The 72,089-nt window shown below is 33.2% G+C and overlaps 1 protein-coding gene and 1 long non-coding RNA gene across 3 annotated transcripts in view; one reads left to right on the top strand and one right to left on the bottom strand.

Moving 5' to 3' along the window:
* The window catches only part of LOC127720600 (uncharacterized), a 3,149-nt gene extending 2,942 nt beyond the window's left edge, over positions 1-207 (bottom strand). Inside the window, exon 1 of the long non-coding RNA XR_007990891.1 lies at positions 1-207. This exon is cut by the window's left edge and continues 1,961 nt beyond it. This is a non-coding gene — a long non-coding RNA (uncharacterized LOC127720600).
* Positions 208-30,208: 30,001 nt separating this feature from the next.
* On the top strand, positions 30,209-71,429 carry LOC127720597 (uncharacterized). 2 transcript variants are annotated; one of them, XM_052227265.1, is made up of 6 exons: positions 30,209-30,370; positions 33,051-33,745; positions 54,987-55,098; positions 66,484-66,585; positions 67,002-67,304; positions 70,245-71,429. In XM_052227265.1, the coding sequence occupies exons 5-6, from the start codon at positions 67,067-67,069 to the stop codon at positions 71,042-71,044; spliced, it is 1,038 nt and encodes a 345-aa protein (XP_052083225.1). In that variant the 5' UTR covers positions 30,209-30,370; positions 33,051-33,745; positions 54,987-55,098; positions 66,484-66,585; positions 67,002-67,066; the 3' UTR covers positions 71,045-71,429. The 2 variants fall into 2 exon arrangements, with proteins under 2 accessions (XP_052083225.1, XP_052083226.1); XM_052227266.1 differs by having other exon boundaries at positions 33,048-33,745.
* The last annotated feature ends 660 nt before the right edge of the window (positions 71,430-72,089 follow it).

The raw sequence follows: 72,089 nt of genomic DNA, 5'->3' as shown, positions 1-72,089 counted from the left end.
AGGGGCCCCGACCCCCTTATGGAGCTACTTATAAGATAAATGTATAGACTATTTACAAGTATCACTCCAAACGTTTGCTTGCCTTGGTCAGGGGCCTCCTTTTTTCAAAACCTTGATCCGCACCTCCAGAAACAGATGCAATTTGGTTCCGATTATGATTGAACACACACAATGAATGCACAAGTTTCATCTTAACAGATTAATCATTCTTACCAAGTGAGTATATATCGCGTAACAAACAAACAAACAAGTTTCTTGTCTCTCTTTGCTGATATCCTGTCTTCGTTTCGAAATTCAAATTTCAAAATCATTTCCGGTGATAAAACAAAAGTCGATTCCAGAAAAGGTCGGTTTTCCGTAAGGCATATAAATCATACGAAAATTGAACTTAGTACAGTTACAGTTTTCATTTCTTAATTTCTAAAATATACACGAACGAAATGAATAAACATCAAAGAGAGGTGGTTGTTTATTAATACATTATTGCTTAATTTAATGTTGACTCTTTTGAATTTTAATATAAGAAGGAATAAAATCTGACTTCAAGGATCTTCAAGATATCAAGTAAGGATTTCAACTTTAGTATCTTGCTTGTCGTGATATTGATGAAATGTAGTAAAATATCTTATCCTGAAAAAAACGAGCTAATTCCACAAAACGTTGTTTGTGGGGTTTTGAATAAAGTTTAAATAAAATGTTATTTTTATATCCGTAAAATGTTGAATAAAATATCAGTAAGACTATTAAGTAATGTGTATGTCAGAATATTTTATAGAAAACATTTAGCTGATATTTTTCAGATGTTTTATGTAAAACATTTTAATTTTACGTTATAAAACATTTTATGCAAATAGCAAAACTATATTTTCTGTAAAACATTTTTTTTGCAGAATGTTTTTTGGATATTTGGAAAATATTTACTTTAAATGTTGTTAAAATATAAAATACCAATTGAAGAAAATATTATTTTTTTATATTATAAAATATCTACGGGATATTTTAGAACAATGTTTGAGAACATGAATAAAAGATATTAGCAAATAATATTTTGTTAATGTTGTAAAAACATTTTACTTAAATGTTAGAAATAAAACATTTCAAAAACAATAAAATAAACATTTTTTTAATGTTTAAATGATATCTTATTGAAATATTTTGTGAGAGACGTCCATATGACATTTAAAAAATGTTTTTAAAATGTTGTGTGTTTGCTGGGTTAGTTATCAGACTGTGAGAGGACACATTATATTATTTTAAGTGTACTATTATATGGTAAAAGATACCCGATATTATTCTTGTGTTTAAGTTCTAATTTTATTGTATGACCGTCCGGTCGGACTGGGGACGTTAAATCCGATGCCCCGTGTTCAGGAAGTGTCACGTCCTGTGCACGTTAAAGATCCCTTTGTAGAGTTCGTTAAGAGTAGGCTCCTTGGGGCCGCTACATAGGCTAAATTTTTGCAACCAGGATTATTTCGGAAAGTTAAGTTTCCAGTGACAGTCTAAAGTTTCCCTTTGACACCGGATTTACGATCCAAATTGTTAGTTATTAATTTCAGTTCTGATGCCCACAGCCCATAGTGTTTTTGTTAATATCTTTGTTTAGCTAAGTATAAGGGACAAAGTGATATATGCCTTCGGTGTTTAAATTTAATATAGTAAGGGTAGGGTATTAAGTTAAATAGTTTTGTTTGGAATCCATTACCCATAGTAGTAGACTAAGTATTGATAGGAGCTGGTTGAAATCTGAGCATATGGTAGATGTATTGTCTACGAGTTGATATGGTGGACATTTATTTTGTTCGGTTAATTTTGTATAGTACCATGGAGAGTACTTTGCATTTTGAGAACATGCTCAGTGGTTACTGTAGAATTTATAGTTGATAGAGTTTGGGTCTGAAAAAGGGCCAGAGGTCGATGATTAAGCTCATGTATTGTAAATGCATTTCTTTTGAGGCGTGGGTAATGTGACGAAAATTATAAAGTTACCTTAAGTATGCTACGAAGTTCTAAGTTTGTCTGTTAGGAAGTCGGCAAATGATTAAATCCATTAAATGTTCACATAACAAATTCTACTTTCACTTTCGTTTGTTAAAGAAGTACGCTAATTACGGTTGTAATACGGAAAACGATTTCCGATGTTTTGGTACTGGTTCCGATCCTTTCTAGTTAAAAATTAAGTGCTTGATATTAAAGTACTATAGGCGTTACATTAAAACATAATAGTAATGCGGAATATGTTTATTTCTGTTTAGAGATTATATGCATTTTGGTTAGAGATTATCCTAGTATATAAGTAGAGTTTCTCACAGCGTTAGGAAGTTCGGTCGTCAAAGCTCGCAAAGTAAAGACTAAAGAAAAGGTAATTATAACTATTTCTGAATAAGAAGTAGCTTACCAAGGACCTTTGGTTAAGCTTTCATAAGCAAGAGCCAATTGTACTATCTGAATAAGGTGGTGACATATTGTCCTGTGGTATATAGTTAAGGTACGGATCTACGGGTACATGAAGTACCATCTGGCGTGTAGGACCCCCTGCACGTTACAATGTACATATTGACCGGTCTCTCGCTCCTGTAGGAGTTCATTTCTTCATGTTTTTTTACCTTGATTTGTATCTTTATAGTATACTGTAAACCAACTAATTTTCGCGACTTTCGCGAGAAGAAAAGTAACGCGAATACAAATCGTCGTGAATACGTAAAACTTGGATCTTTCCTAATTTAACTACATCAAATAATTCCGAAAATCGCAAAATTGATTCGCCGCAGTGGTGGAATAGAAAGGACTAAACGCGAAACAAAGTATCTGCGAAAATAAGTTGGTTCACAGTAAGCAAGATAATGATAAGCCCTTTCTTCTTGATTAAGTACGAGCAACTAAATTTGGTTATACAGCCAATATTGATCCTATCTCTTTACATCAAATACTAGTTCATTGTGTGAAGTAATTAACTTCAAATTTAAGAGGATATACCTAGGGTATTTGAGACAACTCTTACAAATGTATTGGGAGTTATTTGTGCGTTTTAACCTAGAAGTAATTGAAACACTGTGATCCAGCGTTTATATTGTTTATATTTGGTTATGAGAATGATGCAGGAGAATCTCAGAAAATTGGACAAGTTTGACTTCTCCAAGCAATAAATTAAGGAATTATATTTTTTCAAGACATGAAATGCTTTTGAAAAAAAAACTATGTACTGAGGAGATTTTGGAATGAATCTTGACATCATTTAGATAAAATCTTTAAAGGTTTGGGAAAAATTGAATTGATAAAAATTGGATTGAATGATGAGTCATAAGGTTTTAGTACTAAGCTATTGGTCGATAGGCTATTCTTAACTGATTGTCTTTGGTTTTCAAATACAAACGGCAATATTCTAGAAGATATGATCTGAACAGTCATCCTAGTACAATCTAATGCTAAGAAGTAACCTACATTAGCACAAAGATAATACTTAGATAGTGACAGGCTGCCAAAACATTCAATTTAGCGTCTGCTGGTCCGATGACAAGGGCATTTTGAAGTCTTGGGGAGGAAAACCAATATTACTTTTTTTTTTTAATGTAGATATATCAATTCGTCCTTATGGTAATCGTCGTACTATGTTTCTACTACACATTTTAACAGTCATGGGTATTCCTAATGAGAGCATGTGCAAAAGCACACAATAATATACGTCTACAAGTGTTTTCGATCGCTATTTAGGGTACCCCAAAATCGGTCATATTCAATATACCATAAACATAAAATTCAACTATGGCTTTGGCAGATAATGCATGGACCCTACTCTTTCAATGGTGTAAATATGATAAAAATAAAACGAGAGGAAAATTTTGGGGTTACCAAGGACTACCCTCTTAAATGTTCAAATAAAATGAATTTTATACCATATTCAAAAGTTCATTTAACCTCCTATTATAATTGTATCGGAATATTAGAAATTTCCATTTCTTACCAACCGAGGATCCAGTCATCTGAGTTTTGGTAAGAGTATTAGCGTATCATGTTATTATGTAGGCTATATTTTAAAATTCTAAAACTTCTTTCTTATTTACATTGCTCTAGTGATGTTTTTGAGTAATTTGAGTTATTAATATTTACATAATAACATTAATGGTACCAAATTTACTGCACTTGTAAACTTCAACTTATTTTGAGTTTTTGTTTGTTTGTTCCAAAATTCAATTTTAGTCAGTTTCAATCATAAATCCTTTCAAGCTGATAAATGTGCTTCTGGGCGGAAACGACTCATTTATAGAGTAAACGAATAAAATATGTTTCATCTAAAACTAAAACTAAAACGTGTTAGTGACCTTTGATATAATTTTAAAAAAGTAGTCCAAAACCAAACTAAATCACAACTGATTTTATATTGCTATTCATTCCTCAAATTTGGAACTTTTGGACTTAGACCTACTCCTACAATGTTATTTATACAAACATCACGCTTTCATCTGTGAAAGTGTGAGAAGAGGCCTTGGACAATCATATTTGTTTTTAATTCTTTCCAAGCACCTATTTACTAGTACTTAAAAAAAATGGGGGAAGCAATTTTATAAAACCTTGGATACAGACGACTCTTTATTGTTAATAAGACCCGAAATGCATATTTTATCTGAGATACCAGTGAGTTCTAGAATCAAAACTACTGTTTTCGATCTAATAGAGATAATGAACTTATTGTTCAAACATTAATTGCAACACCATCTGTTCAATTTCCACATAATTATAATTGAAACTACATAAAAGTATCACTTCCGATACGACGTACGCAATGGGAAGACATCTGTCATATGATCTGGTGGTTAGGTGCTAAATACAATTATCTTCATATTCTTGAAATAAAAACTCACCGAAGATACATGGATTATTAAATGCCACGCTAATTAAGCATTTTGTTTTAATAAGACTAATCAGTGGCGCCCGAATCAAAACAACTGGAAAGCCAAGTCGAGGTTCATTAAAAAAAATAATAATAATTCTAATTTATTAACATATTTATTTATCTTTGAGTAATAAGAATGCAATTCGGTTTTAGACCTTAATAAAAATCTTGTGGTGCCCTTTTCGAGTTATCGAAAAAAAAAAACCCGATAAGATGAGTTCTACAGATTGCTGAAAAAGCCAGAAAAGGCCCTAAAAGACCATAACAAGGTACTAAGGATCGCTGACAAGTATGATTTGGTGATTGGGGACATTGTGGAGGAATATATGGACGACCCCCTGACAGACATCTCGGAAGAGACAAGGTGCGTGATGAGCAGAGGAACAGCCCTTTCAACAGCAACAGCGATTTTAACGCTGATAAAGGTAACACTGATCTTTGCTTGGGACTGTTACATTATATTCAGAAGAAACATCTAAAGGTAGATCTTCCTACCCTCCCCAGAATACCGATTCTCGTACAGAAAACTACGTTGGAAAAAGAGCCACGACAGATGCTTTTATTGCAACACAGGTCATCAGGTTTTGTATTCACATGAGCAACACGACGGGTGCCACATGTGAAGCAGGAGCTGCTTACCCTTCCGGAGCACATGATATCACCCCAATTTTTGGTGGGGTTCGTATTGCCCATTCTTCAGTTGTTTTTGTACTGTCTTTTTCTTCTTATTGCCAGGGCGTTGGATGTTTATTTTCGACTTATGGGTTTGAATGTTCCTTGGGAATCTTTCGACTCTCTTTTGCTTAACAGTGTCCATGAAAAGCCTAGAGATTCCAAAACGGAATGCATTATTGAACATGTTAAAACCGTTAAGTATGTACTTAACTAACAATATCTAAATTACGAATATGAAAATTTAAGCAGTTCCTCGGGCACTTTTTGGTTCTGAAGTTTTAATAGTAATTTTAAGTTTTGGGAAGATACTTTACAAGCTAATATCTCTGTTTTAAATGTGCATTTATTTAATTGCATTTTGAAAATCCATCTTCAGCTCATTTAAACATTAATATGTCAGCTATCAAGCATGCTTTCTGTTGATACAGCTATTAAAAAATTACTGGACTGATGGCGGAGTAGAAGCATAACATTTTTTTCCATCTCTGAGCAATACATTAACTTTTTCCGTCAACGCTAATTGAAGAGAAAGGTTAAGCCTTGACCTACGTCACGTCGATCAATTCATTAAAAAGTAAAAAAATAAATTTGGAGGAGTTTCCTAAGCTATCAATTATGTAATTGAAGACAGATTTAGGTTAAATTTTGATCTGACATCTGTTTATCATCACATAAGTAAACACGATGACAAAAGAATTTATCTAGGGTTTTCTAAAAAAATTAAGATGTTATTAGTAATTTCGTTTTCTTCCACATTATCTTTTGGCCTCTTTACAGCCGCCTTTTTATAAACGTTTTGCGCACATTAGTAAAGCATTGGCGTTCACATGGATCTATGGTAGTTTTGTATATTTGTATTTGAGCGATGGTTTGGGGTCTGGAACATGATTTCCTTTGGCTGCTAAGATGAAGCAAGATCTGAAATCTTCCGCTTTCTTTGGAAATAAAGACATAAGTATTTGGAAACCTACCAAGAAGCTAATTTTGGGTTTCGTATAGGAAGCACTCCGAAAATTTGTTGGTTAAAATGACATCAAGGTTTTGAATTGTGTTTCACCTATAGTGAAATACTATGCAGATTTACCGGTGAAATTTCCGAAATGATTCACAACCTTCTAAAAATCTCTTTTCGAATACTTCTTTGCAAGATGAAATAGTTTACACAGATACCAGCAGTTTTGCATATCCAGGATGTACAGTCGAGACACTAAAAGAAGTTGTTCACAAAATGTGGTAAAATAATGAATTAAAAAAGAGTTCTTTTTAAGAGAATTAAACGCAGTTTTCATAACATTGAATTTTGTGATTCAAGATTTTCATGGTCGTTTGTTTAAAATAAATACAGATAATCAAAATGTTTTTGAAATTTTAACAGCTTGAACCATGAAACTCGAAATACAATTATTAGCAAATGAAATATTTAGTTTATGTGCGCAAAACAGTATTTCATTAGAAGTTGAAAGGTCCAAAGGGAAGAAAATCAAATGGCTGAATTCTATATCAGTTATCCATTTTAAAAATTGTAATATATTATGAGATCCCTTTAGTTTAAATATATTCTATTTACTCAAAGTAAAATGGACAGGACACAAGTAAACTATACTTATCTTATACTGAGATCCTTTTACTTGTGATTTATTCGCGGATTCAAATAACAATTTACTTACGTTTTTTTCTCATCCAACTGGTGTCCCTGAAGGGGAGGTGTAGACGCTTTCTTTTATGATTGGTCGTTATATAATTGTTGGATTGTACTGCCTATTGATTTAATCAGTAGGTCAGTTCTACACTTGTCAAAATGTCAATGCAAATGTGCATTGGTTTTGCCAAAATGGAAATCGTCCGGTTTTTTTGGCCAATTATATTGTTTTTTTCCAAGGAAAGTATAGTTTGGCAAAGTATTAACATTTCATACATCTATCACAAAGTCCATCGGATACATAAACCTAGCGGGTTTTTCCAAAAATTATCAAACTAGTTTTGCCACTGAACATCTGTCCTTTAATATATACTAGATGTATACTTTGATTTTACGAATTACCAAGTTTCAGTTATTATCGTTGTTACATTGATCAGTAAACATACCTGTTATTGTTATTATAGTTTTGTATCCTGTAATGGGTTTTCCCTTGAAGGGATTTTAGAAGGATGCATTATGTGTATAATCAATATTGTGCCCGCGAAGTGACTTTCTCGTTTTGAGATTAACGAACTGTTTGCATCCCATGTTTAGTTTATATTTTATTTATTTTTCCCTGTGATAGGGCTTATTTTTATTGAGATGTGAAAGATATATTCTCTTATAGGAATAAAATCGATTTTTTTCTCTCGAATAACATATATGAAATTTGTCTTTAATCGTTATTTACTTATTCTGATATCTAGTATTTTGTTCATTTTTAGTTTTGTAAAATACACGTTTCTTTTAACATGGTGGATCTGTACATGATTTCAAGCTAATCCGATTTCCATGCATAAATTATCCAAAGTCGTCTGACACTGTAAAGAGAATGTAGAGATCTCCATACAGGATGGGACTGAATAATTTTCAGTTCTTTTAAATTTACATATTTCAAGGAAGATGTGGTTGAAGCTTCTGCATGGAGTGAGTCTGACCATTTATTATGCACTGTTTGTTTTTTTTTTGCAATTTTTAAGCTAATTTAGACGGTGGATTCTGTTTGGTTTCTTCAATAGTAGGTAAATCATAAAATTTCAGAGTGTCATTTACTTGTCCAAAGAAGCTATTCATGTTTTCTGAATTCATAGCAAGTTGCCTTTCAAGTAGAGATTGGATAGTTTCATTATTGCAGACCGCAATATGACGTAAGAAACCGAGCTGACGTCGATGTATCTCAGCCTCTGTTGAAAGGGCACATAGAAGAAGGTAAACAGAACACAATGCAGTCCTTGTTGGGAGTGTTTAAATTTTCCGGAGAACATCATTACGAAATTTCGTAAGAATGTTTGTAGTAGTTTTGTTCAAAGGAGGAATTTCAATTCCATATAACAATATAAGAATGGTATATCTTGTAACCAACGATAGGGTCATTTGTGCCATGCATTCGAGTGTTTAGAAGAGCATACATTGTACGTCTGACTTGACTAGTACGGTCTTCAATATTAATTACGTTCTCTTTGATTTCAGATTTAATAATCCCAAGATGCACAGTCTGATTAGTTGGAGATATGTGCATCACCAAGTTTCTATGTAAGGTATGACAATTGACAATTGACAGTTGAGATTTTTTTAAAATACGACTGCATTTGTTTTTTTAGGATGAACTGTGACTCTGTCGCGACGTGTATGTTGATTTAATGTGGTTAACACGATTGAAGCTCGTCGGTGTTGCTGGAGATAAGACTAATGTCATCAGCATAAGTAGGACAACCTATAAATGTATGTACTAGTGTGTCCAAATTTATTATCCTGTAGTACTTTGATAAGATCATTGATATATAACCTTGTAAAGAAAGGGGGATATGATTTCACCTTGACGCAAGCCTTGTCTTATAAGGAACTGGTCACTTATTCCTCCTGTCCATTTTATTTTAGAGTATAAATATTGGTATACATCTTTTATATTTAACATTGCCATAAAAGCGGGAGGTTTGGCTAGCCACAAAACCAGGTTCAACCCACCATTTTTTTCTTAAAATGTCCTGTACCAAGTCAGGAAAACGGCCATTGTCATATTATAGTTCGTTTCTGTGTGTGTTGCATTTTAGTGTTGTGTTTCTGTTGTGTCGTTGTTCTCCTCTTATATTTGATGTGTTTCACTCAGTTTTAGTTTGTAACCCGGATTTGTTTTTTCTCAATCGATTTATGAATTTCGAATAGCGGTATACTACTGTTGCCTTTATTTACTACTGAACAAGAGAGTGGGATGAATTCATGTTTCATAGAATTAGTTCAACATTATGATTAGATTGACGACGTCAAATGCCTTCTGACTATCTACCGTGACGAAATAAAGAGCTAACGAAGGTATAATTTTTAATTCTGCCTTTGATTCTGAAACAAGGAGTGCGGCCAGAAGCGTCAATAAACCGGATGTGAATCCAAATTGTAAAGGACATTGATTCAAGTTACAAGATAATTTTGGAAGTATAACGTTTTCAAACAGTTTTGTAAATACTGGGGTTACTGCTCTACCACTGTAATTGTCCATTAATCTTGAATCTTTTTGTTTCGTTAAGACGGGAAATAAAAGTCCTCCTTTTAAGATAACTGGAACCTGCTTGTCGCCAAGATTTCGATAGACAATAATTCAGTGTTCTCCTTTTTTCACTAAGGTAAGGTGGATGTTTAGAAAAAACACTTGCAACCGGGTGGTTTTTTTTTTTTAAACATTTCCAACCGGGTTTTTTTTTACTGTGGGTGGGGGTCACAAAAAGAAGGATTAGTATTGTATTCACATTTAATGGAATTGAACAAATATAAAAAGATGTAATCACATAAACTGTCAAATGTTCTTCTTTGATTAGATTTTTTTCAATAATTTAAATTATCCCTTTTTTCTCTTCATTCATTCACTATTTTATGCATCAGCATTGATTTAACAACAATAGACTTAAGTTCTTTGTTTCTTTGTCCACACTTCTTGATACTATTTATCAAAATATGTCTCTTTCTTAAATTTCCCCAGATTTTAAATAGCCATTTAAAGTCCTGTTCATATTTATCTAAGCTTGCGTGCCTTTTCCGTTGTTTTGATGCTTTTTTTCAATTTCAACAATTTCAATACAACTATCCGTTTTAGTTGACTTATTTGGCCTAGAATTTACCTTATCACTATCGTGATCTTCCTTTCTCTTCCCCCGATTAATAAAAAAAAACATTGAAATTTGACGATCGGCCATTTTTGTCAATGAAAACAATCAGCGAAGCGCGATTAGTATTTAAATTTTTACGGTGCGGAACCGAAAAAAATCCGGAATTTGGAAACAAAATCCGACCACCTCCTAAAATAGAAAGGTGGTCGGCATACCCGGCTTAAATGCCGAATGGAAAACTCTAATTTTACGGTATAAGTAAATGACCAGAAGCTTTTAAATGATCTGCTGATATTCCGCATTCGTCACAGGCTTTACCGGTATTCAGATTCGAGATTGCATTTTCTACCTCTAGGGCTGTCACTGATTGAAACTTGCTTTTGTCCGCAGCATAGATATTTTATATAAGTTCGTGTCTACATCTGCTTAAAACAAGGAAGAAAGATTCATAGTTATTGTACTTTGCGTCAGGTAAATCTTCGAAGTATTTAAAAAAAAAACAGTGCCTCTTTTCTTCTGGAGTGTAAAAATCATTTCCGTCCACGGAGATGCAACTTGGTTTCGCCGATCAATTTCCTCTATTTTTTCTAATCAGACGATGAAATACATCTGTGTTTTGATTATTCATAATTTGTTCATAGAGGGATTTTCGATCAAGATATCTATCTTTACAAAGTTGAAGTCGTATATCTCTTTGAGCTGTAATCTTAATTCGTTTGAGTGTTCCTTCAGGACTACCTTTAGATATCCCAATTCAAAAATGCTTCTTTGGTCTTTCTCAATAAAAGATGTAACTATGGAGAAGCTTCTCAGCAGAGCCCTTTAGCTGAATGACTTTTGCAGGAGTGGAGACATTTGAAGCTTTGAGAAGTGATGACATTAGAGATTTGAAGCAATCTAATATTGGTAGATCATGTGTTTTTAGCTCATTATGAAGCGTTTCTTGAAAGATATCTAAATTTGTATTTGACAACTGAATTTTTCTGGCCGATTCTTTTATTTTTTTACACTTTGCTAGATTTAACTTGAACGTTTAAGATGGCAGAAACAGGAGTGTGACTTGATGTGTTGATTCCGCATGGCTCACAAGTTTTGTAGTCTAATATTAAGTTGACATTATTGGTCAATGAATAATCTATCTGAGAAGTTGTAGCACCTGTTTGATGAAAACATGTTTGTTTGATTGATTATATTTTCTGTAAATTGTGCGCAAGAGTAAATTGATGAATAGCTATATCATGTTTGTTGTATTTCCTTTGATGTAAGAGAGTCCCATTGAGATAACCCAAAATGATAACTTCAAAAACATTACTATACAGTGCCAGTATATAGTGTATTATGTTTAGACATTCCATAAACTCAATAACTGCATTTACCGAAGGATTCTTAGTAAGTCTACGAGTTTACAAACGATTTGTTCATTTTTCTCATCTAATTTAGTGAATTTGCTCGAAAGATCTGTATTCCAGGCTATGCAAACACCACCCTCCCCTCTGGATAGATTAAAAGCCGACATCGGATCTATTGGGTCTGATCATTTGATTGTATAGTTTTTGTCTTTACGATAATTGAATATTTCATACTTTTGGAATTCAAAGAGCCAATGCTCCTGCAAATAGATGATATCAAAAAGATTTGAAAGCTGTTCAGCATATGATACATTAGACTTGATGCCTTCAATTTGCAGGTGGCAATGCTTATTCTCTGCTAGTGAAGATCAGTTGGGTTGAATCTGGCTGTTTTTCTGGTCTTTGAGGGAGCACCAAACAACCATGGTTATCTTTTGATGATTTTATCGGTTGCTGTGTAGACTTCAAGATAGGGATATCGTCTTTAAACTTTTACCCATAACTTCACATAGATGATGTTCTTTCACTAAATAATTCAAAATTTGGTGACTATGTTAAACGCATCTATCCCATCGAACTTGAGATAAAGGATACAACAGATACAGTTAAGTCTGCCTCATATCTTGACTTACATCTAGAAATTGACAATGAGGGTCGGTTGAAAACAAAACTTTATGACAAAAGAGATGATTTCAGCTTCCCAATTGTGAATTTTCCATATTTATGTATCAACATTCCAGCAACGCCTGCATACGGAGTATATATCTCCCAGTTGATACGATACTCCAGGGCTTGTATTACCTATCATGATTTCCTTGATAGAGGTTTGCTGCTCACAAGGAAGCTATTAAACCAAGAGTTCCAAGTGGTGAAGTTGAAATTATCCCTTTGTTAATTTTACGGACGCCATCACGAGTTGGTTGAATGTCGTAATTACAATCCCGTCCACTTTTCCCGAATGTGACCTACCGAATAAGACTTATTACCGGGTTTGTACTAACATGAGCAACATGTGCAGCAGGATCTGCATACTCTTCCGGAGCACCTGAGATCACCCCCAGTTTTTGGTGGGGTTCTTGTTTTCAGTCTTTAGTTTTTCTATGTCGTGTTTTGTGTACTCTTGTTTGTCTGTTTGTCTTTTTCTTTTTAGCCATGGCGTTGTCAGTTTATTTTCGACTTATGAGTTTGAATGTCCCTTTGGTATCTTTCGCCCCTCTTTCACAGGAAAGTTCAACAGGCGAATTGTCCCTACTTTTGTTATGTATGGTTGGCTTGAGATTTTGATCATATTGGATAGAATCCGTAACAGTTAGTCCCTGGAGACTTAGGTCAATGTTATTCGATATGAGATCTTAGGACTTTTGAGTCTCAGTGATATCATTTAGACGCTTCTTATTTGATGCTTCTCTCTCTGCTAAGCAGGGTACACCTTATGAATTAATGTTACAAGCCCGTCCCCTTTCCCGAATGTGACCTACCGAATAAGACTTATTACCGGGTTTGTACTAACATGAGCAACACGTGCACCAGGATCATTGACTATAATGACATCATGGTGGTTGATTATAAGATCTTTGAACTGTGTCCTGTTCAATAGTTGTATCTATTATCTCTGAGTTTGGGTATTCCGGTTGATTGATATCTGATGATTGTAAGTAAAGTCAGTTATCCGAGTATAGCTTGCGATATAATATTTACCTTCTATAATATTTGGATAATATCCAGCACAGACGAAATACAACCATTTTTTACATATTCTGCACTCAATGGTATTGTCATTTCACAACAGATTGGACATAAATCCATCGAGAGATTTTGATCAATAGGAGTTGGATCTTGGTTGGATTCTATCTGAGAGTTAGCAATTGTTAATTGATTTGAATTGTGATGACTATAGTTTGGATTGGTAGATGTATTAGATTTAGTATGTGTGATCTTTTGTTTAGAGCTATCAACAGAGAGGTCTTCAGACTTCAAGTAATGATGAACATTGATCGTTTATAATCAACAGATCTTGATAGTGACTCTTGACTGACATACATAACTTGTCAAAAATGTCAGCCCGAAAAAGATCAATTTTGTTGCCATTAATAACCATTTGTGATGTTGTATGGTATAAGTTAATGACAAATGTTTATGCTTTCACTTGACTTCCGTTGCTTGTCTTATTGTAAACTCTGATACAAGAGTCAAAATGAGCCTTCTGTCTTTCTTGATCCAGGACAACACATGGCTTGTAAGCTGAATTATCACAATTCAATAGCTCTATAATACTTGTTTTTCGCTAATTCATATGCAGCAGTGCTAAATTTAATAACTAAATTGCCGGATTTCATAGTTGCAGTAATATGTTCGATTTGACAATAAGATTTTTTCTTTTGTAATGCATTTTTCTTATATAAAGTAAACTGACGTGTAGCCTCTATATGCAGATTGCGAAGATTGTCTTTTTAGCCTCTTTTCTTTATCCATGACTCAATCTACACAGCAATAATCAACTGAACTTGTAAAGTTATAGAATATAGACCATTATGTGATTTATGAATGTTTAGCGTGGAAAAACCCACGCTTACTTTTAGACTCAGCAAGCCCATAATACAGGTACGATATATAACAGTACTTTATAGCGTTATATAAATAAATACTAATATGTGCAGTATGAAGGAAAAATCCGTAAAAAAGTTTAGAGTAGAAAACCCACGCTGACTTTTAATTTGATAATGATATACAGCTCTATAAAAACACGGAACTCGCATAGACATGTGCCAATTTTTTAAATATCCAACATGTGTTTTATGAAAGTTAAGCATATAAAGGCCCAAGCTGACTTTTTTAATTTAGCAAACAACTATAAAATAGGTACGATTTATCAATTGGTAGATTGATGGAAATAATGAATTTCTTAAGACCAGCAGTCTATTAGACACTGTTTAGATAATTTTTAGTAACCAAGCTTTATCAAGTGCGTTAGCACAGTGAATACCATCTGTATAAAGTGTGTAATGGTAAGTAGATCACAATAGTGTTTGCGGTTAGTATTGGCGCAATAATTTGAGCACTTACACATATCACAGAAAACTGTTGTGAGGTATGCGCTAATAATTGATTAATCTCTCTGATGAGACCTTTAATGAAGTGAATCTGGTTTTATAATTGACTATCACTGTCTGTAAATGAATATGGGTTTGTGTTTCTGTGAGAACGAATGTATATCTAAATATAGTATGTAGGAATCTCTACGATTGAGACCTGACAACTAGGAAATGTTTCCTTTATCAACGTAACAAATTCCAGATATATTTGATGTAGGTATGTGACTACACTATTATCTTTCGCAGTCTATGTATTTTTCCAATTTTTGTGGTGAGGTCGCATGTATCTATCCAAATGTTTATCCACATAGGACATATAGACTAATTTTTTGTTCCAAAAAAGTAAAAATAACAAAAATACCGAACTCCAAGGAAAATTCAAAACGGAAAGTCCCTTATCAAATGGCAAAATCAAAAGCTCAAACACATCAAACGAATGGAAAACAACTGTCATATTCCTGACTTGGTACAGGCATTTCCTTATGTAGTAAATGGTGGATTAAACCTGGTTTTATAGCTAGCTAAACCTCTTACTTGTTTGAGAGTCGCATAAAATTCCATTATATTGACAACAATGTGTGAAAAATACAAACAGACATAATAGGTAAAAATGTCAAAAATTGGGGTACAGCAGTCAACATTGTGTTATAATCTTAATCACTATAAAAACAAACAAATATGTCAACAAAGGAAAACAAAATGGTATATAGACAAAGCACATAATCAAAAATGAAAGACAGGAATACAAAAAATGATCATAGCACAATAACACAATGGCGGGATGTATAAGTACCGAGCCACGCCAAAATGATTTTACCAGATATGGACTAAACAAGTTTCTTTCAAGCCAGGTAAATGACTCTTGTGCATTTGAGCCACGTTTAACCCACCATTTTATGTTGCTTTGGATAGGGTCAGTTCTGTTGACATACCATCTTATGCTAATGCCCTTACTGTCTGTGAGGATGCAGGTGAAAATTGCATGTTAGAAGGAGGCACACCTGATTTGTGCTTGATTATGAATTTCCAAAGTTCTCGCTCATGAAGGATGTAGCTCAATCAAGAGTGAGTATAAAAGAGGGACGAAAGATACCAGAGGGACAGTCAAACTCACAGATCAAAAACAAACTGACAACGCCATGGCCAAAAATAAAAAGACAAACAGACAAATAATAGTACAGATGACACAACATAGAAAACTAAAGACTAAGCAACACGAACCCCACCAAAAACTGGGGGTGATCTCAGGTGCTCCGGAAGGGTAAGCAGATCCTGCCCCACATGTGGCACCCGTCGTGTTGCTTAGGTTATTACAAATCCGGTAAATAGTCTAATTTGGTATGTCACATTCGTGAAAAGGGAAGGGTATTGTAGTTACGACATAAGGAACATATCCGATATCATCTGTGAAACGGTTATTCCATAACGGTCAACCAACTCGTGATGGCGTCCGTAAAATTTACGAAGGGATGATTTCAACTTCACCATTTGGAACGCTTGGTTTAATAGCTTCCTTGTGAACAGCAATCCTCTATCAAGGAAATCATGATAGGAAATACAAGCCCGGGAATATCGTATCAATTAGGAGATATATACTCCGTATGCAGGCGTTGCTGGAATGTTGCGACATAGAAATGGAAAGTTCACATTGGAAGCTGAAATCATCTCTTTTGTTGTAAAGTTTTGTTTTCAACCGACCCTCATTGTCAATTTCTAGATGTAAGTCAAGATATGAGGCAGGCTTAACTGTATCTGTAGAATCCTTTATCTCTAGTTCGATGGGATTAGATTCGTTCAACATAGTCACCAAATTTTGTATTATTTAGTGAGAGAACATCATCTATATAGCGGAACGTAAAGTTAAAGGATATTGCTAACTTCTTATCTTTCTTCCTAAGAAGTTCCTGTATGAAGTCAGCCTCATAATAATAAAGAAACAAGTCGGCAAGAAGAGGGGCACAATTGGTTCCAATTGGAATTCCGACAGTCTGTTGAAAAACACGTCCTCCAAACGTAACAAATATTTTGTCAATCAAGAAATCAAGCATCTTGATAATGTCAGTTTCAGAGAATTTTTTGTTTGAATCAGAGTGATTCTTTACAAAGTAGGATTTATCCCTCCCCAAGACAAAATATTTGTATCTACGTTCGCCATTCTTTTTAATTAAACAAAGTAATACCAACTCTTTCAATTTGTCTTTTAGTTTGGAATGGGGAATACTTGTGTAAAGTGTAGAAAAGTCAAATGTTTTAATACTATTGCAAGATGAGAGAGTCTTAGATTGTATGTACTCTAAAATATCTTTGGAATTTTTTAGTATCCACATCTGATTCACGCCACCTCTAGAATAGGCAGTTTCACAATAACTTTGGAGCCCGGCTTTGATTGCTGATAAAATAGATGTTAATAATTTAGAAAAAGGTTTCGTGGAGCACGGTATATGTCACAAAACCAGGTTCAACCCACCATTTTTTTCTTAAAACGTCCTGTACCAAGTCAGGAAAATGGCCATTGTTATATTATAGTTCGTTTCTCTGTGTGTTACATTTTAATGTTGTGTTTTTGTTGTGTCGTTGTTCTCTTCTTATATTTGATGCATTTCCCTCAGTTTTAGTTTGTAACCCGGATTTGTTTTTATCTCTATCGATTTATGAGTTTTCGAACAGCGGTATACTACTGTTGCCTTTATTTGAGTTTCCACATGAATTTATAAATTGATATAAAGGAGTATATGGTTACAACAACAACAAGCCACTATATCGTCATGCAACAAAACCAAGCAAAGTATTACAGGTCCTCCATGTTTTCCTGTAAAAATGGCGTACGGTAAAATGTTCAAATTTAAGATTTTTAAATTGCTAAAATTGATCGGAAAATGTAGAATTTCATAAAGGTACAATACGATGCAATTGAAAATGTTTTGGACACTTAAAACGTTGTATTGATGTGCAGATAACGATAAATTCTATAAATATTGGTGCTCTGGAAAAAACGTGTCTTCCTTGTGCTCTGTTCAATCACTGATCACAATCTAATGTGCATTAAGAGTTTTTTTTAAGATTTATGCTCAAATCTACTGATGTATTTTCCTCTATTATAACATGATCATGACATGAGTGTTAACACGAGTAAATTAATTTTGACTTGCCTAAATGATTTTCATTTTCTATTAAAAAAGAAAGTGCTGCCCTGTCATTTTGATGTAACAAGCAATAACGTGTAAAAATTTAGCGCCACTACCTCTCAAAGGAGTGTTGTACCAAACATGTGATAGAAATTATTGAACAATATACAATGTGGTATCAGAATGCCAAAAATTAATTTAAAACATAAAAGGTAAACATTTAGAAATTCTGATTGATAAAAGTCGAGCGTTTGATTTTTGTTTAGGTTTTATGGACTTCTCTCTTTTTTTATAGCCTTGGATTTCTGTGTTTTGTTAAAACGTTATTGCTATACCTATGTATAATTCTCTACTTTTGACATGTACATTTAAAAACTCAATGGGGTATTTAACTTCTTTCAGATGTTATTGTTGTCTGTAATATGTGTATACATTCGGTTGCTACCTTTTACAACCTTGAAGAAGCTCACAATAGTTATAAACCGATTACTACTTTCCACAGAGGTGATTTTAAGATACAATAGATTGACAAATATTTAGGAATTTATTATAGAAAGATCGGAGGTAAGTTTTACTTTCTAATCAATCTGAACAAGCTAGAATAACAAGCAAATCAGATCGGTTCAGGCGATAAGTAGATAAAAAAACCGTTTGTTGTCATTTATATTACTAGTAAGTTACCTGTATATGTGGTATGGTGTTTAGAGGTAGACCTAACCGATTATGAAAGAATCAGTCGTCGTTTTGATATTTTTACAATATTCAGATCGGTTAGGTTTCTCGTTACTTACTAGATACTTTTGTTTGGATGGATGGAAATAATAACAACGTCACAAGATTGGAAAAAAACTTGCATGTCATTTTCAGAATTTACACTTAAATGTTGAGGTAAATATATGTCGATGCCTTTCGTCAACATTATACATTTTTTAAAGACAGTCGACACATTTTGATTAATAGATCTCTATTCTTAAAGAATATCTTATTTCAAACTTACCAAAAAAAAAAAGATAAAGGTCTTAATAAAAATCGATATGATTGTTAAATACTTTGTCAAAATGTAGTTTATATCATTATATTTTCAATAATATGATTAAAAAGTATGCGCGACTGATTTTTTTTTCAAGCTGCAGGTTGTTCAAAATTGTCAAATTTTGTAAGGCTTTTACACGGCAAAACACTTTTGTGTGATAAAAAAATGAAGATAAAAGAAGAAATTAAAAAAATGTATATGAGAAAATAGCTGTGATAAATGCTTTTAGAAAATATAAGAAAACTTGAGGCCACTATTGCTACAAAACAAAATAGTACATATGCACAATTTATATAATAATGTTGTGTTTAACATTGACTATGTGAAAATAGTAGCCAGGGTGAGAGACAATAGTGCACGACCCGAAGGGGAGTGCACTATTGTCTCAAACCCTGGCTACTATTTTCCATAGTCAATGTTAAACACAACATTAATATCATTATTATACTGACTGTTTACTATTTTGAATAGTGACAATAGTGTATTTCAATGTAAAAAAATGCCATTTATGTAACCTTATCAACATATATTTGCTGTCTTAACGAGACTTTGACTTTGTCTTCATAGCTGCTAGAAAGATTAACAAAGGAATTGATTCAATAGTATGTTTTGAGGTGAAATGATTGATTTTAACTCTGTATCTGAATATAAATCATTATTGATATACAATAGAATACTGGTTGGCCTGGTGCTAGAAGTTGTGTTAAACTTGCTATAAGGTTCCAGCGGTTTGCTCATTGTTGAAAGCTTAAACTCATGTTCAATTCAAGATGAAGAAGTACAATTAAAGCATTATGTCCTAGATTTGTTTACCCTGTATTATTTTGGATTTGTCTCAAGAAGGTGTACTCCAAACATCTTCCATTTCATTTATTAACCTTCTCCACAGTACTCTATAACTTAAAAAAAACAAGTAATATTAACAGTAAATTTCATTTATTACAATTTATCTGTAACAAATGACTATTTTGGTTTCAATAGCAGTAAACATATGTAAACAAATATAAAATAAAGTTTGAACAGAAACTACGGTATTTTAAAGTCTCTTAAATGTCCGCATAATTCAAATAATATCTACTACAATGTATTTTCCATTATTGTTCAAATTCAATTATTGTAATAGTTGATATTAACAGTACAATTTGAAATATTCATCAATGGCATCATCTTCATTTGCTTTGGGGCACTTATTTGGTGGTCAGAATTCTCCACTGATTGGCAATAGTCCACCAAAACATCATCAGGTAGTCCCAGAAAGTCAATGATATCTGGATCATATGGTGCAGTTTCAACTGAAATAATTTAAACAAAATCAGCTTTTGAGTGTGAACAAAGTACCAATACTAGTAGATAACAAATTATTCTAGTTGAACATAAAAAAATAGTTGCACAAATAGTTCTTGGCCATATTTACACATATAGCGGTACATCATTTGTACTATCAAAAACAAGTAAAAGCGTACATTCATTTTTAAATGTATTGAAGAATGTTGAGACATAAATGTATTTACATGTGTTAAATATGTAATTAATTCACCTGAATGCCATTTTGTTCATGAACTCCATTATATGTAACGGGACATGTAGGAGAGTGACTTTAAGGAAGATCTCATTGTTGAAGACTATGTGACAAACATTTTGTCATTTATTTCATGTTGTTGACCCAAAATATATGTTGAATAGTTAATACTATTTCAATAGTACCTGAATACAAAAATAAAAAGGAGAAAACACCTTGTCTCTTACTATTTCTAACAGCAGAAACAGTCTCTATTACTGGTAGTGGTATTGGCTGTTCATTCTCATCCGATGTGAAGGTAGAAACAGTCTTTTCCTGGGACAAACTAACTGTAATATAAAGAATTCAGTTTGCTTTTGCACCATCTTGCATGTAAGGAGAACTATTTATATATTATATACAGACTATATGTACAAAAGGAGCCATATGAACAGTTGTCTTATCTTGAAACAGTACAACCCAAGTTTAGTGGCAAATATTAGAATACAATTATCGATGTGATTTTATTGTGCTATAATATTTGATGGGAGTCAATGCTACAATGTAGTGTACTATATTTCATGGTACCAACAAAACAAATAAATACATGCATTTCTCCTAGGTTATTTTTTCTTTGCATTTCTTTGATTATTTTGAGAGTTTACATGATTATACTTACAAGTTACACTCCTACTTTCTGTCTGTTGTAATGTTCCATAGGTACATTTACTTAATGCATCAGACATACTCTTTTTCTGTTTATCTGAAATGTATTTATAAAAAAACAATGAAAACATTTATATGAGTTCAGAAAATGATTGACAGACAGTAAAATTAATTTATAAACATGCACAATAAAATAAAGAAATGTACAATAGTCATTAGAATAAAGAATATATAAATATTGTACTCAGTCATTTCACACATTTAACCCAATACCGGATAAACTCAATTATGATATTGAAAGCAGAAATATTCTTACAATATTGTCGTAATTCAATGTATATTTTTGTTATTATATGTACACATGATGTACTGCGTAAGATATATAGATATATTTTTTAACTGTATTCAAATTTGAGCAATTGCACAATGAATATTAAATATTTGTGTAGCATTTACCTGAAGTATCATAACAATAGCTTGATAAAGATGCCTCATTTCTGTGTCCACTGATAGTCTTGATGTGACGGGATTGGAAGCCACTATAGTCCAGCAAGGTTATGCATGTGGACCGGATACAGTGGTTGGTGTATTCTCTAGATAGTTTTGCTGACTTTGACAAATTCTTCATAAACACTTTTATGGTGTTTTGTCCAATGTGTTCGTTCCTGAACCACATATCATCTTGTTCACTGTATGAATTCTTTGGGTGCAAGAATAATCTGTTACTTGCATTATTGTGTTTCTTTAGATATTTAACAAAAGACTTAACAGGACATCTATCTGTGCCAGTAGCATACATCATTCCCCCTGTACCCTCCGTCTCATTTGTAGTACCTTGGTGGTTTTTTGTTAGTTCTGTTGTAAGTTTACGGACATACATCTGCCCTTTTTGATCCGAGTCAACTTTAAATTCATCAACCTTCAATTGTGAGAGATTTTCTTGACCCCTTCTGCAGAAATATAAGATTGTCTCGAATATAGTTTTATTTAGGAGGCCCTGAGGAGTTGACGTGTTTAAAACTAGTGGGTGTTCATAGAGCATTTTCAAATCCTCCAGTGAGATAGCCTTATGGTGGGTGACAGTTCCTTTCCCCTCTTCTCTCGTTTTCCTGAGTAGGGAAGTAAAATTGTCGTTCGCTCGGGTAAATTCAGGGTCGGTTATTATGTCAAAAAACCTGTCGTTCTCCTTCAGATATCTATTTATGCTCTGTCGTATGGCTAGAAGAGTGTTTTTCTTGTAATATTCTTGACTTTTATTTCGGATGTTGGCATAAAAATCTTGCAATAAATTTGCGATTTCATCTTTTGTGGCTTCCAAAATGTCAATTTCCATACCTCTTTCAACAATGAAATCTGACAAAACTTTAACAGCAAAATTTGTTTGTTGACCAGTTTTCTTGGACTTAAAGTTCTCTTTTCTAAATGTTGTAGGGTCGTCTTGACCAAACCGCGACATCTTGCTTGTTTTGTTTTTTTGCAGACGACAGTATAGTCATTAAGCGACTTTAATTAGTGGTTTATAACATCGTTATTTCAAGCGCACATATGATCAGGCTAATAAGTCCAGCCCACTTGTCTGTCAATGCAACAAAGCTCCGCCTTTTCGCGTGAAATCAAACAATGATTGACGTTAAAATCAATAGTCTATTCCAACAGCAAGACATACTATTTTCGCATAGTGCAGTTAACGCTATATATTTCTTTTAAAAACTATGCAAAAATAGAGTAATTTAACTATAGAAGGACATTCATACAGGAAGTATAATAATGTACAATAATTACGAAAACATTCTATTCAAGATATTGTATGTCCATTCAAACTTTATGGTCACTAATGCAAATTATCTTGAAAAAGTAGACTTTACTTTAGTAATATGTATGAAAGAGTCAAAGAGAAAGCATGGAATTTGATAAAGAACTCGAACTAATATCAAACTTCAAAACCGACCGAAAATAAAACATTGAGATGGAGCGTGGACATCAACATTCACATTTAAATAAAAATATAAATAATAATTTAAAACGAAGCCTTTAACTTTACGTATACATTTTTCACACAATGTTATACAATACAAATGCTTCTGTTTTTAAACTAAAAGAAATCCAAAATAAGTATTACTAAAGTAATTTTGATGTTCATAAGTCCGACTCATGCAAAGCCAATAATACGCAAATTTCTTAGGCCAATTCCAGTTGATAGAAATGAAGCAACTACGTAAAATATATTGACCGTAATCCCTTTTTGATTAATGTGTATTACAGCTAAATAGGTGTATGCACAAGCCCATATATAAATAAGGACGTTATTTGGTGTATTGAGGACTCAATCCGTTGATCAAGGGAACGTTTAAAGATCAGCTGCGATTATAATGAAATATGTACACTTCATTTCATAATGAAATATACTTGTGGCAGATTCGTGTATCACTGTCAATATAATATGCTAAATTTCAGGCATAAGAGAAACTAACAAAGGCGTGTAGTTGAATCATGGATTTGTAAGAACATAATGTAAATGAATGCATCGTCCTATCTGTTATCATTAAAAAACTTTTTACATTGAAAAACAAAATTGCCAGTTTAATCAAGTACACAAAGTAATGTTAACATTGAAATTATTTATTTTTAACATGAGCAGAATTTTGCGTATTTAAAAAAAAATGGCCTGTTGATGTGTAGCCTTTTCTAAACTCTAATATCTATTGAATGTTCGATTAAGTGTAAAGGTTACGCAGTTTACTTTTCTAAGACTCTCAACTGTTGAATATGGAAAAACTTAATGGATGTATCTTTAAAATTGTGTAAAGGGATGGGAGTTGTTAGCTTATTTGAAGATATTTCATTCCTGTTCGAATTTATCATAATTCATATCAACATCGACAATGAAACGGAAAACGAAAGTGAGAACTGTTAAATGGAATATGTGAAAACTTGCTTTTCTTATTCGTCCATACAGAAAAATTATGAAGATTGGAAAGAGCCTCTGATCGCCTTTCAGTTTTATTCAAAGATAACATGCACTGTACTATTGAATTTATCATTGATCTTTTAGAAAGGCTAGACCATTTCGCCAGGTACTCAACACTGTTTACCAGAACAATTTGAATACAAGAAAAACATCTTTTCAAATCATTATAAACGGACCATTAGCATACTCTATTAACGTACTTAAATCATATGTTGATTAACCTAAACCGAAAGACGTCCTTGGTTTTAAAAAAGAGGCAGAAGATACCAAGGGGGCATTCAAAAAACATAAGTTGAGAAAAACTAACAACGCCATGGCAAATGAAAGACGACGAAAATACAAAAAAGTTCACAAAACACTGAATAGAAAACTAAAGGCTAAATTACACAAATTCCTCCAAAACCTGGAGTTGATGTCAGGTGCTCTGGAATGGTAAGCAGATACGTGATCTTACTCATCTTAAGTACAAATCCGGTGATGAGTATCATTCGGAAATCTCATGGAACGATAAAGCAGACAACAAACATAAATTCATATGCACAAAAGTCCCCGACGTCATCTATTGACAATGTTTCAGTGGTGCTGCCAAGTTTTGGTCTTTTAACAAAAATCCATCCATAAAAATACATCAACAGACTTTTCAATTGTGCAACGTAATTGAATAGAAACAGATTTTGAGGTTCAATGGAAATTGATGTTATAGTATATACATATTGATTCTAATTTCGTCATGTACAATAATAAATGATATTAAAAAGTGCAAATTTATCAACAAGTATTTTAAAAAATTTAATAAGAAACAATGGTAGTGCTTTTATATAAATCCATTCCCAGTGGAGGGGGATTAAAAATAAAATGAAAATGAAAAAGTTTGAAATTAGTAGGCAATAAGACATCCCTAGTAAAATAAATGCATAAAACACAAAACCCCAAGTCAAACCCCTTTCGTATAATAATGCTGAACATTTTAAACCCCCTTTGTCTATATGTGTCAAAAACTACAGGCCATCCCTTTTGTATACCAATGCAAAACAAAGTATCAGATGCCATTTAAAAGACAATAACCCAAGGTCATCCTTCTTCGTCCTATTATCTATCGTTTTGTTATAATCATTATTTACCACAATGAACGACCTTTGGTTATCGTATATGATCTCAGATCATTTGGATTTTTTACATTTTCTTATTTAAACTGTTACGTTTTATACAAGTGTATGTTAATTTCTTATTTGATGTGCAAAATATTTGACACCCTAAATAATATGATGAGCTTTACGACCAAAAGGCATACTAAAATAATAGCCAAATTTCTACTTTGCTTAAATTGTTTGAACCTTGGTTTCTTAAAAAACATCCTAATTTATCAACTGACAATTTACGAAAAGTGTGTTTTATATCATGTCAGTACCGGAGCACTGACTTCTGAGCTCATGATACCCCAGGGAACTAACAGTTCAGCAGCAGTGGTATCGACCAGGGCTAGTAAATAAGTTTCCATCTGGATTTACCTTCATTGAGAATGCTCAAAACAAACTATTTGAAAGCCAAGGATGTATAAAAACCTGAAAATATGAGGACTTATATATAGAAAAGTGTACCTAAAATGAATATACAAATTCATTGATGTAAGCACCTATAGGATGAACGTTTATCTATAAGAAAATGCTGACTTTCCTTGTTATTCTGGATGGAAAACATTGTTTTGGTTATTATCAGAAAGATTATGCTAGTTACGTCCCGGTCCTGAACGATGTTGATGTCCACTATAATATTAAACATGGTCATAAGAATCACATCTAAAACAAGGAGCATCATTTTTTACACTGAATTATGATATAACAGACGTAAAGATGAAACATTAACTTGTATTGTAATTTTTTTTTTATACGTGTACGGAATAATATTAACACAATATAATCACAACAAGGAGATATAACGTTTTGAACGCTAGAGTCATTAAATACACTAGATAAGTTGATGAGTTCAATACATTTGTTAATGTATTTCATTCTAAGAACATGATATGAGGTTTAAAGAAGAAGACGTGATATAATTGCCAATGAAACAACAATCAACGAGTCCAACTGACGACCATTTATGACATTTTTTAACGATCAGTGATAATTTGTTTAACGATCAACATACAACCTCCAACAATGAGCATCACTGATACCTTATAGATTCTTACCTGATACAGTGATGATATAACACGGCAATCGAACGAACTGTAAAAATCCGTTGGAAATGGCTTGACTCGTCTGTTTCACACGAGATACAAAAAGAAACTATTATGAAGAAAAAGACACAAAGTACCTATCTAAGAGTACTCACAGTAATTGAAAGTTATTTCAAAGCAAATAACAACTTATAAATAAATCATGTTTTCCCAGACTCAAGTTTCAATCAGTACACATCTAACGGATTTAGATTAAAGACGTCAAAAGCAGTCTGAGAAAAGCATGACATTGTGCAATGCCTAAATATGAAATGTACTTAATTTCGACACGATGTAGGAGCATAAGTTTTGAAATATGTATAGCAAAACATATTTAGTTACGTGTCTGTTTTAAGTTATCAAAAACACAATCAATTTTAGTACCGATCAAAACAATGTTCAAAGATCCTACTACGGTGTTCAAATGATATTAGTTTATTCAGAGGACCAGTTTACCTGGATATAAACAACGTAACCGAGATACAGCGAACGAGATGGGAAATATACACACCGTAAGAAGAGGCCAAAACAACATCACCTTAAAAAAAAGATGAATGTTTTCTGAACGTCATCAGGATGTGGTTGACCGTTATGCAATATCTGTGTCACAGCCCTGTCAAGTTCTGCAGTTAAGTTCAGCCTAAGACTATATGTTCATAGTACACGGAAATCTTTACTGAATCTAAGGTGTTTATGTTAAATAACATAGTCAATAAATAACATGGTCAATCTTCTTTTAATGTGCTATTCATATTTAACCTAATAAGGAGCAGACCCATTTGATGGCAAGTGGAAGTGTTGCTTTAACCTGCAGTGAGTAATACAACGGGTGTCACTACCTGCCTTCCCTACTGGATCACACAAGTCATCCCCATTATTAAATGGGTTTGGAATGCTCAATCTTTAGTTTTCTGTTTATTGGTTGTTAACTGTTGGTCTTTCTTTTGTACCATGGTGTTGGGTTTTTTATTTGACCTACTAAGTATATTTTTTATGCTTTCTTCGTATTTTTCTCTCTTTAACAATGATATAGATAAGACACTTCAAGAAGCACTACAAGATAGTAAATGGAATTTTTAACGATCAGTGATAATTTAATAAGAAGGAGACGAAAGAAAGAAACGAATATGTTTTAGACTAAAATTGGGCCCGATTTTAGTTTTAATTTGTTTTTTTCTCAATCGACTTATGAATTTCGAATAGCGGTATACTACTGTGGCCTTTATTTAGTTATACATAATCAAGATGTATTAGGCTGTTCACGAACCAAATTAATCCATGTTTTAATTAGGATGGATTTCTTCACATTTCATTTGAATTATCACTAAGATCAGAGTTGTCATGTTTATTATTAATCCGTGTGAAGAATTTTGAATAATTCTTTTTTGTTATTAATTAATCATCTAAAAAATTTCCCAAAGTAGGCTAAGTTAATTAAGCTTACAACTAAATATTTTGTGAATTCTATTTCTCTAAGACAGAGCAGATTAAAGTTGCGTTTTTAAAAGTCGATAGCTCATCATACCAAGCAAATAAATCCTGCTTCCAAAACATTCCAATTGTTAATGTTTTGATAACAGTTTTAAGCAACTTTCGTAACCACAATCCCGTACTCTTTTCCTCAAATGTGACCTACCAAATAAGACTTATCGGGTCTGTACTTACAGAAGCAACACAACGGGATCTGCTTAACCTTCCAGAGCACCTGAGATCGCCTTGGTTTTTGTTGGTGTTCGTGTTGCTCAGTCTTTAGTTTACAATGTTGTGTTTTGTATACAGTTGTTTGTGTTTTGGTCGTTTTTCGGTTTTTGCCATGGCGTTGTCAGTTTGTTTTCGACTTACGAGTTTCAATGATCCTTTTGTTTCTTGTGTCTCTTTTCTGTCACTTACTTTTCTGTAAAATAATAGGAATATTTTTTTTTCCATTTCATTTTCTTTTCTTATTTGTCAAATTTAATTTCTTTGCAAATGATGTCGAACTGAAGGAAAGAAAATAATAGAATTTACATGAATGGTATGTAACATGGTAATAGTTGTCAAATTATAAAGACATAATCTAACTTCTATTTTCCAATTCGATATATATATATATATATATATATGATTGTAATAAGAACATACGGTTAATTTTCTCCTTGATAACATTTATGTACGTTTCGACAATAAAGTGTATCAATAAGTTGTAGGTATTCCTATGGGTACAAATTGTGCCCCTTTAATAACAGACTTGTTCTTGTACTGTTATGAAACACAGTTCATGACCAAACTCAGTAAAGATCACGTCTAAATTGCATTGAATTGATAAATTCATAAACACTTATTGTTATCTTGATGATATTTTTTGGTTAAATAATTAAGAATTTTCTTTAAATACTGCCGAAATTTACACAAAGGAACTTACTTTAAATAAATCAAATATAAACGATAATAACTGTCCTTTCCTAGAATTAGATATTTAAGTTTTACACGGGAAACTCTTTACTAAAATTTACGACAAAAGGGACGATTTTTCTTTCCTTATTGTTAATTTTCCTTTTTTTGATGCTGATGTTCCTTTGGAACCATCTTACGGTGTTTATATTTCACAACTCGTTCGCTATGCCCGTGTCTGTAGTGACGTTTTGGATTTAAATGAACGTAATCTATGTATAACTGGTAAATTATTAAGTTAGGGATTTCGTTACCACAAATTACTTAAAACTTTTACTAAATTCTTCCATAGATACAAAGATTTGGTTTGTAAGTTTGGCTGTACCTGTAGAAAACTTATTTCAAACGGGATAGCACATCGTAATTTTTACGGAAATGTTGTTTGCCAAGCCCGGAGATTTAGATACGACCCGGGTAAACTAATCGATCCTTTAAATAAACTTATTCTAAAAGGTTACAAATTCAACACTGTAATTAGATCTTTGAATATTGAATATTTTATAGATAATGATTTTGTTATCAGTAAATTCAAAACAAACTAATATTATTGTTATATACATATACATACTCACCTTCACGGTTCTACATTAAGCCATATTTAACTTGTATAGTTTGTTCATATGTTGTACTGTTACACCACTGTCCGAGGTTAGGGGAGGGTTTGGGCGCCCGCTAACATTTTTAACTCCGCCACATTCTGCATGTGCCTGTCCCAAGTCAGGAGCCTGTAATTCAGTGGTTGTATTGTGTTGCTGTATATCTTATTTGTATTTCGTTCATTGTTATTTAAATAAATCTCAGGCCGTTAGTTTTCTCGTTTGAATTGTTTTACGTTTGTCATTGCTCATTGTTGAAGGCTGTACGGCGACCTACAGTTGTTAAATTCTATATCATTTGGTCTCTGGTGGAGAGTTGTCTCATTGGCAATTATACCACATTTTCTTTTTTATATATATGTAAAAGATCAATGGCGTTACTGGTAAATAAATGTTAGTCTCAACTGTTTTTTTTTTAAATCTTAACATCATCTGAAAATTCTATAACTATAACCGTTAAGTCTTGTAAAGTTATTTTTCATATATTTTCTTATTGTTGATTCAGAACTATTCAAACTTTTGCTTGCAATGAAGCCACAACTGTAGTGTTGTCATGATTATCCCTTATTCAGGTAAAAACACGTACATTATTATGTACAAACCACAAAAAACGGACTTCAAAAAACAACTGCCTTATTTCAATTTTATCATGCATTTTTCCTGTGAAAAAAATCTTACTCGATCTCTTTCAAGTTTTTTGTGTTATGAATGAATTAAGTTGAATTAGCAGGAAACACATTGCAATGTCTCATACAAAAGAGGTACGATAGGATAATAGATATGAAAAAGAAAATGGAATGTTAATACTTTTAAAAGTGTGTTTACATTTTTAAAAGAAATTATTTTAGATAGGTATTTATGGATTTAAAGATGACTTATTTTTCTTGCAGATCCTGATCTCCAATATGGAGATGATTTTATATTTCGGTTTAGCATCTATTTCTGGAGTCCTTTTATGGCATTTCCCTTTCATCATAACATTGTTGTTTTGTATATATGCAGGGTATTGTTTAGTCTTGTATGTTTTCCAGTACCAGGGCAAAGAAGCTATAAATGGTAAATATATTTCGTTTCAACTGATAGAAGAAAAAACCCTCATAATTCTATTTTTCAATGTAAAAGTTGTTGGGTAAACCAGGTATATAGCTGTTTACTAATTCACGTCATCTGGTATCTGGCGGATTATTTTCACATCGACAATCACATTAAATCTACTAATTTTTATATTTGACCCATTGACAATATATGAGTCTCTGTCATTTGTTGAGGGACTTTCCGTTTTGGATTTTCCTCGGAGTTCGGTATTTTTGTTATTTTACTTTTTTCTAAAATATTGAACAGCATATTTAATTTTAATGACTATCTTTTATTTTATTGTGTAATCTGCTCGTAATTATCTCCGGTTTTACTTATCATGAGCTACACTTATGTATCAGCTTACCCTTCCAAAGAATCTGTGATCACCACAAATATATAGGTGTGTTTGTGTTGCACAGTCTTAACTGTTATATGGCTTTTCGTCGTTCTTTTTCTTCCCCTGCTAATTGTACCGACCATTTTTCTTCGTATTATGATTTTTTTTCTCTTTGTTATATTCTGTTTCTTATTTTGAACTATATGATTAGTTTTCTCATCATTGTATCGAAGAAAATGTTACGAATGTAATTGTGTGTAGTGATGAAGCTAGTTTTAAATTCACATATATTGGAATATGGTTTTGACTTTTCAATTAGTTGATTGGTAATACAAATGTAGGATCTCCTAACAGACAATAATCTTTTCAAAAGTATCTAAAGTGGTACACATTCTTGTCCGGAATTTTGTATTTAACAGTAAGTTTATAGTTATGAAAAATACTATAGAAAAAATTTGAAACTGCTACGACAGTTTCAAACATAATTGATTATCATTTATTGTTCACTTGACCCGGTAAGTGCGAGCCAAGAACGTCCATTTTGTGCTCATCCAGTAATGATTTGTCCAGACTTTGTACTACTGTGCTTTGATCTCATATCCAAAATAAAAATAAGGAGATGCCAGAGACAATCTGAAAACGAGGTACTTAATGAGAAGACACATGGTATTTCTGGATTTTCTTGATTGTCGAAAAAGTGAACCACAATAAAGACATTGCAGTTTTTCTATGCGAAATTCTTATTCTCTTAGCGGAAATTAACCTTTTTTTCAAATGTATGGTGTTTATATTTAACTGTTAGTTTACTTTTAAGGCAATCGTTTCCAAACTAAACACTGGGGTATCAAATTATTTGCGTGTAATCTTTGATGAATAGTTACAACAATCGACTGGATCGATGCACTTGCTGATTAACGTTAAGTCTCTGAGTATATCACCAGCTCAGTTTTTAGCGCCACTCTGCTGACATGAAATATCAATGAAACGGTCAATTTCTGTAAATTTATAGTCTATGTAATGCTGAATTATTTAGAACGCAGGTGCCACATGTGGAGCAGGATCTGCTTACCCTTCCGGAGCACCTGAGATCACCCCCAGTTTTTGGTGGGGTTCGTGTTGCTCGGTCTTTAGTTTTCTATGTTGTGTTTTGTGTACTATTTTTGTCTGTTGGTCTTTTTTTTTTTAGTCATGGCGCTGTCAGTTTTATTTTCGACTTATGGGTTTGAATGTCCCTTTGGTATCTTTCGCCTTTTTTTTTCTTCTTGCGTGCCAAATTTAAAGTATGATATCTTTGATAAGCTTTTAAACATACTTTTGTTAAACAGTGTGTCCTAACTTCATACTGGATTTGACAATTATTAGATATTTATATGTTTGTTATTATGAAACTGATTATATAAGCAAAACTGTCAATTCTAACAGTCCAATTGACTTTCTCTTTCTATTGCGATTATTTGAATTGTTAATGTTGGAAAATTTAATATTTAAAAGAAAATTTCTGAGGCTCAACATTTAAGTCACGTTCCGTTATAAAGATATGTCCTCTCACTCATTAGTTCAAAGCTTGGTGACCATCGATTTTGAAATAAAGGATACCACATATACGTTTAAGTCTGCCTCATATCTTGACTCATATCTACAAATTGACAACGAGGATTGGTTAAAACCAAACCTTACGACAAAAGATATGTGTTCAACTTTCCAATAGTGAAACATTCCAGCTGCATATAGTGTACATATCTCAAAGTTGATACGATATTCCAGACCCTGCTGTTCATATCATGATTCATTTGATAAAAGTTTACCTCTTACAAGGAAGCAATTGAACCAAAGGTCCAAAATGTTAAAGGATGCAGTCATCACAAGTTGGTTAAGCGTTATAGTATATTTGTGTTACGGATGACAATGGATGTGTTCCAATTGTCGTAACCACGACCCCGTCCTATTTTCTCCGATTGTGACATCACCGATGGAGGCAATCCGTCTAATTATATTCTTACAAGAGCAACACAAAAGGTTTTAATTGTGAAGCAGCATCTTCTAACCCTACCAGAGCACCTGAAATCAACCCCGTTTTTTACGGGATTCGTGTTGGTCAGCCTTTAGTTTTATATGTATTTTTCAAAACTTGATTGTCTTAAGGTCGTTTTCCGGTTTTTACGGCATTGTCAGTTTCTCTTCGACGAACGGAATTTAAATCTGCCTTTAGTATTTTTCCTATTTTCTGCCTCATTTAAAACTATAAACTGGAATATTGTAGTGAAAAGATTAATATTACTTGTATAGATGTGACTAAATGCTATATCTTTTTTTTTAAAGTAGATTCGGAGCACTCATCTCAAAGAAATAACTACTTCAAATTAGTAGCCTTGATTGTTGATGTATCATACATCGTTCTTTGAAAGTACATAGAAGAGCAAGTTATAGGATCGGACAATTTTGAGTCATATCTGAACACAATAAGAGCTAAATACAGCATCTTCCATATATATAAAATAACACCATGCTGTGAATGTAAGATAACGAAAATAAAAAAAGAAAAGCTTATTTCTGAAAAACAGTTTCAGATGTTATATAAATGTGATGAAAACAAATCTTTATCGGATCATCAAAAATATACCAGGGGTAAACTATCTCAAAATTGCATCTGCTGTTATTCTGCAGTACAGAATGTCAATGTGAGAGTTCTCGATATAACACTATCAAACCATTTGATTAAGAGGTGTGGAAAGCAGGCATTAGGACTTGAAGTGTGGATGAGAACAATAACCAAAATTAGAAATAAAATTTTTCATCATTCTGATATACAAGAAATGACGGATGACAAATTTAGCCGCAGATGGCAACAATTAGAAGGATCGATAATGGGTATAGCCAACCTAATATCAGAGGACTTTGCAAAGGACATAAATGGGAAAATAGAAAAACTCAAGCAATTAGTCGTAATTTCTGATCAAGTGTTGCAGCATGAGAGATTATGTCGAGATTATTGGAAAAGTAAATGTGCTGAATTCGAGGTACTATTCATATATTTAAGACATTTAGATTTATCAATTCAATTTGACATTAGGGAAAATTAAAAAGATACCTCACGGTTAGTCGAAAATATTGTCAGACACGTAATGAATAGAATTGTTAAGAATTGATTAGGACAAAAAAACATACCCAAATTACATCGTATTTCCTATTTTAAGATAGCCTTGAAATAGTCTTTTTGTGCCGAGGCGGCGTAAAGCAAGCATCAATCATCTATCTCACGAAGATATTAATAATACACAACAAAAAGGGCATATGAAGACTCTTGAAATATTCTGATATATTCTTTCCATACTCTAATTCACCGATAGCATTTCCGTATGCAGTGACATTAACCACGCGACCTCTCGATGGAACTTCGGAAACCGCACAGCGCAAGTGCGAGGGAAACCCGTTATTAAAGAATGTAAACAAACGTGCACTGTGAGGTTAGTGTTAACTGATTCTGAAAAAACAATTGAATACACCAAATCATTTAACAACTGTTATGGCAAAGTCTAATTAACAAATGGAAACGCATGGAAAATATTAAAAAAGACATAACATTGCTCTATCAACTCGCTTATTTTTCACGTGGACCATGATTGTGTTGATTGATCATCAAGGTCACGACCCTGTAAACTTCGGCAATTAATACAAAAGTTGATGAGCAGCTAAAGAGTTTTAAAAATATTTCTTGTCGATTATGCGTTATGGGTTCGTTATATATGTTACAAAAGGTGCATAGAGAACTTAGTTTAGTATACAAATGTATATGCACATATATGTAGCCTAGGTGGTCGAGTGGTCTAGGGCGCTGGACACTGTGCAGGCGGTGTTGACACGATGTCACAGAAGCAAGAGTTCGAATACCGCTGAGGGAAGAACAAAAATGTGCTCATCCAAATTTGAAGATCTAACATTGTTGGGCTAAATTTGAGACGAATTATGTATACATATATCCTAAATATGAACGTCTAAAGCCTGGTATTTCTTAATCATAAGAAATCAGATGGACAATGTATAATTTGCAGTTGTCACTACACATAGGCAGATATATATATATATATATATATATATATATATTGTTTTCTGTCTGGTAATAATTTAATAATAAGATCTGTTTTGTTACATCTTGTGATCCGTTTATTTGGCAATCGCCAATGGCAGTCAGCAGGGTTTAAGAACATCAGTTGTTCGACAATGCGTTTTGTTAAAATATACCTTTTCACTCATTTGGTCTTTTGGAAAATGTTGTTTGTGCTGTATTTAGACCCCTCTACCAAGAAATTCGTTTTGCATGCACACGTATAAAAATTGTGGTTTTTATCCAACTCAATCATAGGTTTGAACGTTGTTTTCAATTTAGACTTGTACATATATATATATGGAAAATGTTGTTTGTGCTGTATTTAGACCCCTCTATCAAGAAATTTCTTTTGCATGCACACGTATAGAAATTGCGGTTTTTATCCAACGCAATCATAGGTTTGAACGTTGTTTTCAATTTAGGCTTGTTTATATTTTTTCGTCTGGGCTTGTATTATATTTGCCTTCGGGTTTATATGATCCGTTCATCCTATTTTGACTCTTTCAAAATTCAAGAGTCTATCCTAAAATGAGGTAAATTATATGGCCTTCCAAATACCGTTTCGATTCCTAACATCACTGAAGAGACATTAATTGTCGAAATCCGGATATGGTGTACTAATTTTTGCACCTTTTGTTTGCGGTATACCATCTTTTCCGCAAGTTTATTGTTTTCTGTTTGGTATTAAATTTATAAATTTTTAAAGATCTATTTTGTAACATCTTGTGATCCGTTTATTTGGCAATCGCCAATGGCAGTCAGCAGGGTTTAAGAACATCTGTTGTTCGACCTGTTAGTCAAATGCGTTTTATTAAAATATACTTTTTCACTTTTTTGGTCTTTTGGAAAATGTTGTTTGTGCTGTATTTAGACCCCTCTATCAAGAAATGTGTTTTGCATGCACACGTATAGAAATTGCGGTTTTTATCAAACGCAATCATAGGTTTGAACGTTGTTTTCAATTTAGACTTGTTTATATTTTTTCGTTTGGGCTTGTATTATATTTGCCTTCGGGTTTATATGATCCGTTCATCCTATTTTGACTCTTTCAAAATTCAAGAGTCTATCCTAAAATGAGGTAAATTATATGGCCTTCCAAATACCGTTTCGATTCCTAACATCACTGAAGAGACATTAATTGTCGAAATCCGGATATGGTGTACTAATTTTTGCACCTTTTGTTTGCGGTATACCATCTTTTCCGCAAGTTTATTGTTTTCTGTTTGGTATTAAATTTATAAATTTTTAAACATCTATTTTGTAACATCTTGTGATCCGTTTATTTGGCAATCGCCAATGGCAGTCAGCAGGGTTTAAGAACATCTGTTGTTCGACCTGTTAGTCAAATGCGTTTTATTAAAATATACTTTTTCACTTTTTTGGTCTTTTGGAAAATGTTGTTTGTGCTGTATTTAGACCCCTCTATCAAGAAATTTCTTTTGCATGCACACGTATAGAAATTGCGGTTTTTATCCAACGCAATCATAGGTTTGAACGTTGTTTTTTAATTTAGACTTGTTTATATTTTTTCGTTTGGGCTTGTATTATATTTGACTTCGGGTTTATATGATCCGTTCATCCTATTTTGACTCTTTCAAAATTCAAGAGTCTATCCTAAAATAAGGTAAATTATATGGCCTTCCAAATACCGTTTCGATTCCTAACATCACTGAAGAGACATTAATTGTCGAAATCCGGATATGGTGTACTAATTTTTGCACCTTTTGTTTGCGGTATACCATCGTTTCCGCAAGTTTATTGTTTTCTGTTTGGTATTAAATTTATAAATTTTTAAAGATCTATTTTGTAACATCTTGTGATCCGTTTATTTGGCAATCGCCAATGGCAGTCAGCAGGGTTTAAGAACATCTGTTGTTCGACCTGTTAGTCAAATGCGTTTTGTTAAAATATACTTTTTCACTTTTTTGCTCTTTTGGAAAATGTTGTTTGTGCTGTATTTAGACCCCTCTATCAAGAAATGTGTTTTGCATGCACACGTATAGAAATTGCGGTTTTTATCCAACGCAATCATAGGTTTGAACGTTGTTTTCAATTTAGACTTGTTTATATTTTTTCGTTTGGGCTTGTATTATATTTGCCTTCGGGTTTATATGATCCGTTCATCCTATTTTGACTCTTTCAAAATTCAAGAGTCTATCCTAAAATGAGGTAAATTATATGGCCTTCCAAATACCGTTTCGATTCCTAACATCACTGAAGAGACATTAATTGTCGAAATCCGGATATGGTGTACTAATTTTTGCACCTTTTGTTTGCGGTATACCATCTTTTCCGCAAGTTTATTGTTTTCTGTTTGGTATTAAATTTATAAATTTTTAAAGATCTATTTTGTATCATCTTGTGATCCTTTTATTTGGCAATCGCCAATGGCAGTCAGCAGGGTTTAAGAACATCTGTTGTTCGACCTGTTAGTCAAATGCGTTTTGTTAAAATATACTTTTTCACTTTTTGGTCTTTTGGAAAATGTTGTTTGTGCTGTATTTAGACCCCTCTATCAAGAAATTTGTTTTGCATGCACACGTATAGAAATTGCGGTTTTATCCAACGCAATCATAGGTTTGAACGTTGTTTTCAATTTAGACTTGTTTATATTTTTTCGTTTGGGCTTGTATTATATTTGCCTTCGGGTTTATATGATCCGTTCATCCTATTTTGACTCTTTCAAAATTCAAGAGTCTATCCTAAAATGAGGTAAATTATATGGCCTTCCAAATACCGTTTCGATTCCTAACATCACTGAAGAGACATTAATTGTCGAAATCCGGATATGGTGTACTAATTTTTGCACCTTTTGTTTGCGGTATACCATCTTTTCCGCAAGTTTATTGTTTTCTGTTTGGTATTAAATTTATAAATTTTTAAAGATCTATTTTGTAACATCTTGTGATCCGTTTATTTGGCAATCGCCAATGGCAGTCAGCAGGGTTTAAGAACATCTGTTGTTCGACCTGTTAGTCAAATGCGTTTTGTTAAAATATACTTTTTCACTTTTTTGGTCTTTTGGAAAATGTTGTTTGTGCTGTATTTAGACCCCTCTATCAAGAAATTTGTTTTGCATGCACGCGTATAGAAATTGCGGTTTTTATCCAACGCAATCATAGGTTTGAACGTTGTTTTCAATTTAGACTTGTTTATATTTTTTCGTTTGGGCTTGTATTATATTTGCCTTCGGGTTTATATGATCCGTTCATCCTATGTTGACTCTTTCAAAATTCAAGAGTCTATCCTAAAATGAGGTAAATTATATGGCCTTCCAAATACCGTTTCGATTCCTAACATCACTGAAGAGACATTAATTGTCGAAATCCGGATATGGTGTACTAATTTTTGCACCTTTTGTTTGCGGTATACCATCTTTTCCGCAAGTTTATTGTTTTCTGTTTGGTATTAAATTTATAAATTTTTAAAGATCTATTTTGTAACATCTTGTGATCCGTTTATTTGGCAATCGCCAATGGCAGTCAGCAGGGTTTAAGAACATCTGTTGTTCGACCTGTTAGTCAAATGCGTTTTGTTAAAATATACTTTTTCACTTTTTTGGTCTTTTGGAAAATGTTGTTTGTGCTGTATTTAGACCCCTCTATCAAGAAATGTGTTTTGCATGCACACGTATAGAAATTGCGGTTTTTATACAACGCAATCATAGGTTTGAACGTTGTTTTCAATTTAGACTTGTTTATATTTTTTCGTTTGGGCTTGTATTATATTTGCCTTCGGGTTTATATGATCCGTTCATCCTATTTTGACTCTTTCAAAATTCAAGAGTCTATCCTAAAATGAGGTAAATTATATGGCCTTCCAAATACCGTTTCGATTCCTAACATCACTGAAGAGACATTAATTGTCGAAATCCGGATATGGTGTACTAATTTTTGCACCTTTTGTTTGCGGTATACCATCTTTTCCGCAAGTTTATTGTTTTCTGTTTGGTATTAAATTTATAAATTTTTAAAGATCTATTTTGTAACATCTTGTGATCCGTTTATTTGGCAATCGCCAATGGCAGTCAGCAGGGTTTAAGAACATCTGTTGTTCGACCTGTTAGTCAAATGCGTTTTGTTAAAATATACTTTTTCACTTTTTTGGTCTTTTGGAAAATGTTGTTTGTGCTGTATTTAGACCCCTCTATCAAGAAATTTGTTTTGCATGCACGCGTATAGAAATTGCGGTTTTTATCCAACGCAATCATAGGTTTGAACGTTGTTTTCAATTTAGACTTGTTTATATTTTTTCGTTTGGGCTTGTATTATATTTGCCTTCGGGTTTATATGATCCGTTCATCCTATGTTGACTCTTTCAAAATTCAAGAGTCTATCCTAAAATGAGGTAAATTATATGGCCTTCCAAATACCGTTTCGATTCCTAACATCACTGAAGAGACATTAATTGTCGAAATCCGGATATGGTGTACTAATTTTTGCACCTTTTGTTTGCGGTATACCATCTTTTCCGCAAGTTTATTGTTTTCTGTTTGGTATTAAATTTATAAATTTTTAAAGATCTATTTTGTAACATCTTGTGATCCGTTTATTTGGCAATCGCCAATGGCAGTCAGCAGGGTTTAAGAACATCTGTTGTTCGACCTGTTAGTCAAATGCGTTTTGTTAAAATATACTTTTTCACTTTTTTGGTCTTTTGGAAAATGTTGTTTGTGCTGTATTTAGACCCCTCTATCAAGAAATGTGTTTTGCATGCACACGTATAGAAATTGCGGTTTTTATACAACGCAATCATAGGTTTGAACGTTGTTTTCAATTTAGACTTGTTTATATTTTTTCGTTTGGGCTTGTATTATATTTGCCTTCGGGTTTATATGATCCGTTCATCCTATTTTGACTCTTTCAAAATTCAAGAGTCTATCCTAAATTGAGGTAAATTATATGGCCTTCCAAATACCGTTTCGATTCCTAACATCACTGAAGAGACATTAATTGTCGAAATCCGGATATGGTGTACTAATTTTTGCACCTTTTGTTTGCGGTATACCATCTTTTCCGCAAGTTTATTGTTTTCTGTTTGGTATTAAATTTATAAATTTTTAAAGATCTATTTTGTAACATCTTGTGATCCGTTTATTTGGCAATCGCCAATTGCAGTCAGCAGGGTTTAAGAACATCTGTTGTTCGACCTGGTAGTCAAATGCGTTTTGTTAAAATATACTTTTTCACTTTTTTGGTCTTTTGGAAAATGTTGTTTGTGCTGTATTTAGACCCCTCTATCAAGAAATGTGTTTTGCATGAACACGTATAGAAATTGCGGTTTTTATCCAACGCAATCATAGGTTTGAACGTTGTTTTCAATTTAGACTTGTTTATATTTTTTCGTTTGGGCTTGTATTATATTTGCCTTCGGGTTTATATGATCCGTTCATCCTATTTTGACTCCTCAAAATTTAAGAGTCTATCCTAAATTGAGGTAAATTGTATGGCTTTCCAAATACCGTTTCGATTCCTAACATCACTGAAGAGACATTAATTGTCGAAATCCGGATATGGTGTACAAAAACCTTTGCACCTTTTGTTTGCGGTATATCATCTTTTCCGCAAGTTTATTGTTTTCTGTTTAGTATTAAATTTATATTTGAGATCCATTTATTACATCGGTGATCCGTTTATTTGGCAATCGCCAATGGCAGTCAGCAGGGTTTAAGAACATTTGTTGTTCGACCTGTTAGTCAAATGCGTTTTGTTAAAATATACTTTTTCACTTTTTTGGTCTTTTGGAAAATATTGTTTGTGCTGTATTTATACCCCTCTAACAAGAAATTTGTTTTGCATGCACACGTATAAAAATTGCGGTTTTTATCCAACGCAATCATAGGTTTGAACGTTGTTTTCAATTTAGACTTGTTTATATTTTTTCGTTTGCGCTTGTATTATATTTGCCTTCGGGTTTATATGATCCGTTCATCCTATTTTGACTCCTCAAAATTCAAGAGTCTATCCTAAATTGAGGTAAATTGTATGGCTTTCCAAATACCGTTTCGATTCCTAACATCACTGAAGAGACATTAATTGTCGAAATCCGGATATGGTGTACAAAAACCTTTGCACCTTTTGTTTGCGGTATATCATCTTTTCCGCAAGTTTATTGTTTTCTGTTTAGTATTAAATTTATATTTGAGATCCATTTATTACATCGGTGATCCGTTTATTTGGCAATCGCCAATGGCAGTCAGCAGGGTTTAAGAACATTTGTTGTTCGACCTGTTAGTCAAATGCGTTTTGTTAAGATATACTTTTTCACTTTTTTTGGTCTTTTGGAAAATGTTGTTTGTGCTGTATTTATACCCCTCTAACAAGAAATTTCTTTTGCATGCACACGTATAAAAATTGCGGTTTTTATCCAACGCAATCATAGGTTTGAACGTTGTTTTCAATTTAGACTTGTTTATATTTTTTCGTTTGGGCTTGTATTATATTTGCCTTCGGGTTTATATGATCCGTTCATCCTATTTTGACTCCTCAAAATTCAAGAGTCTATCCTAAATTGAGGTTAATTGTATGGCTTTCCAAATACCGTTTCGATTCCTAACATCACTGAAGAGACATTAATTGTCGAAATCCGGATATGGTGTACAAAAACCTTTGCACCTTTTGTTTGCGGTATATCATCTTTTCCGCAAGTTTATTGTTTTCTGTTTAGTATTAAATTTATCTTTGAGATCCATTTATTACATCGGTGATCCGTTTATTTGGCAATCGCCAATGGCAGTCAGCAGGGTTTAAGAACATTTGTTGTTCGACCTGTTAGTCAAATGCGTTTTGTTAAAATATACTTTTTCACTTTTTTGGTCTTTTGGAAAATGTTGTTTGTGCTGTATTTATACCCCTCTAACAAGAAATTTGTTTTGCATGCACACGTATAAAAATTGCGGTTTTTATCCAACGCAATCATAGGTTTGAACGTTGTTTTCAATTTAGACTTGTTTATATTTTTTCGTTTGGGCTTGTATTATATTTGCCTTCGGGTTTATATGATCCGTTCATCCTATTTTGACTCCTCAAAATTCAAGAGTCTATCCTAAATTGAGGTAAAATTGTATGGCTTTCCAAATACCGTTTCGATTCCTAACATCACTGAAGAGACATTAATTGTCGAAATCCGGATGTGGTGTACAAAAACCTTTGCACCTTTTGTTTGCGGTATATCATCTTTTCCGCAAGTTTATTGTTTTCTGTTTAGTATTAAATTTATATTTGAGATCCATTTATTACATCGGTGATCCGTTTATTTGGCAATCGCCAATGGCAGTCAGCAGGGTTTAAGAACATTTGTTGTTCGACCTGTTAGTCACATGCGTTTTGTTAAAATATACTTTTTCACTTTTTTGGTCTTTTGGAAAATGTTGTTTGTGCTGTATTTATACCCCTCTAACAAGAAATTTGTTTTGCATGCACACGTATAAAAATTGCGGTTTTTATCCAACGCAATCATAGGTTTGAACGTTGTTTTCAATTTAGACTTGTTTATATTTTTTCGTTTGGGCTTGTATTATATTTGCCTTCGGGTTTATATGATCCGTTCATCCTATTTTGACTCCTCAAAATTCAAGAGTCTATCCTAAATTGAGGAAAATTGTATGGCTTTCCAAATACCGTTTCGATTCCTAACATCACTGAAGAGACATTAATTGTCGAAATCCGGATATGGTGTACAAAAACCTTGCACCTTTTGTTTGCGGTATATCATCTTTTCCGCAAGTTTATTGTTTTCTGTTTAGTATTAAATTTATATTTGAGATCCATTTATTACATCGGTGATCCGTTTATTTGGCAATCGCCAATGGCAGTCAGCAGGGTTTAAGAACATTTGTTGTTCGACCTGTTAGTCAAATGCGTTTTGTTAAAATATACTTTTTCACTTTTTTGGTCTTTTGGAAAATGTTGTTTGTGCTGTATTTATACCCCTCTAACAAGAAATTTGTTTTGCATGCACACGTATAAAAATTGCGGCTTTTATCCAACGCAATCATAGGTTTGAACGTTGTTTTCAATTTAGACTTGTTTATATTTTTTCGTTTGGGCTTGTATTATATTTGCCTTCGGGTTTATATGATCCGTTCATCCTATTTTGACTCCTCAAAATTCAAGAGTCTATCCTAAATTGAGGTAAAATTGTATGGCTTTCCAAATACCGTTTCGATTCCTAACATCACTGAAGAGACATTAATTGTCGAAATCCGGATATGGTGTACAAAAACCTTTGCACCTTTTGTTTGCGGTATATCATCTTTTCCGCAAGTTTATTGTTTTCTGTTTAGTATTAAATTTATATTTGAGATCCATTTATTACATCGGTGATCCGTTTATTTGGCAATCGCCAATGGCAGTCAGCAGGGTTTAAGAACATTTGTTGTTCGACCTGTTAGTCACATGCGTTTTTTTAAAATATACTTTTTCATTTTTTTGGTCTTTTGGAAAATGTTGTTTGTGCTGTATTTAGACCCCTCTATCAAGAAATGTGTTTTGCATGCACACGTATAGAAATTGCAGTTTTTATCCAACGCAATCATAGGTTTGAACGTTGTTTTCAATTTAGACTTGTTTATATTTTTTCGTTTGGGCTTGTATTATATTTGCCTTCGGGTTTATATGATCCGTTCATCCTATTTTGACTCTTTCAAAATTCAAAAGTCTATCCTAAAATGAGGTTAATTATATGGCCTTTTAAATACCGTTTCGATTCCTAACATCACTGAAGAGACATTAATTGTCGAAATCCGGATATGGTGTACTAAATTTTGCACCTTTTGTTTGCGGTATACCATCTTTTCCGCAAGTTTATTGTTTTCTGTTTGGTATTAAGTTTATAAATTTTTAAAGATCTATTTTGTAACATCTTGTGATCCGTTTATTTGGCAATCGCCAATGGCAGTCAGCAGGGTTTAAGAACATCTGTTGTTCGACCTGTTAGTCAAATGCGTTTTGTTAAAATATACTTTTTCACTTTTTTGGTCTTTTGGAAAATGTTGTTTGTGCTGTATTTATACCCCTCTAACAAGAAATTTGTTTTGCATGCACACGTATGAAAATTGCGGTTTTTATCTAACGCAATCATAGGTTTGAACGTTGTTTTCAATTTAGACTTGTTTATATTTTTTCGTTTGGGCTTGTATTATAATTACCTTCGGGTTTATATGATCCGTTCATCCTATTTTGACTCCTCAAAATTCAAGAGTCTATCCTAAATTGAGGTAAATTGTATGGCTTTCCAAATACCGTTTCGATTCCTAACATCACTGAAGAGACATTAATTGTCGAAATCCGGATATGGTGTACAAAAACCTTTGCACCTTTTGTTTGCGGTATATCATCTTTTCCGCAAGTTTATTGTTTTCTGTTTAGTATTAAATTTATATTTGAGATCCATTTATTACATCGGTGATCCGTTTATTTGGCAATCGCCAATGGCAGTCAGCAGGGTTTAAGAACATTTGTTGTTCGACCTGTTAGTCAAATGCGTTTTGTTAAAATATACTTTTTCACTTTTTTGGTCTTTTGGAAAATGTTGTTTGTGCTGTATTTATACCCCTCTAACAAGAAATTTGTTTTGCATGCACACGTATAAAAATTGCGGTTTTTATCCAACGCAATCATAGGTTTGAATGTTGTTTTCAATTTAGACTTGTTTATATTTTTTCGTTTGGGCTTGTATTATATTTGCCTTCGGGTTTATATGATCCGTTCATCCTATTTTGACTCCTCAAAATTCAAGAGTCTATCCTAAATTGAGGTAAATTGTATGGCTTTCCAAATACCGTTTCGATTCCTAACATCACTGAAGAGACATTAATTGTCGAAATCCGGATATGGTGTACAAAAACCTTTGCACCTTTTGTTTGCGGTATATCATCTTTTCCGCAAGTTTATTGTTTTCTGTTTAGTATTAAATTTATATTTGAGATCCATTTATTACATCGGTGATCCGTTTATTTGGCAATCGCCAATGGCAGTCAGCAGGGTTTAAGAACATTTGTTGTTCGACCTGTTAGTCAAATGCGTTTTGTTAAAATATACTTTTTCACTTTTTTTGGTCTTTTGGAAAATGTTGTTTGTGCTGTATTTATACCCCTCTAACAAGAAATTTGTTTTGCATGCACACGTATAAAAATTGCGGTTTTTATCCAACGCAATCATAGGTTTGAACGTTGTTTTCAATTTAGACTTGTTTATATTTTTTCGTTTGGGCTTGTATTATATTTGCCTTCGGGTTTATATGATCCGTTCATCCTATTTTGACTCCTCAAAATTCAAGAGTCTATCCTAAATTGAGGTTAATTGTATGGCTTTCCAAATACCGTTGTGATTCCTAACATCACTGAAGAGACATTAATTGTCGAAATCCGGATATGGTGTACAAAAACCTTTGCACCTTTTGTTTGCGGTATATCATCTTTTCCGCAAGTTAATTGTTTTCTGTTTAGTATTAAATTTATCTTTGAGATCCATTTATTACATCGGTGATCCGTTTATTTGGCAATCGCCAATGGCAGTCAGCAGGGTTTAAGAACATTTGTTGTTCGACCTGTTAGTCAAATGCGTTTTGTTAAAATATACTTTTTCACTTTTTTGGTCTTTTGGAAAATGTTGTTTGTGCTGTATTTATACCCCTCTAACAAGAAATTTGTTTTGCATGCACACGTATAAAAATTGCGGTTTTTATCCAACGCAATCATAGGTTTGAATGTTGTTTTCAATTTAGACTTGTGAAATATTTTTTCGTTTGGGCTTGTATTATATTTGCCTTCGGGTTTATATGATCCGTTCATCCTATTTTGACTCCTCAAAATTCAAGAGTCTATCCTAAATTGAGGTAAAATTGTATGGCTTTCCAAATACCGTTTCGATTCCTAACATCACTGAAGAGACATTAATTGTCGAAATCCGGATATGGTGTACAAAAACCTTTGCACCTTTTGTTTGCGGTATATCATCTTTTCCGCAAGTTTATTGTTTTCTGTTTAGTATTAAATTTATATTTGAGATCCATTTATTACATCGGTGATCCGTTTATTTGGCAATCGCCAATGGCAGTCAGCAGGGTTTAAGAACATTTGTTGTTCGACCTGTTAGTCACATGCGTTTTTTTAAAATATACTTTTTCATTTTTTTGGTCTTTTGGAAAATGTTGTTTGTGCTGTATTTAGACCCCTCTATCAAGAAATGTGTTTTGCATGCACACGTATAGAAATTGCAGTTTTTATCCAACGCAATCATAGGTTTGAACGTTGTTTTCAATTTAGACTTGTTTATATTTTTTCGTTTGGGCTTGTATTATATTTGCCTTCGGGTTTATATGATCCGTTCATCCTATTTTGACTCTTTCAAAATTCAAAAGTCTATCCTAAAATGAGGTTAATTATATGGCCTTTTAAATACCGTTTCGATTCCTAACATCACTGAAGAGACATTAATTGTCGAAATCCGGATATGGTGTACTAAATTTTGCACCTTTTGTTTGCGGTATACCATCTTTTCCGCAAGTTTATTGTTTTCTGTTTGGTATTAAGTTTATAAATTTTTAAAGATCTATTTTGTAACATCTTGTGATCCGTTTATTTGGCAATCGCCAATGGCAGTCAGCAGGGTTTAAGAACATCTGTTGTTCGACCTGTTAGTCAAATGCGTTTTGTTAAAATATACTTTTTCACTTTTTTGGTCTTTTGGAAAATGTTGTTTGTGCTGTATTTATACCCCTCTAACAAGAAATTTGTTTTGCATGCACACGTATGAAAATTGCGGTTTTTATCTAACGCAATCATAGGTTTGAACGTTGTTTTCAATTTAGACTTGTTTATATTTTTTCGTTTGGGCTTGTATTATAATTACCTTCGGGTTTATATGATCCGTTCATCCTATTTTGACTCCTCAAAATTCAAGAGTCTATCCTAAATTGAGGTAAATTGTATGGCTTTCCAAATACCGTTTCGATTCCTAACATCACTGAAGAGACATTAATTGTCGAAATCCGGATATGGTGTACAAAAACCTTTGCACCTTTTGTTTGCGGTATATCATCTTTTCCGCAAGTTTATTGTTTTCTGTTTAGTATTAAATTTATATTTGAGATCCATTTATTACATCGGTGATCCGTTTATTTGGCAATCGCCAATGGCTGTCAGCAGGGTTTAAGAACATTTGTTGTTCGACCTGTTAGTCAAATGCGTTTTGTTAAAATATACTTTTTCACTTTTTTTGGTCTTTTGGAAAATGTTGTTTGTGGTGTATTTATACCCCTCTAACAAGAAATTTGTTTTGCATGCACACGTATAAAAATTGCGGTTTTTATCCAACGCAATCATAGGTTTGAACGTTGTTTTCAATTTAGACTTGTTTATATTTTTTCGTTTGGGCTTGTATTATATTTGCCTTCGGGTTTATATGATCCGTTCATCCTATTTTGACTCCTCAAAATTCAAGAGTCTATCCTAAATTGAGGTTAATTGTATGGCTTTCCAAATACCGTTGTGATTCCTAACATCACTGAAGAGACATTAATTGTCGAAATCCGGATATGGTGTACAAAAACCTTTGCACCTTTTGTTTGCGGTATATCATCTTTTCCGCAAGTTAATTGTTTTCTGTTTAGTATTAAATTTATCTTTGAGATCCATTTATTACATCGGTGATCCGTTTATTTGGCAATCGCCAATGGCAGTCAGCAGGGTTTAAGAACATTTGTTGTTCGACCTGTTAGTCAAATGCGTTTTGTTAAAATATACTTTTTCACTTTTTTGGTCTTTTGGAAAATGTTGTTTGTGCTGTATTTATACCCCTCTAACAAGAAATTTGTTTTGCATGCACACGTATAAAAATTGCGGTTTTTATCCAACGCAATCATAGGTTTGAATGTTGTTTTCAATTTAGACTTGTGAAATATTTTTTCGTTTGGGCTTGTATTATATTTGCCTTCGGGTTTATATGATCCGTTCATCCTATTTTGACTCCTCAAAATTCAAGAGTCTATCCTAAATTGAGGTAAATTGTATGGCTTTCCAAATACCGTTTCGATTCCTAACATCACTGAAGAGACATTAATTGTCGAAATCCGGATATGGTGTACAAAAACCTTTGCACCTTTTGTTTGCGGTATATCATCTTTTCCGCAAGTTTATTGTTTTCTGTTTAGTATTAAATTTATATTTGAGATCCATTTATTACATCGGTGATCCGTTTATTTGGCAATCGCCAATGGCAGTCAGCAGGGTTTAAGAACATTTGTTGTTCGACCTGTTAGTCAAATGCGTTTTGTTAAAATATACTTTTTCACTTTTTTTGGTCTTTTGGAAAATGTTGTTTGTGCTGTATTTATACCCCTCTAACAAGAAATTTGTTTTGCATGCACACGTATAAAAATTGCGGTTTTTATCCAACGCAATCATAGGTTTGAACGTTGTTTTCAATTTAGACTTGTTTATATTTTTTCGTTTGGGCTTGTATTATATTTGCCTTCGGGTTTATATGATCCGTTCATCCTATTTTGACTCCTCAAAATTCAAGAGTCTATCCTAAATTGAGGTTAATTGTATGGCTTTCCAAATACCGTTGTGATTCCTAACATCACTGAAGAGACATTAATTGTCGAAATCCGGATATGGTGTACAAAAACCTTTGCACCTTTTGTTTGCGGTATATCATCTTTTCCGCAAGTTAATTGTTTTCTGTTTAGTATTAAATTTATCTTTGAGATCCATTTATTACATCGGTGATCCGTTTATTTGGCAATCGCCAATGGCAGTCAGCAGGGTTTAAGAACATTTGTTGTTCGACCTGTTAGTCAAATGCGTTTTGTTAAAATATACTTTTTCACTTTTTTGGTCTTTTGGAAAATGTTGTTTGTGCTGTATTTATACCCCTCTAACAAGAAATTTGTTTTGCATGCACACGTATAAAAATTGCGGTTTTTATCCAACGCAATCATAGGTTTGAACGTTGTTTTCAATTTAGACTTGTTTATATTTTTTCGTTTGGGCTTGTATTATATTTGCCTTCGGGTTTATATGATCCGTTCATCCTATTTTGACTCCTCAAAATTCAAGAGTCTATCCTAAATTGAGGTAAATTGTATGGCTTTCCAAATACCGTTTCGATTCCTAACATCACTGAAGAGACATTAATTGTCGAAATCCGGATATGGTGTACAAAAACCTTTGCACCTTTTGTTTGCGGTATATCATCTTTTCCGCAAGTTTATTGTTTTCTGTTTAGTATTAAATTTATATTTGAGATCCATTTATTACATCGGTGATCCGTTTATTTGGCAATCGCCAATGGCAGTCAGCAGGGTTTAAGAACATTTGTTGTTCGACCTGTTAGTCAAATGCGTTTTATTAAAATATACTTTTTCACTTTTTTGGTCTTTTGGAAAATGTTGTTTGTTCTGTATTTATACCCCTCTAACAAGAAATTTGTTTTGCATGCACACGTATAAAAATTGCGGTTTTTATCCAACGCAATCATAGGTTTGAACGTTGTTTTCAATTTAGACTTGTTTATATTTTTTCGTTTGGGCTTGTATTATATTTGCCTTCGGGTTTATATGATCCGTTCATCCTATTTTGACTCCTCAAAATTCAAGAGTCTATCCTATATTGAGGTAAATTGTTTGGCTTTCCAAATACCGTTTCGATTCCTAACATCACTGAAGAGACATTAATTGTCGAAATCCGTATATGGTGTACAAAAACCTTTGCACCTTTTGTTTGCGGTATATCATCTTTTCCGCAAGTTTATTGTTTTCTGTTTAGTATTAAATTTATATTTGAGATCCATTTATTACATCGGTGATCCGTTTATTTGGCAATCGCCAATGGCAGTCAGCAGGGTTTAAGAACATTTGTTGTTCGACGGGTTGTAGCACAGTAAATAATGTATAGTGGCAAGTAGGATGGTGTACCATTCAGATCAGCTATGTTTTGTCCGTCGTAAAGGATTATAATGTCATTTACCATGCCGCCAAATCAAATAAAATTTTTATTATCTACGTCTAACAAATGTGAAACTTTAGGACAGACTTACCCTTGGTTATACAGGGCTAACACCATAATTTATATATAATACGTCTCAAATTGAGCCTAATAATGTTAGATCTGCAAATTTGCGTTAGCAAAATGTTGTTCTTCCCTTAGCGGGATTCGAACCCCTGCTTCTGTGACATAGTGGCAACACCGCCTACACTGTGTGTCCAGCGCCCTAGACCACTCGACCAACTAGGCAATATATATCATTCAGTAGAATCGCTACTTTACAAAAAAAAAATATACCCGGTATGAATTCTGAATAATATATTTTAAGTTTTATCCTGACCACTGTTCTTATAAGAACATATATAAAAACAACTGAAAAAATCAAAAGTAAGAATTAACCTTTCTAAACAGTAATATTTTTCCTTAAAGATATCTTTTTCAACTTTTTTGTAAAAGAGACAATATGAGCATCGATGGACATGACAACGAGATCTCATGAAACTTTGTGAAAAAGAAACAAACATCAAAGAAACACCCATTACAATTTCATGACCGTGACTTGGGAATCGATATTAAAAGTTAAAAGATTTCACAGTCTTAGGTCTGAATGCTTTTCTACTACCTACTTATTCTGCTTGGAAATATTACTGACACTAAAACATAATTAAATTTTAGACGTTCACCTTTTCAGTAAACGCCATTACTGGTGCTAGTCATATAACAAGCTGCTTTAAAATTCGTTTACTTCTGCAATTAACCCATGTACAAATGGTTAACAACAATTTCCGCTGTCATTGAAACTGATGTCTGCTAATGGAATATAATGTTTGAAATCGTGACGTCAGACTAGATCAAAACTATAATGTCATATCATTTCATCCGCTTTGAGATGTTTTAAAGATCTTTGGAAATAAAAAAGCTATTACATATCTAATGCCATGCTTTTAAAAAAAAGCTACTTTTTGTCCAATAACAAGCCTTTTAGAAAAGCTTCTAACGTTCTCATTTCAATCATTTCACAAATGCAGTTACAAGCTTTCTTTATTGCAAGCTTTTTAGCTATAACTTGTCCAATTACAATTTCTTTTGCAATTACCAAAGATGCAATGTTACCATTATTGCATTGCATTGTAACTAATATTTAAACCCTGCGTATGTTTTCTTCCTAAATTTTATACAATAGTTGGTCATGTTTAATGAATATCTAAAGCCCGAGGCGTACCCGAGTGTTTTAATATTTATAAAACATGACCAAGTATCGTCTGACGAATTTAGAACAAATTTACATCTTCGAGTGACGTAACAAAAGTATCCTTTCCCATTGTAATATTAAAACCTTAATATGAGACTACTTTTAAAAGTATTAACATGGTAAATAAAGGGGATGTAAATCATGTTTAATGGGCATTTCAACGAATTGAATGAAATAGCACTGAGATAAATTGTTAAAAACTTAGGTTTTTTCTGCTTCGGGTAAAATTGAATACTGATATATCTCAAAATCTTCCATTTAAAAAAAACCTCATAATATTCTTTAAATCAGCTTTCCGAAATTTGTATATTGTTTATGACAAAACTTAATCAATCAATATTAAAATTAAGAACGTTCCATGCAATATTCAAAACTCAACATAAAATGTTTGTATAATTCGATTGTCTTGTTTTCATTTATAATAATTAGGCAAACAACAGTACTCATGATTTTTTTCTTTTGCTCTTTTCCTTTGTGATTGTACACTTCATTTAGTGTAATTTTCAAGAGTTCACGTTCATTGTTAATTAATCTACAGTGAAAAGTCATTCACGTGTAGCAGGAACAACTCTGCTGGAGATTCGGGGATGCGGACCACAGCTTGTTCTAGTTTGTGAACTGATTTAAACGGAGACGATGGATGCCAAGTGCTATTTAAATATCTAAGTGAATGAAACCAAAAACTGTGAAACTATATATAATAATTATAATTTATTCAACAAGTACAACTTTTTTTAAAGAAATCCAAACGTAAAGAAATGGAGCATTCAATGACTTTAATATTACCCGTATTAAGTAGGCATGTGGCATATTCACTAACCTTAAAGGGGGATTTGGAAATGCACAGCTTTCCTAGGTTGGACTGAACTTTAGTCCTCAAACAATTCGACTTAACAATTCCAAACCGATTATATGAAATTTATAAGTTTTTCAAGGAAGGTTATAAATGATTTGCAACGATACAAATTCTAAACTTTAGAGTATAAATTAAAATCTTTAACCAATGAATTCAAAATACCAATATCTATTCAATTTAACAAATATGTACTAAATAAGCATCATGTAACTTATTTAATAAAGAAATATGAAATTTGGAGTTTAAACAAGGGAGATAATAATTATATAATAATACTGTATGCTACACACGTATAGGATTTTACAGTGCATGGAAAGTCATGTACTATGACAAATAGAAGGGGAAATACTGATTTTCCATTGGGCAAGAAGGGGTCAGAATATTAATAGTGATATGGATTGTACATTTCGTCTTCTTTCTGTAAGGTATGATGTATGCAAACAGTTTACCCAAATGTTGCAAAACACTTGTCCTACCTCCATGACAAATATGTTGTTGTCCCCGCAGATAAAGCCCCAAACAACATCGTTTTTGTGTGTAAATATCATTACATAAACTGCTTGATAAATGAATTAGGTATTGACAATTCACTTGGAAACTTAACATATACCCTAACGACACTTACCAAAGAGGAAATCCTGGATAATCATAGGTCTGTTCTATGTTCCTTTTGAATTTCAAACAAAGATGAAGAACTGGATCTTCCATCACTGTATTGGATACCTAAAATTGAAAATTGAAATGGGGAATGTGTCAAAGAGACAACAACCCGACCACAGAGCAGACAACAGCCGAAGGCCACCAACGGGTCTTCAATGCAGCGAAAACTCCCGCACCCGGATGCGTCCTTCAGCTGGTCCCTAAACAAATATGTATACTAGTTCAGTGATAATGGACGTCATACTAAACTCCAAATTATACACAAGAAACTAAAATTAAAAATGATACAAGACTAACAAAGGCCAGAGGCTCCTGACTTGTGACAGGCGCAAAAATGCTAAACTACATAAGTGTCCTTACAAACAACGGTATATTGCTGGGTCATCCAAGTGTTCCACGAAACCTCTTTCTAAATTATTAACATCTATTTTATCAGCAATCAAAGCCGGGCTTCAAAGTAATGTGAAACTGCCTATTCTAGAGGTGGCGTGAATCAGATGTGGATACTAAAAAATTCCAAAGATCTTTTAGAGTACATAGTATTAAAACATTTGACTTTTCTACACTTTACACAAGTATTCCCCATTAAAAACTAAAAGACAAATGGAAAGAGTTGGTATTACTTTGTTTCATTAAAAAGAATGGCGAACGTAGATACAAGTATCTTGTCTTGGGGAGGGATAAATCCTACTTTGTAAAGAATCACTCTGATTCAAACAAAACATTCTCTGAAACTGACATTATCAAGATGCTTGATTTCTTGATTGACAACATATTTGTTACGTTTGGAGGACGTGTTTTTCAACAGACTGTCGGAATTCCAATGGGAACCAATTGTGCCCCTCTTCTTGCCGACTTGTTTCTTTATTATTATGAGGCTGACTTCATACAGGGACAACCCCAAGGGTGACTGGGGTATAGAAGTATGGTCACCATTGGTCTTCCTCCGACCGGCAGTAAAACCCGTGCTAAAGTGGGGCGTCCGTTTGGCTGTGCGGGATGTACAAATTTGCAGCCACGTCCGGTCAGAATGGGGACGTTAAATCCGATGCCTCGTGTAAAGAGAGTGCCACGCTCTTTGCACGTTAAGAACCCTTGCAACAACTCTTTGAGGGGTCCGTAAGTGACCTGTTGCAAGGCTAAATTTCTGTTCCTATCCAATATACCCTCATTTCCCGTGGCAGTCTAAATTTCTCCGACCTTAATCCCTTAATCTATTACAGATCCTACCTATTGTATTTATTGTGAACTTGTTCTCGTCCTGAATATGCATGAAATATTTGCCACTGGACGTTAAGCAACCAACAATCAATCAATCATACAGGGACTTCTTAGGAAGAAAAATAAGAAGTTAGCAATATCCTTTAACTTTACGTTCCGCTATATAGATGATGTTCTCTCACTAAATAATACAAAATTTGGTGACTATGCTGAACGAATCTATCCCATCGAACTAGAGATAAAGGATACTACAGATACAGTTAAGTCTGCCTCATATCTTGACTTACATCTAGAAATTGACAATGAGGGTCGGTTGAAAACAAAACTTTACGACAAAAGAGATGATTTCAGCTTCCCAATTGTGAACTTTCCATTTCTATGTCGCAGCATTCCAGCAACGCCTGCATACGGAGTATATATCTCCCAATTAATACGATATTCCCGGGCTTGTATTTCCTATGATGATTTCCTTGATAGAGGATTGCTGCTCACAAGGAAGCTATTAAACCAAGAGTTCCAAATGGTGAAGTTGAAATCATCCCTTCGTAAATTTTACGGACGCCATCACGAGTTGGTTGACCGTTATGGAATAACCGTTTCACAGATGATATCGGATATGTTCCTTATGTCGTAACTACAATACCCTTCCCTTTTCACGAATGTGACCTACCGAATTAGACTATTTACCGGATTTGTAATAACATAAGCAACACGATGGGTGCCACATGTGGAGCAGGATCTGCTTACCCTTCCGGAGCACCTGAGATCACCCCCAGTTTTTGGTGGGGTTCGTGTTGCTTAGTCTTTAGTTTTCTATGTTATGTCATCTGTACTATTATTTGTCTGTTTGTCTTTTTATTTTTGGCCATGGCGTTGTCAGTTTATTTCGATCTATGAGTTTGACTGTCCCTCTGGTATCTTTCGTCCCTCTTTTACACCGTCGCCATCCTTGGCAGCAAATTTGTACACTAATGTAACACTGTAAAGAAAATACTTTGGTAACTGGCAAATCATGAATTATTATGAATCTACAGATGCCACACATTTTCATTCAACTCATTATAAATGACTGTTAACTTTAGTATCTTCTGTATAATTGTGTCTGTTGTAGCTTATATTGTTTTTAATTGATAGCATATATCACTATGTATTGACTTTTATTTTATTTTCTAAAGCGAATGCAAATGGAAGAAATGAAAGCAAATACAGTAGAACTGTGTCAAATTCACCCTGGAAATACAAGTGAATCAATTGAAATGATGTGTGTAGAAGTATTTAAAAAAATATGTAAGTTAACATTTTAGCTTAATTTTCATTTCTACAATTATGATTGTCTTGTTAATACTAGTAGCTGACCGGTTTGAAAATATATAATTTGATGAAGATTGAAAGGTCATACAGGTCTAGTCAACGAACTAAACCCAATACCCGGAATTTTCGTTAATTTTAATAGCAAAGTGACACTTTAAGCTCTCCGTACTTACCGATGATGAAAAATGTACGGGCAATCCCTTTGATATAATCTGAATAGATACCTGGCATGTGTATAAGCAAAATGTTATATCAAAAGACCACTTTCGAGTTATATTCCTGAGCCGGGAAAGTCCGTCAATTATGCGTGCCTTTATGACCATTTACCAGATAGATGGGACCGCCTGTATCCCTGCACTATTAAAGTTCATCAAGCGTCTTCGTGATCGTCATTATGCAGAATAAACTAGAAATAATGTTTGTTCCGTACTTAATCACAATTCCCTAATAACAGCAGTGCTGATTATCAATTATAAGAATTTAATTTGCCGAATGATTCGTGCAATAAAGCATCATATTTTTTCAATCGCTCGCTCAACATGGAAAGGAAGTAACGATGCCCCTTAACGCACGAATGATGTTCACCAAAACCAAAGTTTTTTGACGGAAATGCAACGAACTCGAAAGTGGTCTATTGAATGATCAGGAAGTTTCGCCATCATTCAAGCGGTCGCCGGTATTCTTTAGAAATATATTATGACAATCAAGCAGGCACTTTGAGCCCTTAATACACATCGAAGGTAAAAAGTGTCCATCCATAGTTTTTAGGAATATGAAATGTAGGGTTGTGGGCACAAAATATACCATCAGATACGAATATCAGTTCATATGTTCTTTATTCTTGTTAATTCACATTAAAGGATTAAGTGTAATACAAAAATAAACAAAAAATCAACACTTTACAATAACATAATACACACATTGACAACACAAACATATGAACATAAATGATCTCGAATCGTACTTTTAATAATACTTTCTTATAGTTCCTATGTGATTATTGATCAATTATTTAATGCAGACAACAAAATATTTGTCTTATACCAGGTCTATAAACTGTATGTATCCATATTAAACATTTCTATGTTTTCTCTTTTCACAATTTACGGTATCTCAAATGTCATAAATAAATGGTCAAAATACTCTTATTAAGTTTACTAAGAAACTTCTATTAAATACACATATTCTTTGACTCATTCATAACAAACATGCCGTATTGGTTGACCAGGGTATTCTAATACAGCTTCAAAAATGTATGACTTCAAAATCAGTTTCAACTACATTCGATAACAACAAAAATAAGGGCTGTTTCAACAAATGGAAGTTTTTAACGACCTTGACTGGCTATACAGCCCTTGCACGGTCGGCTAAAGGCTGTTTTCTACTGGGGACAATAATATATAAAAAATGCTTACATACATGAAAGTGTTGATTTCTAATAAGATAAGATAACCATCTTTGGTCGCAATATACCGGGTCCTTAATTGTGGTCATGTAAGAACACAATTATTTTATAAACTAACCACTGTAGACCTAAGTGGTTTCAAAAAATGTCAAAATTTTCCAAAAATATTTCAGACATTAGACATACTGTTTGTTAAAGTATATAGTTACTTAAATGTCAAACATATATCTACACAATTTCAAGTCTGTCTTATCAATGGTATGAATAATTATTAATGATTGTCAATATCAGCTTCTAGAATTAAACACAGTTTTGCAATTGATCTGTTCAATACAGTAAAAGCAGTTTTCACCTTCGCTATTCGTACTGTTCCAAATTTGTCCGTAATGACTTCCAAAACTCGTCTCATTGTCCATGAATTTTTGGGGTGTTTTCAACAATAAAAACAAGATCATCGACTTTGAGATTTCTTTCCTTCTTGTTCCATTTAGCTCTCTGATGTAATAAAGGTAGGTATTCTTTAGTCCATCGACTCCAGAATAAGTCTGATAAATATTGCACTTGGCACCACCTTCTTAGAACATAATTGTCAGATTTAACGAATGTCCCGGGAGGAGCACATTCGCCTGAACGAAGAAGCAGAAGATCATTTGGCGTTAAAACGTTCAAGTCATTCACACTATTGGATATTTCTGTGATATGACGACCATTTAATATATCTTCAACTTCACAAAAATATGTTTGCAAGTTTCGTCATCCAAACGCAACTTTTTTTCTTGCAAAGTGGAATACAAAACCTTTCTCATAGACCGAATGAGTCTCTCCCATTCTACACCAAAATTAGATGCAGCTAGAGGATTAAATTTTATGATTTTATGATCAAGTGCTTTTGTCTAAGTTCAGTCAAAATAGCATTTTTTCCTAAATGTCCGATAGATTTATGAATTCCTTGTATAATAAGATACGATATTCGGGATTGTTTTGGCTGTACTAATGGATGTTTCATCGTGTCAGTTAGATTTGATCTCGCTAATCTCCCACCAACTCATAGGATCCCTTCTTCATCAATAAATGGACCAAGCTTGAACAATGTTGACGTTTGCTTAACATCCAACTTATCTTTTAATCTCTGTACTTCATCATCGAAATGTTGGTTTTTAAAAAAACGAATGATAGTCTTTTCTTCGTCGTGTATATCCTGTACTTTTACAATACAAAGTTTTAACTAAGTGCTTCGATTCATTTAGTCGCTTACGTCGTGCTTGTGAAGGTAACTTATTCAAATTGTCCTTCGAAGAAATGACATCTACTTCATTCTCACTGACTAAGTCGTTATTTCTTCGGATTATTTGCTTAAAATTGCTTACGGCCTTCAACAACCAAGCTACGATTCTTTTCAGCTTGTCAAAGTCACAACAATCAGAAATCAAGGTTTCAAAACTGTAATATGTATTGTCTGCAATTGATACATTAACCACTCGTTTGACTTCCGAGTCATTATCTGGAATTTTCAAGTCCATAGATACTTGAGGCCATTCATCCTCTGGCAACCACAAATAATCTGGGCCCCTGATCCATTGATGATTTTGTTGGAATTTCGAAATTGTCATTTCACGATAAGCAAAGTTGGCTGGGTTTTGCTTCGTATTCACATAATTCCACTGTACATTATCGGTAGCCTCATGTATTAAAGCATGACGATTTGCAACAAACGTATGATAGCGCGATATTGTTATGCTATCGGTCCTAAAGAATACTTTATCGATTCTGTAATTTAATTCTCGCAAAATAACTTTGCTCAATCGCACTGCTCTTGCCGCAGCAGTTAATTCCATTCTAGGCACTTTGATTGTCTTCAGAGGTGCAACTCGTGATTTTCCGAGTACAAATGAGCAATGTATTCTCGCTGTATCATCAATTAAACGAAGATAGAAAACCATGCCGTAACCGATGTCACTGGCACCTGAGAAACAATGAATCTGTGATGATATTACTTTTTCGAAATTTGGCGACTTATAGCACCTGTCAATCTCACATTGTCTAACTCGTTCAGCTGATTTAACCAATTGTTTCAATTTGTTCTCATCATTCTCGTTAATTTCATCGTCCCAATCTACTTGTTGTTTGCATAAGTTTTGCAGTTTTGACCTTTCTATAAGTACAAAAAGGTGATGCGATTCCTAGCGGATCATACACAAAACTAACGACTGATAATATTCCTCGCTTAGTATGAGGATGATCGTTGGTATTTATTTGAAATCCTAATAGTCTCTTTCGATGTACCAAGATACTCCTAGCGCTCGTTCAACAGATGATTCGTTCTCAAAAATAAGCTAATTTTTGTCTTTTGCACGATTTTGATCTGGTATTGATTCTTTTACAGTTGAACGTTTGCTTACCCACTTTGTCAAATTAAAACCACCTTTGTTACAAAGCGATCTAACACCATCGACTAACGATATTGTTTTGTCGTCTGATTCAGTTGATACTAAACAATCGTCTACATAAATATAGTTCAATATCGTTTCTGCAGCTTGTGGATCGAATTGGTTTCCATATTCCTGTGCAGTTTGTCTCAACGCAAAATTACAAACACTTGGAGAAGATGTAGCTCCAAAAATATGAACTGTCATCCTGACTTCTGGCTCACTGTTAATGTTTGCGTTTGGCCTCCACAAAAATCGCAACAAGTTTCTATCTTGCAGTAGAACATTCACTTGGTAGAACATACTTTCTATAACACCTTGTAAAGCAACATTTTCAGAACAACGGAATCGTAAAAGTTATTAGCTAGGTCTGGTCCTTGCAATCATCTCGGTTTAACTCAGTTACTGGAACCTTTTCAGCATAACCTTTCGAATAAAGATTGTTCATGAAGGACACGTAGTCGTCCTTGAACTTCTGGTTCTTTATAATCTTGATTCTAAGTCCTTTAAGATGATTAAATCCCTGAGACACATTGTTCGGAAATTTAACCTCTTTGTTTCGAAATTGTAAAGCAAAAATAGTGTCCATCCTCGAATATAATAGACTAATTTACTTTTTTCAAAAAGTAGTTGTCTTCAATGGAGTTCTCTTTTTTGTCGTCAATAAGTAGTTCCGGAAATCCAAATTATTTTATAGATTTTCTCACAAGATAGTCAAGGTTATTATGACCCTGTACTTCGTAGATTGCTGTAAGCTGTGCACGATTCACCACATCATTCGTTTTTGTATTTGTTTCAATTCTAATTAAGTTCCATATTATCCAACCTAATCTACTCCTTGTTGCATGAGGAGAACCTGCTGGTCCAGTAGCAATGTCATATGGCGTGTATGTATCATGTACATTATTACAAATCATCAAGCCGATAGTACCACTAATATCAGGGAGTGCTATGTTGTTCAGGTGAGGCCACTTTACAAGTTCTGCATTTGTAGGAATATGCGTTTTGGAAACTGGCATTTTATCCTTAGTATACACATTAGGTAAGTTTATAACAGAGTTCAATTCGAGGCCTTTTATAGCTGACTATGCGGTATGGGGTTTGCTCATTGTTGAAGGCCGTACGATGACCTATAGTTGTTTACTTCTATGTCATTTGGTCTCTAGTTGAGATGTGTCTCATTGGCAATTATACCACATCTTCTTATTTTTATAGTTTATATTCAATGCATATGTATACATCTTATGAGGAGTGCCCATAGTATTCATTGAAATTTCCATCTTTTTTCAATTACCACCTAACTGGTGAATAATCTAATCTCTTCAGTGCAAAGAGATATACTACTTCCGGTGTCGAAAAACGCATATGTTTTAACAGCATGCGATCTGTTTGTCAGTTTCACTTTAACAGGAACAATAGCCATTGCACAGGAAGTATATGAGTCACCGGCCCCTAATTGATTAACAATATCTGAGATATGACACGCACTAGGACTTTCCCGATCTAAAGACTGATTCGCCGTGTTCTCCTTATTGTCACATACTGATTCGTCATGCAAAATTGATGGGTGTCTTCTATGATATACAGAACATGTTAATCTGTACTTACAATCTCTTGTCGTGTGTCTTTTTTTCAAACATCCGAAACACAGTGCTTGACTTTTCATATGATTGTATTTGTCTTGAGTAGGTAACTTAAGGTAGATTCATGGTATACCGCCATCTTGGATTGTACAATATCAGTACAAAATTGGTCTAGTTATTTGCCCAAATCTGCAAATTTGGAGACAGATTTGCAATATAATGGTTAGATTGTTTAATTATATAAAGAAAACTTTGTGATTTATTGTATTATCCAAAATATTTAAACAAATATCATATTTTGTGTTTTTAGAATCATTTTTTTCAAATAAGCCATTTAAGGGGAAGTAACTCTTTTAGTAAAAAATATATACTGGACTGATAGGGAAATTTTTAATTTTTACTTGTAGCTAGAAAACAAGTTCGGTGACACCATTTTTTCTTTTTATTTTCTTAAAACATATTATAAAACCTATCTTCTTACAATTTATTTCAAAATTCTATCTCATAGAATTTTTTTTATGCATACAAATGTGTTTTTTTCATGAACAATCTAACCAAATTTAGGCAATTTTCAATGACTCATAGCTTGGAAAATAGCACGGTGACCCATACTTTTTATTATATTTTTGAAAAAAGCATAGTAAAATCTTCCTTTTGGCAAAGTATAAGAAAATTCTATCTCAAAAAGTATATACTTATGATCTACCTTAAATGAGGTACATGTACAATGTTCCAACTTATGTTACTTAGATTTTGCAGTATGAACATTCACTAGTGTAATGTGGTCCTCTTACTTCTCGATTTAAATCGGTTGCAAATGCATTGTTTCCCGTTCGAAAGTTTCGTTTCGAGTTTTCATTTTTCACAGGTTCAGTTTTGACTACCATATGTTAAGTCATTTACTTTCTAATTAGTTTCGTCCTTTATAAACTTAACGAAATTGCCAAATTGAACTGTCTCTTTGTTTGTTTTTATTCTTAGAACAACACTTCTCCACCTATCATTAAGATGAAACGGAAATTTACACATGAGTGGTTTTATATTTTCTGAGTACTCTAGGATACGCAAAGCGCTAATACTATGTGCTGCATTTTCACACTCTATTAGAAAAGCGAAAACTCATCCAAACCTTTCGAATCACCTGCTTTCAGTATTGGCCAATCAAGTGCTTTCTCAATGAAGGCATTAGCTATAACTTCACTGTTGCCATACCTTTCTTCAAGTTGCTCCGTCGCTGCTCGATAAGCATATTCACCACTTAAATGACTTAAACCTGACACTACTCTATGTACTTCTCCAAAAGTAAACTGTTCCGAAACAGTTCATCTTCTCGTCTTCAGTATCACTGTTTTGTACTAATTTAACTGTTAATTGTCGCGCAAATTTTCTATACTCCAATGGGTCGCCTGAGAACTTTTTTATTTCTGGCATAGGTTTTCTCGGATTTTTTACAGTAATGGCTTCTGAATTATTGTTCTGATCTGTTGGTTTAGAACCTTATCTATTTGTTGTAGTTGTGGTTTGTTCTTTCTTCACTGTAACTAGACTATGGCAATTAGAAGAACTAACAGGTGTTGTACCGATATTTGTAGTCCGTTTATTTGTTGACTTTTCCACTCTCCACTTTTGGCTCGAAATGCGGTGCATGCGGATTTAACTTTACTTCGACAACTTTATCTTATCTTTGTCTTACTATGCATGTTATGTGTCTCTGATTTCACATATTCTAACTGTTCATACTTATTTAAGAGAGTTTTTTAACAATCTTGTCTTAACATTTGCTACAGCAATACCTACCTACCTATCCTCTTCGCTCCTGGCGGAGCATAAGGTCGCCACAAGATTTCGCCATCCAACTCTGTCTTTAGCCTTTGTTTCGGCTTCTCCCCAGGTCATGTCAAGTTCCTTCAGTTCTGCTTCAATCGTTCGACGCCAGGTGGTTTTGGGTCTTCCTTTTGGTCTCTTCCCCTGGGGCGTCCATCTAAGAGCTATCCTGGTGATATTGGATACAGGCATCCTGAGAACATGCCCCAGCCATCTGAAGCGCCTCTGTCGAATTTCTTTCGGAATACATGAGGACTTAGTCATTTCAAGGAGATGTTCATTTGATATACGGTTTGGCCAGAAGATTTTGCAGATTCGCCTCAGACAATTGTGGTGGAAACTTGAGAGCGATCTCATATCTGTTTTCGTTACTCTCCAGCATTCACTTCCATACAGAAGGACAGATTTAACAGCAATGCCTGTTGATAAATCTAATTCTTCTTCATCCATCTTAATATTAATTTTTGCCAATTCTAATTGTCTCTTCTTTTTTAAAGCTTCCCTATTTAATTCTAATTCAACTTTTTGTTGCTCTTCAGCCAGCTTCTTTGAAGAAATGTCACCTAATAAGGAGGAACGACTGCTATGTACGCTATTCTGTCACTATGAGTTGATACAGAACCTTGACGGCTAGTATAATTGCCACTTCTATGTCGAGTACTCGTCTGGCTCTGAGTATCAGAAAAGTGTTTTTCAATCGTCCTTGAAATCACATAAAAATGCTCCTCTGTCTTAATAAATATAAATGAACTCTTCCTTCTCCTGTTCCAGTATTCTTGCCATAAAGTTCTGATGTTGCTCCAAATAATGTTCATATTTATCCATCCATAGTGAAAATTTACCCCTTATGACTTCTTGATATAAATGACAAAATGTTTTCACAGTCTCTTTATAGCCTCAAACATATCATCAATTGTTTTCTTTTCGTATGATTTACCCTTTTCTGTAAAAGTTCTTTTTCTTGCTGTGTTTTCTATTTCTGCAGACGCTGTGTCTATAGCTTCCTCCATTTCTATCTTTTCTTCACCAAGTTCACTAGCTTATTTACCCATATCTTAAAGTCAATCCGTCAATGTAATGAAGGGTTTTGGGCACACGATATACCATCAGATACAAATATCAGTTCATATGTTTTTTTATCCTTGTTAATAGACATGAAAGAATTGAGTGTAATACAAAAATCAACAAAAAATCAACACTTTATAATAACATAATACACACACTGACAGCAAAAACATATGAACAAAAATGATCTCGAATCGTTCTTTTAATGATACTTTCTTATAGTTTCTATGTGATTATTGATCAATTATTTAACACAGACAACAAAATATTTGTCTAATACCAGACTATATATGTATCCATATTAAACATTTCTATTTTGTTCTCTTTTCACAATTTACGGTATCTCAAATGTCATAAATAAATGGTCAAAATACTCTTATTGTAGTTTACTAAGAAACTTCTATTCAATACACATATTCTTTGACTCATATATAACAAACATACCGTATTGGTTGACCATAGTATTCTAATATAGCTTCAAAAACGTATGACTTCAAAATTAGCTTCAACCACATTCGATAACAACAAAAAATAAGGGCTTTTTTCTGCTGGTAACAATGATATCTATAAACAAGTTGCTTTTTAAAAAAAAAAAGACAAGATGTGAACCTTAGAACTTTTTTATTCTAATTATTTATTCAACTGAATAAGAAATTATATATCAGTGTTTGCATGGTCATGTGTGTTGAAGATAATATTTTCCTTTTATTTTAAATCATTACAATTTTGGCATGTTGAGAGAAGTGTTAAATATAAAGCAACAGGACATTTTAAGAAAAAAATGGTGGGTTGAACCTGGTTTTGTGGCTAGCCAAACCTCCCGATACAAACACATTATAGGAGCGCCCATGGGTGGTATATTTTCACCAACATGCACAGATCTGCATCTGTCTGTCCTATTCATTAAAATCTTGGATAAGTTCCAATGGAGAGAAAACATCAAATTACACTGTCAATGGGGATGACGGTTTTATGGTCTTCACAGGCAAATTAGAGCAAGTTGAAGATTTCTTTAACCTAGCAAACGAAACTGACCATCTACTTTAGTTCTAATATGAGGTGTCGACATCTAGTATGACCTATTTAGAGGGTGGTAAAGGGTTATTTTCGTGCAACGTTTTCGGCCTTTTTATTTCACGTGATTTCGTGTTTCGACGTTTTATTTCTCGGTTTCTCGTGTTTGGTTCGACGTGCGTGCTTCGTGTTTTCCCTTAATTATTTTCCGTGTTTAATGTCGGTACTCTTATTTTCTCGTGCTTGTCCCGCATTTGATTAAAAGGTAAACCGGGACTAATTCAAAGTCAGCCCCGATATTGTTTTAAATTATAAACTAATTAACTGGTCCCAAGTTATTTATTAATAGCCTATTGTATTACTATGATAAATCGTATGCAACTAGAGGACGCTAAAAAGTGACCACATGCAGGGTCGCCATGTCAATTTATAATGACTTCATGATCTCCAAGAATGACTGAGTAATAACTTTTGGTACTTTTTTCCTAAATATTTACGATTTTATTCCTTGGCTTCGTTTTTCCAGAGTGTTTTTTTCCGTGCAACGTTTTTGCGATTTGTTATTTCAAGTGTTTCCGTGTTCAGACCTCCCCTCCTTTTTTTACCACCCTCTATTTAGATACCGAAGTGTACAAAGGTGATCGATTCCATAATAATGGAAATCTTGATGTTAAATCACGTATATTAAAAACACAGAAACGTATCAATATTTACCAATCACTAGTGCACATCCAAAACACACATACATTTAAGAGTATTAACCTACAGTGTGTGAATAATATAAGAAATAAAAGTGACATCAATAAATTAAATAAACATTTAATTAGCTTACAAGATAACTTAATTGATAGCGAATACTGTAAAAAGGAAACAGTAAAGGTTGTAAAAAATGTATATTAACGAATAGTCTTTTAATATTTTACTTGTTTTATTTTCATTTGAAACAGATTTTTTTATCTGATTTGTCAAAATGACAAGTATGCATAATGATTTTATTGTTACAAATCAAATCCCAAAGCCCACTATAACTCATTATGTAGAAGCCACAGCACTATTTTAAAATATCTCTCTGTGAATATCTAGACACAGATGTTTGATACCATGTGCATAGGTCGTTATACTTAAATCTTTACCATTTATCTTTCACTTGTTTATCAAAGGGTACAACTGTCAACTTTGCTCAAGTCAGTAAACCATTGCAATGCATAAAATGTAGCTTTACAATAAATATACATGTTTGAAAAGGATCTATAAATTGTTTATTATCATATATCAGATAAGTGAATTAGCGATCTGTGAAAATTCTTTATTGTCATGTTTTAAATATCTTAGATACCCCGTATGGAGGTGCTCTTAATTGCAGGAAGCTAATACAGATAAGATGAATAGGTGTTCCGAATGAACAATAATTTAGCTTCCGAATATTCCTCCATAGACTATATTTCTAACTAATTTATATGCGTGAACCCTCAGGGGTTCACGCAAAAAAAAAAAGCTTACATACATGAAAGTGTTGATTTCAAATAAGATCAGATAACCATCTTTGGTCTTAACATGAAATGTTAGGAAGGTCTTTCCAATGCCCTGGTTCCTTTACCTTAGAATCTCGTTGATTTTTAATTGCAGAGTGACATTTAAAACCCACGGTCAATAGTTTCCGGACAATTTTTTTGTGAATAGAATACGTATACATTTTACCTTGACTAAGTGTGAACAAGTTGTATAAAGATTGAAAGATCAGACTGTTCACTGTGTATATAGCAAGGCATATTAAACCCGGCATGACCTGATTGATTATATAGGTCATACACACTAATGAAAAAAAAATATTACGACGACGTAAAAAATATATGTATTGTACATTTTACTCTCCAGTATCTAACGTTTTAGCATTTCACTAGCATGATCAAAGCAGACATTTGGCGATTTTGGTATTGTCTGTGAATCTGGAATTATTCATTTGTTTGAACTTCCATAAGTTAATGTTCATATGCGATTTCATTTGCAATAAGTTCTTCTGTAACATTGTTTCGAATAATTACAGAAACCCTTAATACAGCTGTTGATAAAATCCTCATAAATGCATTTGGAAGTGACGGTGTAACCCAGCTATTTGAACCACAGGACACGCCAACTACAGAAGAAGGTATGAAAATATAAAAACTACATAAGAGTTTGAATTTCCTTTGCATTTAATTGAGGGCACTATAACAAGAATAACAATCGATAATCATTAGCCCCGTTATGTTTCACTAACATAAAGCTTCATAATATGTTTTAATGACAAAGTAAGTGAATTATAGATATTGTTTGAGATCTACATGCCCTTGATGCAGCTTGTATTTGTAAGGATAATGTAGAATTGAATTTTATGTCGCAATAGACTCTGTAGTTAATAAGTGACTGTTGTTGTATACCATAAATACTCATAATTAAGCATTTGAATAATAGAAAACAACAAAAGTTTCAGAATCAATCTTTAACCTACTCTTTGCTTTCTCCTTGCAATCAATGCATTGTTCTTAGAAAGTAGCAAAAACGTGTAACCATTTTTTATTTCAGATCAAAAGGCTGTTCCTATTCTTTTCCAGTTAGAGGTACCAACATCGTGGAACACCAGAAAAATAATGAAAGCAGCCGAACAAATACGTTTGAGTGGCAATAGTGATACTGGGTTAAAAATCAAGGCTGTTTCTAGTGATGATCTATACATATTTGCAGAAATAGCGAAAAAAGTTTTACTGGAGTCAGAGAAGTTAAGCACAGAAATCAACCAATTAATGACCAATATATTGACCAAAGCCAAGGTTAAAACCGCTGAAAGGGAAAACGTGAACATCAATTTGAGAATTCCAAAATCCAAAGGTACACGGTTTACCAACTACATCTTACTTTTCTCACAATTTGGTTTGCAGTATATTGTTGTTCAAATATGAATAAAGTAAATGTGGGATATAAGCCTCATTGGCACTCATACCACATCTTCTTATTTCTACTGACATCGTATTCCTTAGACAAATAAACCAAAAATATATATCAAACAATCGATCTACCAAATAGACTTAAAAAAACACTTAAAGCCCGGTGAGAGTCTATACTTCATATCAATCAGGGCACTTTTCAAACTAAATACAGTGCATAAGAAGAATTTTATCAGTTTCAAACTGCTGCAATATTATAGCAAATTAACGGTATTAGGCCTTGAAAATGGTACTGGAGGTACTAACATGGATTTTAGTTGGTGTAGAATCAACAAAGAAAACTATGAGACGATCACTGGTAAACTTTTGAAAAAATATTGAAAAAAATGAATGCCTCCAGAGTTTCAGAGAAGTCTTTATTCGTTTATATAAACATTATAAAGCGCTACAAGTACATGCAGAATAAAATATAGTATGTTTTTTCTGGACATGAATATTTTAAGTATAGAAACCATATTTTGGTATAAAACACAGTATGTAATCTCGACGGGAACAATGTATAAGTCGGTCCTTGCTGTGAAAAGACTCTGGTCCATTGTTGGTTCGATCAGTGCTTTCATTTTGGAACAGCTGTCCACATTCCTGGTGGCATTATATACTCACTGCTGATATTATTTCATCTAAGTATATGGCGATAGTTTGCGCCTTTCATTTTTTGTATCATCTGACTTTATATCATCTACAAAACTGTTCTCAACTGTCTCCGTTGGAAAAAACGATAATCTTAAATCCCGGTCGTGTTTATATCTTACTCTGTTTTAATTGGTTTTTTATTAGAAAATATAATTAATTCGTGCAAACGTAGTAACTTTATCAACAGGTAAAATTCATGCAAACGTAATGCGTTTTATCGCGCGAACGTAAAGGGCCAGGTTTTGTGTCCAATTCAATTTAATCTTACAGAATTTTTGTTTGATCAAAAATAGAACAGGGAGAGATACCAATGTTTATCAATTGAAGAAATGTTAAAATGTTATTTAAAAATACGGAGAAGTGGTATGATTGTCAATGAGACAAATATCCACCAAAGTTCAAATGAAGTGGATGTAAGCAATTATAGTCAACCGTACGGCCTTCAACAATGAGAAAAACCAATACAGCATAGTCGTCTATTAAAGGCCCTGACATGAAAATACGAAACAATTCAATTGAGAAAACTAACGGCCTATTTCGTCACAGAATAATTTACGAAAATCAAATGTAACAGACATGAACCAACGACAAACTCCTAACTTTTTACAGGCACTTAAAGAATGTGGCCGGGTTGAACATGTTTAAAGGCACCAACCCTCCCCGTACCTTGAACAGTGGTGTAACAGTACAACATAAGCACAACCAATAAAAATCAGTTGAAAAGGGCTTACCTCATCAGATCGATACAAAGCAGAAAAACGTCTAACAAAACCTCAGAGCGAACAAAAAATAAAAAAGTACAGATCCGAGAGTATTCGCAGTTACTTACAGCTAGATCAAACCCAATAACAACTAATAAATAAATCATGTACTTAAGACTAAAATATCAATCAGTACACATCCAATATCCAATGGATTTAGAAAAAAAATATGACCTCGTACAATGCCAAAGTAAAGGTATCGACAGCTAGATTGTAGAACCGTGAATGTGCATATGTGTATAACCATAATATATAGTATGGTCTTAATTTACTGATAACAAAATCAATATTTATACCAATAAAAACAATTCAAAGATCTAATTGCAGTGTTACATTGGTAAACTTTAAGAATAAGTATTTAAGTAAATTTACCCGGATCGTTTCTAATTTTCCGGGGCTCGGTAAACAACATCACCGTAAAAAATTAGGATGTGCTATTCTGTTTGACATAAGTTTTCTACAGGTACAGCCCAACTTGCAAACCAATCTTTGTATCTATGGAAGACTTTACTAAAGGTTTTATGTAATTTGTGGTAACGAAATCCCTGATTTAGTAATTTACCAGTAATACATAGATTACGTTCATTGAAATCGAAACCGTCATCATAGACACGGGCATAGCGAACGAGTTGGGATATATAAACACTGTAAGACGGTGCCAAAGGAACATCATCGTCCAAAAATTGAAAATTAACAATAGAGTAAGAAAAATCGTCCCTCTTGTCGTAAACTTTTGTGTAGAGTTTCTCGTGTAATACTGAAATATCTAATTATTGGAAAAGACAGTTATTGCTGTTAATATTTGATTTATTTAAAGTAAGTTCCTTTGGATAAATGTTGGCGGTATATTTAGAGAATTCTTGATTATTTAACGCAAAAATATCATCAAGATAACGGTAAGTGTTGTTGAATTTATCAATTAAATGGAATTTAGACAGGGTTTTACTGAGTTTGGCCATAAACTTGATTCATAACAGTACAGGAATAAGTTTGCTATTAAAGGGGCACAATTGGTGCCCATAGGAATATCTGCAACCTGTTCATAAACTTTATTGCCGAAACGTACATAAATCTTGCCAAGTAGAAAATTTACAGCTTTAATCATCTCATCACACATCCAGTAAGTATATCTTACATATTTATCTTTCTCTTTATAGAAAAGGGTTTTATATGAGCTGCAGCAAATACATTTGCAATCAATTTTTTCAAAAGACAATTTAAATAAATAGGAAAACTTTTGTTTGATAATATTGTGTGGAAGTGTAATATAAAGAAGTCAAAACTGTCAACCGAATCAAAAGTACCATCAAAAGCACGTAAGCTATCTGAAACATCCAAGGAATTTTTTACACTTCAAAAATAGTTAATTCCATTATTTTCATATGTTTTATTACGAAAGTTAATGATATAATTTTTAAAATTTCTTGTAGATTTGTATGTACCTACCAGTGTAAAGATAGAACTGAAAAAGTGTATTCCATTAAACACTGAAGGTCTTTTAAGAAATTGCATTTTAGCTGGTAACAATATTGTTGTTACCGAAATTGGCAAAGGATTGCGAATCTGTAAAATAGATGGAACGTTCGACAGAACTATCAAACTCGAAAAAGTGCGTTATGTAAATCGGCTGTTTCTCATAGATTGTAATACAATAGCTGTTTCATACCGTCTTCGTTCTGTAGATGTTTTAGATCTTAGCACAGGACTTGTGAAAAACACAACAGAACTGAATATAAGTAATACAGACTATGAAATCGCTTATGAAGATGGATTAATGTATGTTGTTGAATATGGTGATAAATTTACCTCAGATTCAAACGAAAAAGAAAAAAAGGTTATTGTAATGAATTTGTCAGGGAAAGTAATTCGAAATATCTTTGTTTCGTCAAATCGATGGGGTAATACATCTGTTTCAACTGATTCAAATAGACTTTTCAGCATTTCAAAAAATAATTTAGTATATTGTTATGATTTAAAAGGAATTTTGAAATGGAAATTTCAACCTGACAAACCGTGCTATATTGAATCCATAGCAACATATGAAGATGGTCAATTATTTGTAGTCATAAAAGGCAGCATTTTGTTATTGTCATCAGATGGAAAATCGCTTGACGTCGTATTGACTTTGGAACATTCAAAACATAAAAGTGATCTTTATTACGACAAGGCTCTTAAGCTGCTTGTGTATTATGATACAAATAATGTATTTCTTTATCAGGTTAAACATTGACATTTTCTGTAGGTATAATTTATAAACTTGAATTACAGTTATGAGAATCAAGGAATTCCTTGTGAGAATGTATCTTTTGTCCTTCACTTTTTTTTCTTGTCTCCTGCTTTTTGTATTTTGCACTAAATTAACTTTGAAATTGCAAAGTTATTTTACTTTATAAATAACTATTTCGAATGTAGATATGAGTATTTTTGTATTGCTTCAAAAGGGACGTTGTTATTTGTCTTTATGTAAATATTTAACTTTTATTGGTATTCAAACTTGAAATATGGTAAAAATATATAAACATGTTTCAACACTGACTATCAACATATTTTGGAAATCGGCAAAGTAATCATTTATCCATCTTTTCTATTTAAGAGAAATAAAAGTTTAATATTTGTTTACACAATTTCTTTCTATTAAAGATACATACAATTTTACCTGATATAAAAATAACCAAATGTGGTATGATTGCCAATGAGACAACTCTGATGTATTTTTTGCGTTATTCTTAATCTTGATTAATGTGCAATAAATGAAATTATATCTTGCCAAAATTTACAGCCAAATTTGATATGACAGCAATATGGCAAAATATAAATATAAATATATAAATTCATTTATTGCACTATCACTAAAACAATTTTGTTCTTTTTTAATATTAAAAAAATAGGTTTTTTTGTAATAAAGTCTAATAAAGCCCCCCCCCCCCCCCCCACACACACACACACAAATACAAAATTAATAGTTGGTGACCAACTTAATTACAATTTCAGGCAGTACCAATTTTGTGCTAATTTGAAATTTAAACTAGAAATAGGGACCATTTTAGGAAGGTTAGGATGTTTGAATGTTGGAATTTGTGTTTTTGCTATGGGATTTATGCCAATTCTAATTTTCGTCATCAGCTCAGTAGATAGTGTTTCGGTACTGATATAATTTATAACATCATTTTCTTTAAATCTCTGCTCACCAAGGAGTAAGTTCTTTAAGGGCCATATCCGGACCCGAATATGAAGTCAATGGTTTTAAGTTTCTGAGAAGACACAGAAGTAAGTGA

The sequence above is a fragment of the Mytilus californianus genome, unplaced genomic scaffold (assembly GCF_021869535.1).
Source record: "Mytilus californianus isolate M0D057914Y unplaced genomic scaffold, xbMytCali1.0.p SCAF_11, whole genome shotgun sequence".
Lineage (NCBI taxonomy): Eukaryota > Metazoa > Mollusca > Bivalvia > Mytilida > Mytilidae > Mytilus > Mytilus californianus.
Note: the sequence above shows the minus strand (reverse complement) of the source record. Positions and strands in the feature narration are given on the sequence as shown.

Coding starts and splice junctions, on each gene's coding strand:
- LOC127720597 (XM_052227265.1), top strand. CDS start 67,067: ATGAAAGCAGCCGAACAAATACGTTTGAGTGGCAATAGTGATACTGGG. Junction 67,305..70,244: donor GAGAATTCCAAAATCCAAAG/GTACACGGTTTA, acceptor AATTTCTTGTAG/ATTTGTATGTACCTACCAGT.